We start from the raw sequence: 72,089 nt of genomic DNA on the forward strand, positions 1-72,089 counted from the left end.
GTTGCTGATCATCTTTGTCGCTAAAATCTTCTTCAGAACTGCTAAAATCGTGATCAGAATTATTGTCCAAAATCGCCTGCAAAACCTCACTTGAAGTCAGTTTACATTTCGTCATATTCACAACTTTCACTTCTGAATCACAAAGTAAACAATGGTTATCACGTGACCAGCAAAGAAAAATTTTCTGACCAATAAAACCACAGAGTTCTCGAAATACAATGTAGTAATAACACCCAAACCAATCCGTCAGTTATACTATGCGCCAGGCATTCACATAACCATAGGCAAATGTGCCAGATAATTCCGGCAGTATGGCGTCAACAATAACGCTACGATGCCGGATATATCTGGCACAGGGCGGTTAAGAGGTTAATATATTGAACAACCCAATTTCAGACAGAAAATATGGTCAAAACAAACAAAAAACTTGAAGTAAAACACACCTCAAAATAAATCAGGGTAGTGTGGGTAATTATAGGAATGTGTGCACAAGTTCATCCTGTGATGGTCTTACACTCAACATGCGTACAATTTAAGAAGCAAATGGGAAAGGATCCTATTCTAACAACAAATAACTTTAAGATCTTTATTTTGGACAATGCCGCACACGTAATATAGGTGCAGATATTTGCCTCACCAACCCAATTCATTTTCCGAATACACTAATTGCACTTTAGCGTCATGGGGAGCCATGTCATTTAGAGACGTCATTAAACCTGATTAGCACAACATTGAGATGCAAGAGAAAATCAACCCTAACAAAACATAAGCCTGCAACCCTGAATTGGATTAAAAGACTGGGAATGCTTAATATCAAAAATACTTGCTTAAATCATTTCATTCAGGTGTTTCTTTTTATAAACCTTGTAGGCTGGGCCTATGAGTGTAAGTGAGCTTTACGGAAATGTAACCTTTTCTTTTACTTAATATTTTTTAAAAAACCTTACAGGCTTGGTTTATGAGTAAAAATGAGCTTTACAGAAATGTAACTATTTTTTTTTACTTTTTTTTTTATTTCAGTTAAAATTTATGTATTTTGTCACAAGGTAGGGACTATTTAGACAGGGTTGCAAGCCCTTTTCATAAACATCTAAAAAGGTAGAAACCAAAGACCCTGAAAGGATTCCACAGAAACACAGGAGCTATCTCTACTCCAATGAGCACAGTCCTTCCTCCTATACTAATGGGTTGCCACAAACAAATCCCATAAGCTATAAAAACAAACCAAATGATATTTATCTTTTCTCCTCTAATCCCATTTATTGGCTCATATGCATATATCCTTCTCAGCCTCGAAATGTACAGATTCTCTGCATTTATTGTTTGCCTCTCTAAGTTAGATTGAACTTTTTAGAATAAGTTTGGAACCTGTCTAGTTAGTTATTTATTCACAATCAGAGTATATATTAATTTGCCGTATTGATGTACTGTAAAGTGAATTTTTTTGTAAATTAAAAATAATACCTAGTCTGTTTTTATGTTCGAATTGGTGCTCAAAGGGCACAAGTCCAAATGTGAAAATAAAAGCCTTAAACTTTGAAACGTTAAAAGTTTACATTGTCCATGTCTGGGAGCTATGTTTGTGACAATACAAAAAAACTAGAAGTAATCAATTTTACCAGAAATTCTTGGCACTATTTTTCTTAAGGTAAGTATACATTTCCTATTTGCTTGTCTGCTCACAGCCACCATTGTAGGTAAAGTTTTGACAATTTTCCACAGGCATACCCCCATATGCCAACTGTCTGCTGCCTCATCATAGCTTCTGGTTGCATATTTTTCTCCTTTTGTCTTTTCAGTTCTGTTTCTTTAATGGTAATAGGTTGCCGTGGCTTGTAACAAGCAATGCCCTGCACTATATCTGATATAGTGGCAGAGGCACTCGTACAATAAAATCATCTAATATAAGTACACATCTGCCATCAAACCATTCTGACTTTACATAATTCAAAATATGTACTGGTACCACAGGCACATCGATACTAAAATTATTCTTTATACGCAGTGCTGGTACAGATACCTCATCACATACACACAGTAATAGCAGAGACACACTAAAGCCATTTGATTATTTTATTCTAAATGGCACCATATTCATTCAGGTTCCATGTAGATCCTGATGATTCTATGTATGGTTTCACCCAACTGGAAACATGAACTATGGAACCAGCAGGGTGAAGTGATTGTGTCAGGGATTGCTTTTCTCCTTTTGCTTTCTGTGTTATTAAATGTTATGGAGTGAGATTCACAACAGTTGGTAGCATAGTTTACACTGATTAAGCGTGCAAATAAGAGTTATATTGTACTTTTTTTTTTTTTTTAAATCAAAGCTTTACCATTTTGAAATGGCCAAGGTCACCTGCATGTCAATACTGGTATGATATGGAGTCCCAAACATGGTCAAAAAGGACCATAAAGGCAGGGCCACAACCTAAACAGCCTGTTTAAGGAGACTTACCCCAAATCCAGCTAGCCTTAAAACTACTAACTGCCTCCAGTCTAGCAGATCTCAGAAATGGGAACCAAGAAAAAAAGATAACCATAAGCCCTCGACTTAAGGACAACACATTAACTAAAGAACCATTGTAAATAAAGGATTTTTATGGAAAAATAGAAAAATAAGAAAAATTGCAAAAACAGGCAAACATGAGTTATCAAACCTAAGCAAACAAGTATAAAACCAAATTCCAGATGCATAGCAAAATAATTCAAGAAAACCAGAAAACCTAAAGAAAACAACAATGTTAACTTCTCCTTCCATAATTTTCTCCTATTCCTGAGCCTCTTCTGCTCTGGTTAAATAGGCACAGGAAGGGCTCAGGAGTGGTAAAATCAAGGTGGCGCCACCCCCTGGGGCTCCACTCACAAAATACAAGGACATTTAAATGAACAGCACATAATTAGAAACAACACAGAAAAGACATAAAATATACATAAAAAAATAATTCAAAAATAGCAATAACACATACATACATACATATATTTATTTATTTATTTAAAACAGACAAAGTTTACAATGCCAACCAACACTCAGCATTACGCATTATCAGTATCAAAAATACTGTTGAAATTAAAATGGCAGATCATGTGGTAAAGCTAAGCCACAAAGAAACTTTTTAAGTGACACAAACCAATTATTACATTTTATGATGCAAACAAGGATGCTCCTGTTGCAGATCACCTATATGTGGGTCAGGACCCTCTGAGCAATCTGATTGGTTAGTTTGACATTGGTGATGCAAACAAACAGGAAGTGCGAGTGTAAGACACACGAGGAGGAGAAACAAGACGGGAGGCATGTGGAGAGTCACCTTCCAAGAGTGAAAGTATAAGTAATGACAGAGGCTGAGAAGAAGGCTTTACGGGAACACATTCAAGGAAGGGAATGTTGAAGAAACATTCACACACATGCAGATACCAAAAAAGTAGCTTAAAGTGAACATATGGCAAGAGATAGCAAATTTGTTTAATTATTCTGTTGTCTACAGCTAACATGGCTGGTATAGTAATACAAGAACGACTAAAGACAATGTTTTTGAGAGAGTAAACATAATCAGTAAGTTTCACTGCTTCATCTTGGTAGACTTTTTGTGCCGCTTATGGCCGAAATAACTGGAGCACAGACAGTTTTTAAGACTTGTTGATAATCTTCTTCATCACATATATCACTGTAAGTGATTGTAAGCATGGCATTTCATTTGGTGATTTTGTCTAGATGTCTACAGAATGGAGACAGCAGTTTGCCCCCAGACAGTGACATTGAAATAATGTCAGTTACAAAAGCAGCAGGAAAGGACTTTTCAAGGATAAAAAGACAAGTTAGAAGAGACCTTGCCATTGGTTCTGAAAGGTAGCCACAGAGGGAGATGAGCAGTCAGATGAAGTGTACAGCCAGCCTTCTTTTACAATGGCCAAATCTCACTAAAATGTTTTTTTTTTTCCCTTTCCTAAAAATGCCCTGGATTCACATTTTTACAATATGGAAAACATACTAATCAATACTGCGGTGGGCTGGTGTCCTGCCCAGGGTTTGTTTCCTGCCTTGTGCCCTGTGTTGGCTGGGATTGGCTCCAGCAGACCCCCACCACCCTGTAGTTAGGATATAATGGGTTGAATAATGGATGGATGGATGCTAATCAATACTCAATAACTCTCTTGGCTTGAAAAATGGATGTATTCAATAAGTTTGAAGGCTTTTACTTACAGGTTTTGGATTTGTGCCTAAAGAAAACCATTTTAAATTGCAAGAAGAGACATTATGCTTTTAAAAATGTATAAAAACCAGTTCACCTTAGAGCACAATTTCATGTAACAAATTTATATATTATGATAGCTGCAACTTGAAAAATTCCAAGCCTATCCCTTAAGAATAATCACAAAGTGTAAAGAAACACACTTGACTGTGAAAAAGGTCCAGACTTAATTTGTTTGGGATAAAATTGTTATGCACATTAAGTTACAGAGTCAAATAACTTTGGCTTTTTTTGTTTTTCTTTTTGGAAAAACAAGACTGAAAGGCAAACACTTTGGGAGAGAAAATAAAATGCTGCTACTTTCCTGTCCGCTCGTTACATGCAGTCGGTTCCTCACAGCCTGCTGCTACCATTGTAAACCTTTCACACTTCATTACTACATCAGCTTTCATTGCAGCCAGTCTGGAAGAAATTTTGCAAAACCGAAATGCCACATTACTGCAAGAATAAGAGAGTTTGAAAATTGGAACATTGTTGTTTTACGGCTCAGGACTGAAACTCTATGCTGCTTGTGCTGTACCCAAGAATCAAAGAGTTTGCCAAAATAGCTTCAGTGCTTCTGGGAGGCCATAAAGTGCCATGTTCTGTACTTTTCAGAAGTGCCCACACCTTTCAACGGTAAGTCAGACTTCAAAATCTAAGTGGATAAACAGAGCGTCAAGTGCAGTAAACTCTGCTCAGCCACCACAGGTAGCAACTGCACCAAACAGCTGGTTGGAACCTGCAGAACGCCTTGTTTGTCTAATGACTCACCGCTGGCAGTTGCTTCACTTTTCCGGCTGGGCAAGTGAGCAGGCTTTCATGAAGTACAATGATCAGGTGGCATTTAAGGACTTTTGAACTGTTTTAAAGGAGTTAAACAATACACTACTTGCGGCTGCCAAGAAGTAATAAAACAACGAAGGTAACTGGAAAAAGTGGCACCAAAACAGGAATCTTAGCATAGGCACGTTCTCAGAGAACTGCCTGGCAAGCGCCTCCATTATCAATAGGGTGTTAGCTTAAAAAGGGTGTCCAAAAGTGAGTGAATGCACTCTAGAGTTGTTTAACTGTGTCAAAGTAGTGGTTTCCAAATATGATTTAATATTTTTTGTATATCTTAATACAGTATGTCTGCCCTTGCAATATCAATTCGTATTCATTTAGTGAGAGCATCATGAAAGTAATGATCCTCCAAACCTGTGCCTGCACTTGAATGGTTAGAAAAGCAAGCATGTATGTGTTTGATTTACAGAAAAAAATGGGCTAAACTGAAGTTTTTTGGAGTACCACCCCAGGAAGAGTTTTAATGCATGGCGGAGAGAGAGAGAGAGAAAGGGAGATAGATACTTTATTAATCCCAAGGGGAAATTCACATATTGAAAGTCTACCTCTGCTTAGAAAATATGCAGCTAATAACACTTCTGAGACTGGACACAACCATTAATAGAGGGTAATTGTACCAAGAGACAAACACACAGACATATCAGAACTGGCAAACTGTCACAACTGGGGTAGGCTAGTGAATAGTATAACCCTTCCCATCCCACCAAAAACAAAGTGGTGTCCTTGCAGTGAGCTCTGGGGAAATATAATATGGAAATGGTGATTGCACACTGAGCTGATCAATCCCGATTCCTGTTCATTCATACTGATGATAGGAGCAAGTATTAACAAAAATTTTAACAGCCCATGGATCAATGCTGCTGTGCCTTGATAGGGTTACGTTAACATTTGGATAGTGAAGAATATCCATCCATCCATTTTCCAACCTGCTGAATCCGAACACAGGGTCACGGGGGTCTGCTGGGCACAGGGCACAAGGCAGGAACCAATCCCGGGCAGGGTGCCAACCCACCGCAGGACATACACAAACACACGCTAGGGCCAATTTAGAATCGCCAACCCACCTAACCTGCATGTCTTTGGACGGTGGGAGGAAACCGGAGCGCCCAGAGGAAACTAACACAGACATGGGGAGAACATGCAAACTCCACGCAAGGAGGACCCCGGAAGCAAACCTGGGTCTCCTAACTGCGAGGCAGCAGCGCTACCACTGCACCACCATGCTGTCCTGTGAAGAATATCAAAATACTAATTGACAGCAGTTTACCTATACAAGAACCACAGACCTTGCCACAGAGCTTAGAAAGGTTCACAGGGACACAGAACTGAAAGCAGCTAAATGCAATGGTGGGCAGCATCTGCAGTTTAAGGTAAAACAAGCTACAGATAAAAGCAGAGAGCAACTCCAGGATAAACTGAATCAAACATGGGCTAGCAGCCCCACAACATAACATTTATACCCCAAAGAAAAACAGTCTTTTCAGTAGATAATTTAAGGACCAGTTTGCTATGAGGTTAATGGATCTACCAAAAAGGTGCAAATATGTGCACCAATGATGCATTCAATAACTACTGGTCTGTTTATTATTCCCACCAAAAGCAAAAAGAAAGTGACTCATTTCAGTTGAAGAGATCCATGGAGTGCTGCGTTCACATGTTAATGGAGTTTTCAAAACTCGGTATGATGATTCACTTTCTCACTTCAGTGCATTCACACGAGTTAGATTTTTGGGAGAAATGTGAGGTCACTCTTGATTTGTTCCTTGTTCTGCAAAATGTTTTTCTTGAAAGTAAAAAGCAAACTAAACATGTAATATAAAGGTGTAACATGTTGCAACAACTGCAATTCAAATACAAAAATGCCATTCCTGGTTTTCCAGGTTATATTTTTAATTTCATACAACTGACTGAGGTAAAATATCAGTGTTACATCAACTCAAACAATTCAGGTAGCTTTGTTTTCTGCTAAAGGTCAGACTCCGAGCTCCATCTTTGAAGGGTGTTCGAAATTTCTAACTCTTTCCCTTTTGTCTGATAGCACATGAACGTAGCGTGAAAAGAGAAGTCCTATTCAGACTTTCTCTAACCAATGAAACTTAAAAGAAGATGGAAAGACAAAAAAAAAAAGCTATAGACATTGAATCAGAGGTACAGACCCGAGTCTGGTCAAAATCTGCTCACTTTGGTGGATTTTAGGTTAAAGTGGAAATTTCAAATATCCTGGTTTACCTTACAAGAATTTGACACCCCATTTCCTTGTGCATTCCAAGAGCTTCTAATGTAGAGAATGAATGGATCAGTATTGTGTCAGTCGAATTAGACATGGTTTAAGGCAGTGCTCTCAAACTCCTGTCCTGGAGGGCTACAGTGGCTGCAGGTTTTCATTGTAATTCAATTCTTAATTGGTGACCAGTTTTTGCTGCTTATTTACTCCTTTTTCTTTTATTTAATTGACTTGTTTTTTAAGATTTGTTCCCCTGATCGTTCCTCTGAATTGCTTCATTTCTTTCCTTAAATGGCACTTGAAAAGAAATGAAATGTGATGTGAGTGAGCCAACACAAGACCTACTAAGTCAGAGCCTTCAACTCCAAACAATTGTTTAATTAAGGGCCGAGTCTTGTCATTAATTAAACCCATTCTTTAATTCCATGGCTTGCTCTCATTGTCCAAAAGCATACATTTCCAAAATTGTTGATTTTTCTCTTTTCTAAGAGCACTGTTAAAATGTTTTGGGGGCCTGATTAGATCAACATTCCTGAGACTTTCATCTTTCTTTATTTTCAGATATTGTATGATGGATACAGTTTGCTGGTCATGTTTTGGCTCATTCTGTTTCTTCTTATTTTTAGGCTACTAATTAAGGAAAAAATAATAAATAAATGATCGGAGTCTTCAAGAGCAAGTCAATTAAAATTGATTCAAAAGACGTTCATTAGCAGTACAAACAGGTCACTAATTAAGAAAGGGGTTAGAATGAAAACCTGCAGCCACTGCGGCCATCCAGCACTGGAGTTTGAGACCACTGGTTTAAGGGATAAGCATTCATCATTAGTAGAATCCTAAATTTAAAAGGTATGAATCTTTTGTGAAAATTCCTACAAATGATTTCTAAAATGTCTGTGATTCATAAACTTGCCAAGAGCGAGAACGATACAAAGCTTAAGTCTGCACACGTGAGAACCTAAATATCCTTATATCTTGTCAGATACATGGCAAAAAAAATAACTCCTGATTAACTAGCAGCAAGCAAATGTCAAGTCCAGAGTACAGTACATAGAAACAACTATCTATCGCCCGCCCGCCAAATGTAAAAGAGGTTCCGATGACACAGAGAGAGGCTACAGCAGATATCTTATTTGGTGCAATGAGCACTTTTGTTATTGAAAAACCAAAATGTACTACATTTTAGGGTGTAAACATTGTGGTAAAAGCAAGTTACCAAAAGCTGCCATAATTCATCTGACAGGAGGCAGAGATTCTCCCATCTTGTCTGCAGCAGTCTGCATTCTCGCCCCTCAGAAAGGTGAATGTAGCAAGCAACCTAAAGCAAAGAGAATTTAGAAATCTACTGAAATAGCATAATTAGGTATAGTAGATCCAGATCAGAGTCTAGACAGATGGCTTGATGAGTCCAGTAAGTCAGCAACCACCCTTCATCGGGGCTGGAAAAGACCCACGCACTGTGTAACTCATGAAATCTTCTAGTAGAATAAATGCAGTCATGGCTCCTAACACCTCAGAAATTCCTGTACTTGAATCTACAGCACCTGCAGAAAGTATTCAGATCATTTTCCTTTATTTTACATATATTGCAGCCTTACACCGAAATGGTCAAAATTAATGTTTGTCCCTCATCAAGTAGCACTCACTATCCCAGAATGATAAAGCAAATACAAAAATTAAGAATTTTTTGCAGATTTATAAAAAAAAAAAGTAAAAATTGGAAATCCCACATTGACAGGTATTTAGATCCTTAACCCAATACTTCATTGACATCTGGTCATTCATTTGGTAGCAATTGTCTTGGGTTTGACGTGACAAGCTTCACAAACCTGAAAAGCTCTGTCAGGTTGAAGGAAGACAAGTGAGTGGACAACTTTTTTCACATCTCTCCAGAAGTGTTTGATTGGGTTTAAGTACGATCTCGCCTGACCACTTAATATTTTATAGCGTTGACCTTAAGTCACTCCTGTGTAGTCTTTGCTTTGTCCTTAGGGCCATTGTCCACTAGGAAGCTGAACAGTCTAAGCCTGAGTGCTGAAGAGCAGGTTTTTATTCTTCACTTTGCTCTTTTCAGCTTTCTCTCAAATCCTACTAGTCTCCAAGTCCATGCCACTGACAGACAACCCCACAGTATGACGCAGCCACCACCCTGCTTCAACATTGAAATGGCATTAAATAAGTGATACCTGCTTTGTTCTACATGTGACACTTAGAGTTGAGGTTCAACAGTTCAATCGTGGTTTCTTCACACCAAAGAATCTTGTTACTCACAGTCCAGAGTGTCTTAGGTGTATTTTTGCAAAAACTCCAAGTGGGTTTTCATTTGTTATCTGACACCCCTTTCATAAATCCCAGATTAGTGAAGCATTGCAGTGTGGGTAATCCTTCTGAAAGTTTCTATAATTTCCACAAAAGGTTCTCTGGAGCTCAGAGTGATCTTTTGGTCACCTTTCTCACCAAGACCCTTTTCCCCAGATTGCGCAGTTTGGCTGGGTAATCAGCTCTATTAAGAGCTGTGGTGCTTCAAACTTACCAAAATAAAGTATCTGGTGTTTTTGGAATATTTTAATAAGAACAAATGTCTAATATAAAATATTTGACAACTCTAATGCACACCAATAACATTTGGGCTAAAACGAGTGTACACTTCTGTGGTGGCTGCTGTCAATCATGTATTCTTGCCGTACTCCTGCATTTTCTTGATGGATATATTGAATCAACTTCCATTTCTAAATTTAGCTGGTGTGAGTTTGGTGTACAAGCTTCTCATCCATTGTGGTCAGCTGGATATTTCCGAGTCAACTTCAAAGTTAAGGTAAGGAGGGACTTAATACCTGGAAACAATGTTACACTGTATATAACAGATAAAAAACAAACCACACTAGTTTCCATAAGAATGTAAATGAGAGGTATTTTCATCCATATGTAAAAAATTTTGCATGCGTTTTCATGAATGAGAATGGAAAATTCTCGTTTTATAGAACTAGAAAAAAAGCCATTGCATTCTTTTCCATGTATTCACCTGCTTTCTGATGTTAAAGGCAGAGTTTAAAGCCGATTGGTTCAAGGTGAGCAAACATAAACCCAACAATATCAGATTCATCTCAGGGTGGGTCCTATTGTGGACCTAATCCTTCTGGGCCTAGCACAACCCTAAAATTGAATTCATGTAGCTCAGAGAACACATGGATGGATAGTGCAGTATTCGTAATTCTGCCACGATACTCATACTATTACCTCCAAACAGCAGGTTTTCCCTTGCAAACAGAAGCATCGTATAGCTGAACAAAATCACCATCCTTTGAGTAAACACATCTTTAACCACAGTGTGCTTCTCTCAGTCTTTCTCCGATTAATATTGCTCCAAATAACATAACCCTCTGCCCATTAGCTATTGCCAGAAATGTCTGTATGACCTTGAAGAACACACACTCCTTTAAAATGAGCACGTCATTGTCTTAATCCTGTTGGTTCTCTTTTTACCAAATTTACAAGATCCAAGCTTTCCCTCACAGGTTTCTTGCCTTGTACAGACAGCGGTTTTTTCATAGCCAGACTTCTTCAGCTCTTCCTGGCTAAGATCCCCAAAATGCTACTTGACTGATGTAGCTGGTCTCTCTCTCTCTACCTTCTCCACTGACACTATACATCTGCTAGGATTCTTTATACTAGATTTAAAGGCATTAGGATAACTAAATAGATCACCACTGGAGGTAGAGTAGTTAAAAGTAGAAAATATTCATTGCAGTTTCAACAACTTGGATTTTAGATGGAAATTGGTGACAAAGAAATATGCCCCCCAGTACCAGAACTTAAACTTACAAGAATTAAATTTTTAAATTCACTTAATCCAATTTGGGACTGCCAGGAAAGGTAGAGTCTACCCTGGCAGCATAGGGTACAGGCCCATTCACAAGGCCAACCGACACACACACACCCCATTAGGATCAAACTAAACTAAAACACAAGTCTTTGGGGGTGTCGTAGGAAAACCCATGTAGACATGGGGTGGACATGTGAACCCCATACACAAAGAGCAGACATAGGATTTTAAACATTCTGCTGCCACTGGCAATATTTAAACAGCTTTAACTACTGTGTGTTATTGCTCCATAACCCTAAATACCCAATTTACAAAAAAAGCAAAAAATCTGGTTATTAAAAAATAGTTGGCTTAACACACACATCTATAGAGTCTGCTACACAGACTGTCAGTACATGCTTAGATACAATTCCACATTATACAGGAGCGGAGAAAGAAACTAAAACACTTCAAATACACCATACAATTTTCAGTGGCTCGGATTTTAACAAACCTTAAAACGAACGTTAGAACTCCTAAGGAAAAACATGGGAATTTAACCTGACACACCATAAGCAAATCATTGAATTTCTTTTGTAAGAACAAATAGTTTATTACTATTCTTACAGAAAATGTTAAAAGCAAAACAAAAACCCTGCATATTAGTAAGATAAAGATTGGAACTCCATATTATCAATTTTGCAGGCACTAGAGCCAAATAATCCAACACAGCTACTATGCTAAAGCAAAACTGGCATCATGTGGACAGTTATTGTTAAGGGGTGTAATGTGCTGCCAAGATCAATTTTTAGGTTTTAGAATTTAAATGTTTCTGTTCAGCACACACGTCCCCAACCTTATTTCCAGCATTGCCAATACCAACTTAATTTGACTGCATTTTACTAAGCTACTATGGGACATCGGAAAGCCTTTGACCTTTGTCCTTTAACAGAGATATCAGGAGTGTCACACCCCCTTTTTAGTGAAAGTTCATTTCTTTTTTTTTTTATTTTTGCAAACCTCATTGGCTCAACAAAGTTCACAACATCGTAGACAAAATCAAGATCAGTGAATTTTTCTCCACTAAGAGATGCCCCAAAGCCGCTGGACCACACAACTTTTTCCAACACCTAGTCCATGCTAGCATTGTACATCCAGCAACTCTGAAGGGATCCCACAAAGTCTCAGGATGTTCCCACAAAGTAGCTTGATTAACTTAGTTGAACGCTTTATAAAAAACCGACAAAGACTACAAAGAATCTCTACTGAAATTCATGTTTGCGTTTCAGGAGACTCCTCAGTGCCAGGATGCGTTCAATTGTAGACTTATTAGAAACTTAGACTTCTTAAAACCAGACTGCACCGGTCACTGGTAGTTGAGCAAGCGATCATGGATCCTATTGAGGATGACTCTAGCAATTACCTTACCTGGCGCAGAGAGAAGGGTTATCTCCCTGTAATTGCTGCAATCTAAGCAATCACCCTTCCATTTCCAGAGAGAAAAGACAAATCCGATTTTCCAGTCAGTTGGGATGATGCCAGTCTTATCACCAGCCCAGAAAAGTTAAGCCTGGATACCACAGATCCCCGAAGCCTTCCCTACTCTCAGCTGGTTCACCCCCTGTGCAATCTCAGCGAGTTTGAGTGGTTTACAGCTAATATTTGAGGATAAGAGGTATGGATTTTTTTTTTTTTAAATCACCATAATTCTAAGACCACTAAAGACACAGCTACTGTTGAATTGAATGATTGTGACAAACTGGACATTGTCACAAGTGCTTTGCGTTCAACACTGAACACCAAAACTTTTCAATATTGACTTAACTTATAATGAAACCCCTTACACCTACAGTGGAGCTCGACTAGAATGAAGAAATAGTACCTGCAAGTATCTTCTGGATTTCTTTGTATTGTTTAGAATTCTTTTTACTCTTGATCCTCAACACGTCTTCCAGGGCCTGCTGGCGAGTAGCATCAGCAAAGAATGATGCTGCCATCACCAAGTTTCACATTGGGATGGTAAGTTTTTGATACTGTACAGTGCCAAACATAGGAATTCGTCTAACAGATGTAAAGTTCAGTAGTGGTTTCCTCCAACCCTAGGACCTTCTTCCTGCCCAATTCTCCCTTGTTAAGAGGTTACCAGAAGGTAATATAATCATACACATACACATACACACTCTAATAAAAGGCAAAGCCCTCACTCACTCATCACTAATTCTCCAACTTCCCGTGTAGGTAGAAGGCTGAAATTTGGCAGGCTCATTCCTTACAGCTTACTTACAAAAGTTGGGCAGGTTTCATTTCGAAATTCTACGCCTAATGGTCATAACTGGAAGGTATTTTTCTCCATTAACTGTAATGGAGTTGAGCTGGAATGACGTGGGGGGGCGGAGTTTCGTGTGACATCATCACGCCTCTCACGTAATCACGAGAACTGACTGTCAACGCAGTGCGTAGAAAACCAGGAAGACCTCCAAAAAGCGCTTAAGAAAACATGCATTATATAATTGAGAAGGCAGCGAAACAATAAGCGAGCGAGTGACATATACAACCATATTCATGACTGATGCTACCTCGGAAAAAAAGCAAGGTGTAAACCTAAACTTTAAATTAAGTTCATAGACAGGCTACCGCTGGCGTTTCACATGCCCACAGGTAATGCGGGATACAAGTTTAATGAGAGGACGCAGGATATAAACGAGAGTTTTGATCACTTTATAACTAAGTTAAAATTGTAGGTGAAGGGGTGTGCTTATGCAAATTCCGAGAGACTGTGTTTGTGGGGGATTGACAGTTAAGGCGGGTGGGGGAGTCGCGTCATCAACTCCCCTCCCATTCATCTCATTTGGCTCTGAGCTAAGCTCCGCAGCTAACGCCGTCTTCTGAAGCAACTTCATCAGACTGCCACCAAATACTGACAGAAAAATCCACAAGTTAATACACACGCTGTCTCTATAGAGTTTCTCCACACTGAATCCTCCAGGCACTACTTACAAAAGGTTACATTGACAATCGTGTTACGTTATTTTTAAAATCTTTCCTTTTCTTAGCGCAAGCACAGCTGAGAAGCTTCGATGCATGTGCTCCATAACGCATTAAAAATGCATTTAATCACACTTTGCATTACAAGCAAAGGGGAGCTTTTGTCAATGCATGATTTCCTGGTACACCGATTACTTTGATCAGCGCATCCCGATTCATTTTACCCTCGCACCACCTTAGTTTGAGAAGAAGTATGAAAAAATATGAGGTTAACACAGAAAAACAGATCACCAATTCAAGCTTTATGAATAATCGATTCGCCATCAATAATTGTTTTGGTAAAGCCATCCTCCTTCCATTTTATAATTTTTCCGCCACTAGCCATGATAAAATGAACGGTAAAAAAGTAAGAGCGAAGCGAGGGTGACTTATTTAGGCAGGCATATATATGACAGCAACACTCATGACAATGTCAATCATGTTACGTTATTATTAAAATGTTTCCTTTTCTTTTTCATTACTTCTTTAACACACTACTTCTCCGCTGAGGGGCGGGTATTTTGAGAGATCTATATATATATATATCTATATATATATCTATATCTATCATATAATATATGAATGACCTCCAAAGAGCGCTGAGACTTTTGATATCATGAACGTGTCTGCAAAACTGTGGTCTCCTGCCCTGCAAAGTCGAGCAGCCAGCGTGCATAGCTGTGCCGGCCTTTGAGACGCTGACTGCGCTTCTGCCTTAAGTCAAAGTGAGCACTTTTAATTTTTTTCATCCTCCCCCTGCGCTATAGCCCAGACAAGTGCAAACACGGGACCCCTTTTCTACACCACGGAAAAATAATATTAAGGCGATTCATCTCTCTATACTATATAAAAGAAAAAGGCAACTTTCCTTTCTTTACACCTTTTATCCCAAACCAAAGCCTTTCTCTCTCAACAGTGCAGAGGACACAAAACTAATTTTCTTTAAATGCCGGTAAGGCACATTACCAGAGGCACAAATTTGAACGTTCACATAGAAAATGTAATTTCTATACCACAGCCGTCGTGTAGCGCCTTTCAAAAGGGATCTACTACAGAGAGATGATCCATATATATTTTAGCTGCTGTTAGTTACTTACCTGTTGTGTTACACAGTCTTTAAAATGTAGTTGACCCGCAACCACTCCAGTAGTGCTCAATGTACCTGTACTTCTTAAATCGTTAATGTTTTACTGTTTAATAACTTAGACTATATTTTATTATTTTTCCCTTGCACTTAGTGACCAAAGCTATACACACAAGTATATATTCTCTCTCTCTCTCTCTCTGCGCAGCAATCCAAGCTGTGAGAAAACAGTAAAAAGGAGGTGTGTCAAACGTCGTGGTACATTTTCTGATGATCCGACACGAAAAAACATTTGTGACGCTGCCACCAAATACACAACACAATTACTTTGACAATCATGTTACATTATTTTTAAAATGTTTCCTTTTCTTTTTCATAACTTCTTTAACTCATGACATCACTGCGAATCACAGGTGTTTTGCTATATATCTATCTATCTATCTATCTCACAGTGACACTCATATCAATGACAAAACAATTACATTAACAAATATGTTACATTATTTTTAAAATGTTTCCTTTTCTTTTTCATAACTTCAACACACTACTTCTCCGCTGCGAAGCGCGGGTATTTTGCTAGTATACTAATAAAAGGCAAAGCCCTCACTCACTCACTCATCACTAATTCTCCAACTTCCCGTGTGGGTGGAAGGCTGAAATTTGGCAGGTTCATTCCTTACAGCTTCCTTACAAAAGTTGGGCAGGTTTTATATCGAAATTCTACGCGTAATGGTCATAACTGGAAGCAGTTTTTCTCCATTTACTGTAATGGAGATGAGCTTCAACGCCGTGGGGCGTTTTCGTGTGACATCATCACACCTCCCATGTAATCACGCAGTACATAGAAAACCAGGAAGACCTCAAAAAAGCGCTGAAGAAAACATGCATTATATAATTGAGATGGCAGCGAAACAAAAAGAAGCGAGCGAGTGACATATACAACCATATTCATGAGTTCTGCTACTTCGGAAACAAAGCACGATGTAAACCTACACTTTAAGTTCATAGACAGGCTGCCGCTGGCGTTTGTAATTTAGTGCCTGCCCATATAAGGCCGTCCGTCAGCGGCAATACAATAGCAAACTCTCACTAAATATTCACGGGTGAAGGACTGTGCTTATGCAGAGGAAGATGAGATGGTCAGGGTGGTGTTTGGCACAAACTCAGAGAAACTGCGAGAGAAAGTTTTAAGTGCCAGGACTTCGGTAACATTAAATACAGCCATGGACATAGCACGAGATGGCACCAGCACAGCTGGGAACCTTCGATGCATGTACACCGAGCGGCTCACGTGAACTAACGCAGTGCACAGACAAAAAGCAACAGTTCCAAACAGCGCTGAACAAAAACCGAATTATACAATTGAAAAGGCAGCAAAAAATATGAAGCGTCTGATACAAGCATATTCATAAATCCAGCTACTGCGGAAACAAAGCACACGGTGGAAAAAGTTAATGTCCCGCTAAAGGAAGACAATGTAAAAAAAAACCCGTGCATGCAGTGTGTCAGGTCTCAGATAAAAAAAGAAGACGAGCTGTTTATTGATGCAGTAGGAAACGAATCAATGAATGAAACCTGTCATCTTTACAACGATTGACAAACACGGAATGTAACTTGAACACAACACATCCTACAAATACGAACCTGATTGAAAGAAATAATGATAATCAAATCCTTGATAATAGCAACACTCAGTAACACTCACAAAACAAATACTGTATATTGACAGTCATGTTACGTTATTTTTAAAATGTTCCCTTTTTTTTTTCATAGCTTTTTGCTATAGAATTATATTATAAACTAATAATGGATACTTTATTCGCCATCAATGATTGTTTTGGTAAAGCCATACTCGGTGTATTCATTAGATGAACGGTAAAAAAGTAAGAGCGAGGGGAGGATGACTTATTGAGGCATGCAGGCTGTAGTGCTCGTCAACTCTATCTGAATTGCGCGATCACATTTGAAAAAATATATCTTTTTCAAGTTCTATTTAGTCCATATGTGTCAAACTCAAGGGCCGCGGGCCACATCCGGCCCGGCATGTAATTATATCCAGCCCGCGAGATCATTTTATATACTGTATTATTGTTATTAATGGCCCGGGTATATGAAGCGCTGGTAACACAATAAACTACAGATCCCATAATGCAGCTCTTCAGCTGCCTTGCCGAACACTTACCGCGTAATCAAGTCTAGCTTATGATGTTGCAAGTTATTGTGAAGCTAGTTCACACGATGCTGAAGAGAAAAGTTGATTCTGAACACAGAGCTTTTAAAAACCGATGGGAGGCTGAGTATATGTTTACTGAACCCGTGTGTCTCATTTGTGGAGCTAATGTGGCTGTAATTACAGAATTTAATCTAAGACGGCACTATCAGACAAAAAACATCAGGGTAACCTGAAAAACCTGAATGCAATGCAGAAGATACAGAAAGCAGAAGAATTAAATAAGAATCTGACACTTCAGCGGACGTTTTTACCCGTGCACAATCACAAATTGTAAACAGTTAAAATTACAAAGAAGTTAATTAGCAGCAAAAAAAAAATTCTAATTAAGAATTAAAATGAAAACCTGCAGCCACTGTGGCCTTCCAGGCCTGTAGTTTGAGATCCCTGCATTAGCTTGTAATTCCTTCAGAGTTATCATAGGCCTCTTAGTGGTCTCCCTCACTAGTCTTCAAACACATTGTTTTTGTGGACGACCTGGCTCTGGAGTCGATTTACTGCTGTGCCAGTCTCCATTTCTTAATTAATTTAAATGGACTCCACAGATTATATAATTATATAACAAATTACTGCACCCTTCCTCTGACTTGTGGTTTTCAATAACCTCCTGTTATTGAAATAACACCTGTAATTCAATGTTGTATAATAAAATGTAAAAACTTCCAAGGAGGTAAATAATCTATAGGCACTGTATAATACAATTTGATAGAGCACCATTAGTCACAGAGCCTTTAAACATCATGGCAAACCTTAAATTAATCTGGGTGGGAAAAAGAAAACATGGCAGTAGATCGCTTCCCAGTATTTTTATTTTGTTTCAACTTGCTCAAAGAGAAACATTACTTTCTCTAAGCATTTTTGTTAACATTCACTCACCTTGCACACCAAGGTTAAATAAAGTCTAACCTTTGTCTATTTTCTATATTTTACTATTCACTTTGAAGCTTAAAACTTCCATTATGCTCGATCCACAAATGTATCCAACATCCTTTAACATATTGCAAATCATTGGCAAGTCAGCCAGTCTAATGTTGCATGACTCAAAGCTGATGGCTGTTGCATTCATAGCTTACTAATGGCCCTACACACATTTAAAGCATTGGTAAGAGGACATCCAAGTCAATATACAGATATATGCAAATTTTAAAAAGTAGCAGAGATCCTATTAAAACTACTTTCCACCCCAAGGCAAATTCATCTATACATTAGCCAATGTCGGAGAAAACTAGATTTAGAGTGATAAGATGCAACACCACCACTCCAAATCGAACTATTATGGTATTAAAATATTCTTAAGTAATCTTATTCTTGTTCTGCTAATATTTACTTGCTCTTATGGGCTTTGTAGAAACTAATTATATTTTATTGTTCTTAGGGTGCAGTTGTTATAAAAATATAAAATCTCACCAAAACGATGACATTTTTCCCCCCACGCTGATAGACTGTTTAGTCAAAGAATATTGGTTGGTTGTTCATTAGTTGGTTAACAAAGGTGGGGGTCGGGGCTTAGTTCCCAAAAGGATCTGGCTGCAGACCGTGAACTCTCAGCCACTGACGTCAGATGCACGCTCAGCCTCAATAGTAAGTGCTACCGGGGAGTTGTTTCCCCGATTGCTAAGTTGGTACTTTGCTAGTTATAGTCTTACCATTTATGAACAATATGGAATATTCTTAATATACAGGCTGGCCTGTGTTGGTTTATTAACAGGTTTACCATTTTAACAGATCAAGTTAGCCAAGGTAAATGCTTGCCTTACTAGCATCATGACCGTGGTAGCGTAGCGAGAGCGCTGATGTTTACAGCGTGCTAGTTTAGTGTTCCCACTGTTATCCCAAGGACAACAACAATTATGCAACCATCATAACTTGCTAACATTTAAATTTAATGTATACAGTATTTACGTGTGAATAAAGAGTAAAATGAAAATAAAACAAATGGAACAATTGTGTCGTTTATCTTATATACAGTATTAGAACTGTAATACATACTATATTTTACTGTGAGGATGCGTCAATACCGCCAGAAGTACTACATTTTTTTTTATCAGTTTTTTATATATCAATAACTGCATAAAACACATTTACATAAATACACCAAATTTTTATTCCTGTCTAAGGTATCTGTCCTTGCACACGCAAAAACAGCCAGTCAGTGTTGCAGTGACAGCCAACACCAATTCATTGGTCTGGTCCAGTTGCCCCAGATACTGACTATGAAAGAGGAAGATGCTGGGAAGGCTCTGCAGGAGTACGAAGCAATGAATGCAGAGGAAGATTACTAGTTAGAGTTGGGGGGTATTTTCCGTACGTCGCTAGACTTCGCCTAGTTTGACTTCGAATAGAAGGTACTAATAAATCTTTGAGTTACAATATCCCCCCCCTTCTAAAGCGGTATCTGTATCTTTCGAAAAGAATTTCCTCCAGGAGCGATAAAGGATCTTGCCGATTGCACAAAACCCTCTCTATATGAAATTCTCTTATAATTTTGCACACACATATCCATTAGTAGCTCATTCATGAACGGCAAAGCCAGGACTGAATTAATTCCATGCATAGAAACTGATGAAGTGTGTGAGCTAATCCTTATATACAGTACATAAATGGATTTGGATCTGCTGCTATGACAACACATCCAGCAAGAGTTTCGAAAAACCGACAGATCCAGGATCAGGCCAAATAGTCAACAATTATACCCGGTTTAAACGAGTAATCCACGTACGAAAAATACCCCCATGATGTTCTGGCTCCATTTTGTTTTGGGTTTAGCCATGTGCAAGACATGCACAGATTTTTAGAAGAAATGGTGGATTGCAGGAAGTTAACCATGTACTGCTGCCTCCTTAACTAAATGAATGTTTATTGGTATGTGTTGGTTTTTTTTTTCTTATGTTATATTATATATATATATATATATATATATATATATATATATATATAAACATTACTGATGCGTCCAATGTCCTTTTCCCTCTACTATTTATTAATCACAGTTTGGTACCTCATGACATGTAAAGTATAGTACATATTACAGTTCCGATATAAGATTAACGACACAGAATTGTTCTGTTTTATTTTCATTTTACTCTTTATTCACACGTAAGTACTGTATACATTAAATTTAAATAATGTTAGCAAATGATGGTTGCATAATTTTTTTCCTTGGGATAACAGCAGGAACACTAAACTAGCACGCTCTAAACATCAGCGCTCTCGCTACGCTACCACGGCCATGATGCTAGTAATTACAATAACAGGCAAGCATTTACCTTGGCTAATTTGATCTGTTAAAATGGTAAACCTGTTAATAAACCAACACAGGCCAGCCTGTACATTAACATTCCATATTGTTCATAAACGGTAAGACTATAACTAGCACACGTACCAACTTAGCAATCTGGAAACATCTACCTTGTTGCACTTCCTGTTGTGGAAGAGCATGCATCTGACGTCAGTGGCTGAGCGTGCACGGTCTGCAGCCAGACCCTTCTCTTAGTTCCTAGCATTACAATGTTGAGACTAGATCTATTAATAAGGCATGTTGCTAAATTTAAAACTACCAGAGATCAGTTTTGGTTTAAGAGAGACTGGATTGGCCAAGTATTATATTCCACAAATAGGGCACAGGAGGTGTGGGATTTATTATCTGTAGGCCAATCCCTTTTAAAGTACAGAGACAATAGTGGATCATCAAAGACACTATCATAATGGTGGAGAAATTAGAATGGAGAAGTCAACATATGCCTAGAACTGGCAAAAACTCCTAAACACACATTAACATTTCATGGAATTATGAAAGCTAATTAGGAATTGCTGCAAGAACTTTAAACCATTTTATATCAGTGAACGACATTCGCTGCATTGTCCAAAATTACTGTAAATAACCTTGCGTCATGAAGAATCATAACCTGCAGTACCAATGAAAAAGAACTTAATTACATGTTTCTAAACAGACTATAAAAGTAAAATGTCTGGGTTATGGTTTTTCTAGATAAATCTTGCACAACTGCTTGTACTGTACTGCTTGTACATGAACTGGACAAACCACCAAGGCTTGATATTCAGGATAGTACAAATTTATTGCAAACAGGAAATGCTGAAGGTTCAGATTATCATACATTAGAATTTTACATAAGGATGTCTGGCAAACTAGCAGATTCAAACATGACATTAATGGTGCTAAAGAGGACCTCATAAGCCATAATTTACACCAGGTATAGATTTGTTTGGAAGGACACTAAACACCCTGTGCAGTCATACAGACCAACTTCACTAACTGAATTAAGTCAAGGTTTTGGCCAAAGTACTAACAAAGAATTAAAGCGCTCCCTATAAGAATATCAGAAGACCAATCTAGATTTGCTGAAGACAGCCAGTTAAACACTTTACTGTTAGATCTATGATACAACCACACTAATCAAGCTTCTAACGGTTGTCTTTATTAGATGTTAGATTATAGAGTTTTATATCAATGTGTAAATGTAGGTTTGGTGCAAATACTGCCACCCAGCTCAAGCTACTTTAATTATGCCCAGAAGCCTACGTGCAGACAAATAAACAGATTTATTAGAATATAGAATTCAACAAGAGCCGATAATGTATCCAAGGACTGAAACCCGAAAGTTACAGAAAAAAGCACTCTAAAATTGCATAGATTTTGAATTTCACTTACAAAAAAAAAAAAAAACCAACACAGTAAAAGCAGGATTAATAGTACAAGCATTTCATACGAGATCAGGGGACTCGTTGACATTTCCTCCAGTGAAACCTGAACAAGGATGGATTAGCAATTACCTTCCAGGAAATTTGGGGAAAGAAAAGCCTACTCTGTATGGTTACCTGGTAACAGACTGGAAAGTTTCCATGTTAGGGTTTGCTTATTAGGCAACACTGAGAGAATGAATTTAGCACCTCCGTGGTAGATGGACATTCTGAAGAATGAAAAAGTGTTGAAAAATCTAGCTAATGTTACTTTCTCAATTTATGATACTTGAAAGCAACAGCTTTAGTTAAAAATAGCAATACAGATGTATTAAAAAGAAAGGAACAGAGCACATTTGTAGTTAAAATGCATTTATTAGAATTATATACACTTTGAGGGCAATCAGTTTGGACATTAGATCAAGAAATATGATGGGTGCTTGAAGGTGGCAAAAAGCCTTACAGAACAGACCACACATTACTGATTACTGCTGCACATAGTCAGCTACTTTATTATTTTCTTCTCAGTCAGTATGGGTTCCATCTGAACAAAATTTTCAGAAAATCTAAATAATGGAAGAAATTGAACATGTACAATGTGTTATACACTTGTAACTATTGTACAGTTTACATATGACCAACACTGCAACATAAATACTGAAATTTGAAACTTGCCTCTAGAATGAGTGGGAAAAAAAAAAAAAAAAATCCCTCAAGAGCAAAATTTCATTAGGACCACAAAGAGTAGACAAGATTGTCCAGTTGTATCTAGGCATGCACTCTGTGATACTGGGGGTAAAGCAGTAATACAATAACAGGAAGATACAAAATAGTAAAAATTAAATGGGAAATATGTATACCTCTTACACGGTAGATTCTTTAGTGGATAGACTTGACACCAAGTGTATTTAATATTTGATGAAATTATTCACAAAAACAGCCATCATCAAAAGAACTACTTACCAGAAATAAAATGGGTGGAACTCCCTTTCCCATCCATGCTATAAAGGAAACTTATTATAAAACTAACCAGTCTACATACAGTCCAGCTAGGTGGAAGTTCATTGATGAATTAAGTGTAAAACCCTGCTTTCACATTTAATGTCAGTGTACATTAATGCAACTAATCTTAATCTACTGAAGCCACTTTAAGTCTGAACCACTGCTAGTACAAAGGAAAAACAGTGTACAGTAAAAAAAAATAGTTTAAAGGCATTTTAGAATCCCTTAAATATTTTTGCATAGATAGATCAGTAAAATTTAAATTACACAGTAGACTGTTTGAAATAAAATAAATTAAAGGAAAATTAACTGTATATGCACTAACAATCAGCAAAAAGGAAGTCAGAGGGAAATTCAAAATGTGCTGGTTAAAATGAAAACATTTGTTGAATGTTTCAGTCTTTTAACATATATAGTGAATACAATATTTACAGTATTAACCAGATATACTGATTAAAAACAATATTCTATAAACCTCTAACCCCCCCACCCCATAAAAAAAAAAAAATTTTGAAAGTGCTCCTTTCAGCAAAGTATCTTTTTTTTTTTTCAAGCGTGAATTGCTTAACCAATTAAAAGTTTGCTATTATATATGATCTTCCAAATGCTCCAGATGGATAGATTTTAGATGACATGCTTGCAAGATCTGCTTTACATAATCAAAAGGCACTAAATGTACAAACTAGAGCCCCACTTACTGGGCCTTTTTGGCTTACAGGTTAGCTTAGGTCTTTTTTGAAAAGACAAGTCTTGCATCTGTTAAAGACAGCAAACTGCTTTGAGTTAAGCTTTAAATGATAAAAAAAAAAACACACCACAAGAAATCACAAACAAAATGGATTTTCCCCCACAAATACCTAAGGCAGTGCACAGAATATTCTTATATACACAAACTACATTACAATGCTAATTTACATGTTCTTAAGTAAATCAAAGAACATGAGTGTTCCACACAGATGTTTAACAAACTAAAAGCTGTACCTACAATTTAAACAAATTCCATTTTAATACTTGGATGTTTGAAAAGGGACTTAGGAAAAATGAGATTAAACTATAAACTGAATTACAGATCAAGCTACAACACACACACACACTCCCCATACCACACACCTTGAAAGAGTACGTTTTAAGCATTCAAAAAGCATGCCTCAAACCTTGCTGGTGTTGAAGTGGTAAGGAAATTGTCACTAGAAATCCACACGTAGTAAAAAGACTTGGATTTCAATATTGTAACATTTTGTTCCACTACAAGTTTCTCAGTTGCTTCCACAAGTCCCGAAATGTCCATGTTCTTTCACAAATGCTTTACTTCTATTTTCACAGGTAACAATTCAGTAATGGGAAAATTATTCTTCACCACCGACCCCCCCACACCTTCATCTTACTGAACGTCTAACCAAAAAATGTCAGTTTAAATACAAATCATAGGAATGCAGCATGAACGAACATGTGCAGCCCAAAATGATCAAAAACTGCACTTCAGAGGCTTGATGTGGATTATGGAGATGAATTATCCAAACAGAAATAGTTCCACAAATTATATATTCATAAACCCAAGTTATTTCAGGGTAAATCAAACTTAAAAATGGGGAAAAAACCCACACAACCCCAATATGGTGGGGGGACTGGCTCAGAAGTAAAGAAAGAACAACTGAGGGGAGAAGAGCAAAAAGTATTAAAAAAAAAAAATAATAAATAAATAAACCCCATACAAACCCCTCATGAAGTTTTACTATTGATACATTCGGGTTTGAAAGTACAAAACACATAACAAAAGGCTAGTGTGAATGAAACATTACTTTGTATTTTAGTTTTTTGAAAATCCAAAAGTCATGGAAACCCAGGTCCTTATATGTACATAAAAAGGCACTAGTTCAAGTTGATGGGAATTTTAAACAGATGGGGGGAAAAACCTCAAAAATATATATATATATATCTGCACATGTTCAGGCCAAAAACTCCTCTTGCTTGTGTGGTTTTTGATAACCTCCATTAGAATGTTTGGGATCATCCAACGCATAACTGCCTTCATCTTTCTTCTTCATTCTGTAAACCATTAGAACAACCAGAACAACTGCAAAAAGCAAGCCAATAATTCCTCCCACAATGACACCTGTAAAAAGGCAAAAAAATGAATATGATAATAGCTCAAGGATAAAAGGTGAATATTCTACAATAGCCCAGTCAGTACTCTGATCTCAGACAATTTGAAAAACTGTACTTCACATTAAAAACTAACCTAAACAAGCAAAATTTACCTGGAGCAAATGAACAAAACCGCCACAGCGAACAAGGCAAAACTGCATGCAAAGCTAGTACACACTCACTCCAAATGATTGAAGCAGTTATTGATGCAAAAGCTGGCATGACAAATTAAAGATGGAACTGAATACCCCCATCCCAGTAATCAAATATCCCTCTCATTATTAGAAACTAAGGAGTCTACAATCAGTCTTTTTTTAGGGGGGGGTAGGGGGAGTGGGCTGATCCAGTAACAATCAGCGATCTGCATCAGCCGTCCAATAGAAATTGTTTTTTTTTTTTTGGCATTTCTTTAAAAACCTCACAAGCAGCTCCTGAAAACAAATTATATATAAAAAAGGCTTTCGCCATTAGTCTATTAAAAATATATTCTCAGACACCGATTCAAAAATATTGGAAGTTACACACTGGATTTAAAGAAAAAATATTAAATATTCAAAATAAAGTGTGAAAGTTCATTTAAAAACACCCACAACACCCCTACAGGCCATTGAACTGGGATTTACCAATTCAAGTAGGAAAGCATCCTTAGTTGGTAAAGTGGTTAACTTTCAAAGTCGGAACACAAACTTTGAAAGATCATGCTTCTGTATTTAACAAACAAAAAAAAAAACACTAACAACTATACTTGTATTAAAAGTAGCTGACAAAATGATCAACTTTAAAATAAAGCCATTTACACAGACATGCTCTGGTACAACAAACTGTCATTTTAAGTTTATGCGCTGAATAGTCTTTATACATCACTTCCAGGAACACTTTCCACATGTTTTTTCTGGGGCGGATAGCTGTTCTACAGTATAAATCAAGCCAGCCAAAAGGCAGCCTTTGATTGCACTTTTTTTTTTTAGTTCAGTTCTCGTGGGGAAGCTTTTAATGGACAAACCAAGTACCACAGAATATACAAAGTTTACTTTGCTTTAGTAAAGAACATACAATCTTGCTGCTCCATACCAACTACAAATTACATGCTGATCCATGTTTGTTGCACATTTTGACACAATATCTAAAGAACATCGTTTCAAATTCAGATTTTTTTAATAAAGAATTTCCTCCACACAAAAATCAATCAATACTTATCGGTTAAATATAACCATTTTTCATGGTAAAAGTTTTTTTAAAGCTAATACAAGAAAATCACAATTTTATGAATTTCCATTACCTCCAAGAACTTCTTTCCTCTCCAGAAAACCAGGAGTATTTTCTTCAGATTTAGAAAGAGGAGGGTCAGTCTCTGTAGCGGAGGCAAAGCTACCATCTGGTAATTGTGCAACTTTCTTTAAATACAAAAAAAAAAAACAACAATATTTAAGCAATAATATGTTATGTCCCTTAAGGATACTGGCAATCATAATCATGCAGTAATAAAGCCTAGTTATCCATTTTATTAAACCATATTTAAAAAAAAAAATTGTATATTGTGGTCACCCGTCTGTGTTCGGGTTCAAGTTCACAATATAATATAATATAATATAAATACACACACATACATATATACACACATACACATTTGCTGCATAGTGGTCAACAATGTCTGATAGTTCACACTGCTGATACAGAAACTTGTGTAAAAACTTGACTGGAGGGGTTTTGGGCAGTTTGCAAGCTTGAGGAGGTGGAAAGTTTGTTTTTTTTTTGAATACCAAACAGCACTAATTCTATGGACAGTCAGCCAAGCAGTGTGAATACCACCACTTTAATAGTCCTAAAAAAATTAGTCACTATGACATCAAATATTCACAGCAGATTACTATGCATCTACAGTATGTAAATTGCCTCTGAAATCTGGCTCCCTTAATCTATATTTATTACATTTCAACAAGTCTTCAGAGAATAAAAATGTTGTGCTCAAGAATTGAAACCTATTACATGGCTTAGTAAATTTACACAACCAAGTAAAGCTTACAATAGACCTGATGCAGTTTTCCCAGCCCAGATGAATAAGATGTCTACCCACTGGACAGAATAAAATAATGGTAGGGGTAAAGCATATATAGCACAGCACAAAATTCTCAATGCTACATTTAAAAAAATGTAAAATAAAAAAAATTAAAAAAGCATTTAAGTTTTTTGATTGAATATTTATATGCAGTTATTATTTCAATTAAACAATTTATACTCTAAGAATCTGAAGGAATTTAGAACAAAACTGTTTTGTGGCTATTGCTTCTGTGATGTAGCCAAGCAGCATACAGTTTTATACAGAGTGAAAAGTCACAGAAAACAGACTGCTGAAGCAGCTGTAAGATAGATACTGTATGTACAAAACTTGACTAAGAGTGGCTGGGCATGCAAAACTCCAGAGATGCTACTGAACTAAGCTTCCATATTAAATCACCTAAGGCTCTTATTTGTAGATTAATACAGGGATCATTAAGCAACACAAAACTGGATACAGACCACACAAAAAAAAAAAACAAAACAAACATGAATGAGAGCTAATGCTGAACGGTTTATGTGAACAAAAAGTATCTAATTTTGAAATATAAAATAATGCATGTTTAAACTTCAGTGGTAATATTTTTTGTTAAATAACTAATGTGTATGTCACTTGTTTATGATGTGGAAGATTCTCACACACACACACATACAGTTACATGTCGAGAGTTTACTAATGCTCCTTAAATGAAGATCAAAATCATATTTTCTGGATTCCCACATGAATTGTTCTAAAATATTTCCAATTATTAAATGTATCAATGTGTAACAAATCTATTTTCATACCGGTATGATTTTGTTTTGGACAAAAAGGTCCTCAGCAGTATTGTTAAGCTCAGGTGCAACTGAGGTGTGTTCCAAGTCAGTTTCTACATTGACAAAATTAGCATTTTCTGTTGCTTCAGTAGTTGAAGTAATGCTTTCAGTGCGCTTTTCAATGTCCTCTTCTGAAGGATGTTCCGGTAAGTTACCAGGAGTCAAAGATGAGGATTCCAGATTAGAGCTATCCAAATGTTCTGTGGTTGGAGACGGTGAAGCAACACTCTTAATGGTGCCCTCTTTTTCTTTCAGTTGAAACACAGATTGTGAAGTGGTTTCCCTTATTGCCAGGTTAGTCGTTTCAGAATTCTGTACATAATCTGCTATAGTGGAATTAAGCTCGTTCTGCCAAGGATTAAATGGAAACACTGTGGATACTTCCTTTTCTTCGGTTTGTGCAATGGTTGTTGTAGATACATTTGGAGAAGTAAAAGGCGGAGTCAAAGATGAAACAGTATAGTCTACATTGAGACCTAAGTTGTAGAGGGGGGAAAAAAATTTTTTTTTTAGTAAAATAGCCATACCTAATGAACAAGCAGTACAAAACAGATAAACATGCTAAAATGTAAGTCAAGATTACTCAGTTACATTGATTTAATATACCAACAGATTTGTTCAATTCAGAAACATGATTTGGGAATGAGCAACTATTTTGGTCATAGTTGAAAGGTTACAGAACAATGTAGGAGACACATTAATGGTTGTATAGACAAAGGAAAAAAGATGGGCAAGTGCAAAACAAGTTCATGTTTTAAACATCTGCGTTTGGAGCAGATACAAAAAACCCACCACACACACACCCCCAACACCAACATAAATATTGGGCATTTTCCCCCATCTATAAAAAAACTGAAGAAAAACACCTCTAAAATGTGCAGGGGTGGCAGTGTCAAATATACCATATGCAGACGACATAGAAGGCAGAACCCATACTTTTTGCAAACGTCTCCACACCAAAAATTAGAAAATCATTTACAATGTGCTAACAAGTTAAACAAAACAAAAGTGGCCAGCACTTTACATTTTCCATATTTGCAACAATTGCAGTATATGGCATGTATATACCAAAATACAGTCATATGAAAAAGTTTGGGAACCCCTTTTAATTCTTTGGATTTTTGTATATTATTGGTTGAGCTTTCAAGGTAGCAACTTCCCTTCAATATATGACATGCCTTATGGAAACAGTATTTCAGCAGTGACATATTTAACAGAAAGATTAACAGAAAATATGCAATATGCATTATAACAAAATTAGACCAGTGCATAAATTTGGGAACCCCAACAGAGATAAATACCTAGTTGAGCCTTCTTTTGCAAATATGACAGCCTCTAGATGCCTCATACCGAGTAAATTATGCAGGCCGAGAGGGGTTCCCAAAGTTTTTCATATGACTGTATATGCAGTAAATAAGATACAACTTCAATGAATCTTAATTTTTTTCCATCATGTAGCAAACTACAAAATGTGAGATTTTTTGGTCTAAATATGAACAAGTAAAATCAATACATACACCAATAACTACATTCACAAGGAATTTATGGTTGCATTAATCATGTTAAACATCAGAGAAGGAGTAATAAAACTCACCGTTGCCTTTCTGTAGCTGGGACAGTTTTGGGAGGACAAAAAAAAAAAAAAAACCCACACCACAACAACCCCAAACACTACTCCCAAATCAGGTGTCAGGTTCTAAAGTCTAAAATTTAACACAAACACTCCCACCCCTCCCAAACTAAACTACCAACAACATACCTAGTAATGATTTAATAAAGACATTACATCTGATTGAGGTTTCTTTGGAGTTGGGACTTCACTTTTTAGATTAAACTCAAAACTCACAAAATACTAAAATTTAGTCAACTTCCAAGTTATTGGGTTGCTGTTACTGGCTTCATAATTGTTGAACCTTAAAGCTGCAGAGTTCAGCTCTTAAGACTAATGGGACGATATTATCAAACAAACAGTATATTTGTTCAAGTCTGTGGGATCTCAAAATGTACCCCAGCCTCGAATCTATTAAGAAATACACTAAACATATTCAAAGTTTAATGTAAAGTCACATTTTGATAAAGTATCTGTATAAAACTAATATTACATTGTGTACTGGTCGATCCTTCATAACAGAGTATGCAAAAGACACTGCCATAGCAGTTACAAAGTTTACAATCACCATTTGGGGGCGGATGAAGGGAAGCACTTGTCAATAATTTTTAATGTCCAATTACAACAAAAATTCTCCAATCTTATAAAATGTTAGATGCATGCAGACACTGTCTACTGCAAGACTGATATCAGTTAATTGTTGTGAACCCTGTTCAACTCAAACAAAAAAAAATACATATGCAAAGGATGCAAGTTGTGTATAATTTTTTTTATATAATATATATATTATATATAAATATATATATATATTTTAAACATTTGAAAAAATATACATACACAGACATCACATTAAACTTCAGTAATTTAACAGTTTATGAAATCTGCGATGTGTCATGCAGAAACTTGGTAAACAGACTCCCTTGTACCACCTCTCGAAAAATGACCCCATGGAGTCCTAAAGGGCTTAGGAACAAATTCCCTGCTTTACCACTACCTTCAAGTTATCCCTATATATAATTTGATACTATCCGTACATATGGTGTTCGCAGCAAAACCTCAAGCAACCACAAGAGCAGCGGCCGCGGGAAGGATGTGTAGGAAACGAAGTCACATGACTGATGCAGAATGTAGACTTGCTAATGCGAGCACACGTACACAACAAGCACAACAAATAGATGATTGCACGGCTACAAATGCTACCAACGCTGAAAGAAATCGTGCAAATCGGACACAAACGACAGATGAAGAACATGTGCTACAGAATGCTACCAACGCTGACAGAAATCGTGCCATCCATGCACAAGCGACTGAAGAAGCTTGAGCAGCCGCAAATGCAGCCCGTGCCTTGTGGCGGGCGAAAAGTTCTATTTTAACCACAAATCGGTGCCATGATAAAATCATTTCAAGGACTTAATTTGTTTTTTTTTTTTTTCCTCTCTCCTCCTCTGCAGAGAAAATATGGTTTTCACAAGCGTAGAATTGTAGCCCGATTCGATCGGGCAACAAATCGCTAGTATCTAATATTTATGAAGTGTTTTGAAAGGGTCTATAGTAAAAAAAAATTAAGACTCAAAGCTTTAAGCAAACCAGTATCAACACCCCAAATAGAATAAAACCAAAATAATTTTGGGTTAGCACCAAAACACACCAGTAATAAAACTAAACTCTGATAGAGATATATACATATATACACATACACACAGAGTGTCTTTACAGCTTACAAAAAATTGTTTAAAACCTTCCAAGAAAACCAATTCCATACAGTTTCTCACGTGTACTTGTCAGACAGACATTTACAAGTTTAAACATAACCACTTTTCTTTAAAAGAAACTTTACAATACACAGAGACTCCATTTAAATCAGAAATTATTAAATACCTTCTTCTCCAGACCCAGAAAACTCCAAATCATCTCCCGAGGTATCCAGGTCTTCAGGGGGAATTAAATCCTAATAAAAAAAAAATAAAATAAAAAAAAAGCCAATTAAACCTTTACTATTTTGCACTGTTCTGCTACTGTAATTTAAAAATCAGCCACAAAAAAAAAAAATCCACTCTTATTACAGCTCTGTATAAACATATCTGCTTTTTAAGGATGTTTAACATGACGATTTGATGCATAACGATTGACAGTAACATTAATTCCATAGGACATTTTTCATACAAGGAAAGCAGCTGAAAGTGCTCTACTCAATATAAAAGAGTTTACAAGAGAAAAAAAACAGCAAGTTAAGAGAGTTACATCTCTCTATTATAATAAAAAAAAAAAAAAAGATCCTGGAGATCACAAAAGAAACTTAAGACCTGCGAGGCTAAAGAGATTAAGGTCCCCGCGAGACACTCCGTGGCCAAACATGAGACTTTGTACCAAGAGATTGACCCAGGACCGTCTTGCGATGATGTAGAACGCAAGATTCTTGCAAGACACGCCCTACTTACAACCAAATAAAAGCATGGGCAGCAACACACTGTCGTATTTTTTCTTTGAGCACTCACAAATCCTGAGCTCTCAGCGCATATAAAGGACAATACCTTATAAATGAAATGCAGATGACTAAGCGAAGAAGAAAGCAGCGTGGAGAAGAGACAAAAGTGTTGGAGAGACAAAAAAAAAAAATCTAGCTGCAAATTCAGAAATAAGGAAAGTAATCACCAGCCCGGAACTAGTGGAATTGGGGGATGGAGAAGCATGTCCAATTCGGACGTTGGCACTATACATGCAGAGCAGGTTAGAGATTATGAAAGCACTGAAATTCGAAAGGCTAAAAAAAAAATTCCCCCAGTACCGCAAACAAACGGAAATTACTCACCACAGACCAGGGGCCTCATGTATAAACGGTGCGTACGCACAGAAATGTTGCGTAAGAACTTTTCCATGTTCAAATCGTGATGTATAAAACCTACACTTGCCGTAAAGCCACGCACTTTTCCACGGTACCTCATGCCTTGTCGTACGCAAGTTCTCCGCTCAGTTTTGCAGACTGGCGGCACCCAGCATCAAAGCAATGCTACGGTTCCTGCGTGATTACTCATATTCATGACGCGGCTTTATAAATACACCGAAAATAACCACATATTGTTTATTAGTGTAATGCATTGGATTGTAATCAACTTGTAACAATATAATGGTCCAGGGAATAGCCATAGTATTCCAAATACCATAACTGCTATAGCGTTGTTACTCTCACTGAACCTTATTTTTCTTCTTCTTTCAGCTCTTCCCGTTAGGAGTTGCCACAGCGGATCATCTTTTTTCATATTACTCTGACTACACGACTCTTGAGTATTTATATCACTGTATCCGAGTGCGAATCACAGCAGCAGCTGATCGGAAAGAATTATCGGTATACAGCTTCAAGCACACGTTACCTCAGCCACGGCAAAACGTTTTAAAGCCTTTCCTGTACAGATCTCGCGGTTCAGAAACAGTTTCATCCCAAGGACTTTAAATGCACTCAATCAATTGCACCTTGTAGAACTATCTGTACTTATAAGTACAATGACCCTACTGTAAACTTGCACTACAGTTATAATATCGCACAACCTGCGTCACTTTATAAAGCACGTATTTACATATGATGACAATATTATTTTTAAGGTGAAATGCAGCAAAATAGGATTATTAAATTATACACATAAAACTAACTTCATTTAAATAATTTATATTCTTCACTGGGAGTGTCGTGAAGGATAGTATAATTAAACATGTACTGCGAAGATATTTCAATGTTCCTTAAACGTTTTGAAGAATCGGCGCTAAGCTTACAGATGGCTTAACTTCTATTACAGAGCTGATTGTGTGGCGATCTGTTACTTGGGGAAAGAAAAGCACCGATTGCAGTGACTGCTACACTAATATATATTGAATATAAAACAGAAAGAGAAAACAAACAGCTAAAAACGCAGAGACTAAATTTCGGCAAAAGTTAAATGCTTGTGTCATGTGCACGAGGCGTCCGTTGCAGACACTGCATAACCGTGGCCATCCACCGTATATAAGCTGCCTTACTGACATTGGCGGGCGAAGGAGCCACCGATTCTTCCTCTGCCCAGTGCCACCACAAGCCTAGAGCCGCCCCGAGTACTGCTGCAATAAAATTTCATCGAAGTGAAACACATGTTTAATAACGTGCTTTAACTCCTATCATGAAAATGACATCACGTATACATCTCAGTATTTTAGTTATTCAGAGAGCTGTAATATCACAAATGTAATGGATTCTGTGTCCAGTTGGAGGAAGAGAGCCGGTTTAAGCAGCAAGTAGTGATTCACACACACAGAGCACATAGAAGATCAAATACAAAACAAAGCATTTAACGTGCTACTTTAATTACGATGTGATTTGAGAAACTGGTTAAACGATTTTAAGATGAAGTTTATGATGTTCTACTTTAATGACAAAACAAACTATGTGATTAAAGTGGAAATGTCGAGATTGAAGTTGACATTTTGTGCTTTCCAATACTGTGTGCCTTTTTTTCTCTGTACCCCAATAAGCTTTCATATGACACTCAGACAGTGGGCTACAACTCGGCTTTTCATGGCGATTTTGATATGCGACTTTTTATTTCCGGCACTGTGCGATTTTGTACAGGTGAGCGTTCAAGTTTCTCCAACACGCTATGTCACTCGATCAACTTCCTTTTGTTGATTATACCACGGTTTATTTGAACAAATAGTATGTTTTTCCTTTGCCTCCACTTGGTATTCGCTGAAATTCTTATATTTTTCCCCCGTGCTTTTCCCATTGTCTTTTCACAGAAGGCTGAGCTTAAGGGCGATTTATATTCATTTGCATATTCAAAGAGGCATATTCCTGGGAGGATTTGGGTCGTTACATAAAGCGCGTGCACGAGCGTTAGTTTTCACGCTGATCGGGATTTATGTAGCAGAAGAACGTGGAAGTCGGAGTACACACAGATTCCTGCATCTGGATTTTTCTGTGCGTAAGCACATTTCAGCTTTTGTGCTTACGCCATGTTATAGTGCGAGTTCTACGCACGGCGTTATACATGAGGCCCCAGGTGTCATTGAAACAAAAGCAGGATAAAGTGAGGTCAGAAATAAGAGTAGAAAACAAAGTAAAACGTCAAAGAGGTTTTAAAAAAAAAAAAACCAAGGGGCCAAACACATGCAGGACAAGTTAGAGATAATGAAAACCGGAATTCAAAAGAAAGTCTTAGAAACACATGCAGGATAAGATACAGAATATGAAAGCAGAAAAGAAAAAATGACAGTATCCAAAAAAAAAAAAAACCACCACCATTGCATTAGCGCAAAGAGAAAATTACTCCGAGAAATAACAAAGTTGAATAGAGATCGAATACAGGTATATGGACATATGTCAGATGTAAATATTGTAAGGCTTTGAAGTTTAAGTCAAGAGAATTTCAAAAACGGAGTTTACCTCACATGCATTTATTGGTTACTTTGCAAAAAAAAAAAAAATAAATAAATTTTTAACTGCTGGTGGTGTAGATCATTTTGTCTGTGCTGAAATTCCAAACAGAGAAACCTATCCTAAATTATGGTACAGTCATTAAACACATGTCTCACTGACCTCATTACAAAGATGCAGCACATTGGGACTCAAAAGATTCCAAATATTGTTTTTACATAAGTTCTGAAATAAAACTAATGAAATGGCAACAGTTCAAAGAAAAAAAAAAAAAAAAAGTGTGCATCCAGAAAAACAAACTGGGGTCGGCGAGCGAAGCAAGCAGAGGGCAAAGCCCCCTAGTATAACCAAATAAAAAAATAAGGAATCAATGTGCACTTACATAAACAACTGTAAAAGTCATACAATCCTAATTTGAAGATAACGTATTTAAACCAAAAGAAGTTTGATCCCACAGTCAGATAGCCAGGAAGGACGGAAAAACCACCTGCAGGGATTCCAGGCCAAAAGACCGCCCAGCCCCCACTGGGCATGCTACCCGACAAGGCTCTAAAAGTTAGTCTTATTTTTTAAAAACTCATATTAGTCAAATCAATGTAGTTGGTCTTGTGGACAGTTTACTTTCATTCCATCATCATGAGAAGCTGCATAGTACTGTGATCAGGTGGTGTTGGCATGACAGAGAAACCGGAAGAGAAAACTGAGAAAAGGATTAATAAATGATAGCACATTCATGAGGTATAGGATAATGCAATGCATATGTAATCTATTAGAACACAAGTGAATTAAGCCCAAATTGAAAAACTGGGTATTTAAAAACAATTTAATTTGATCAATGGTATTACCCTGGCATCTCTCGATTGGTCAAGTATTCCAAATGTTAGGTGCATGACAGCAAAAGGTTGCCTCACAGCTTGAATGCTTGACTCTCTCTAAACAAACCAGTGTAAACCAACCCAAAAAGTTATGACTGGGAATAAGGGGACGGGCACTCCAATACATGATGGAGCAAGATTATTCAGAGCTTTATACCTTTGGCAGGATTTTAAGATCTTTTCTAAAGGACACGGTTAACCAATGTAATGCTAAAACCAGCAAGATGTGCAGAGATTCTCTTTTTCCTGGTTAAGATTCTAGCTACTGCAGTTTACACAAACTGCAACCGGTTGATGTCTTTCTTGGGTATCCCTATTAGGAGAGCATTACAGTAAAAGTTAACATTTGCAAGGTGCTGGATAATGTACGAGGTCCAACTTTTTAAAATATTTAAGAAAAAAAAAAAGTCCTATTAAAATAGTTAATGTGCGATTTAAAGTTTAGAGTCCATGATCACACCCAAGTTTAAATTCCAACCTGGACTTGGAGTGCCAATGGTTCAAGCTTCTTTCCAAGATTTTCACTACTCCCAACAAAATTAACATTTGGTCCCCCCTTATTTAGCTTAGGAAAAATTACATCAATTCAGTAATACAATAAATACAGTACACACATTGGATCAAAAGGGCTCAGTGAAGGTCATTGCGTGCTACAGGTAAGTAAATCTGTGCGTCTGCATAACTGACCTCGTGTTTTGAGATAACCTAGCCAAATGGGAGCATGCAAGCTGAAAATGGTGGCCCAGAATAGATCCTTATGGTACACCATATAAAATATCATGGATCCTTGCACCACAGAATAAATAAAATTTCCTGTATTCAATAAGAGTGAAACCAATTTGGGGCATTACCAGAGAGACCCACCTATTGGTTAAGAAGAATGCTGGGGTCTATAATGTTGAATGCTGTGCTAAAGTCTAATAGAATGAAAAACAGATACAGCCTGCATCAGCACTGACAGACAGGCCATTATCTACTTTAACCAATGCAGTTTCTGTGACATGATTTGGTCTAAAACTTAACTGAAACTTATCAAAAATGGCACGTTTATCAAATTATTTATTTAACTGGTTAAAAACTGCTTTTTCCAGAATTGTACAAAAACAGCAAGTTAGAAAATAGGTCTAACTTAAGACGGATGACTAACATTTTTCTTTAGCAGGGGTTTAAATACGGTTGTCTTTAGAGAATCTGGGAAGATCCCAGTAAACTATATCAAGGATACCGTCTATCAATGAGTAATCAAACATACACACACACACACATATATATATAAAAAAAAAAAAAACACCCCACACCACACAGGTGGAGGTCCACATGGTCCTGACCTAACCCCTGCAGAAGAGTTGGCTCTCCAGCAACATGCCCATTGCCCTGTTTGAGGACATTTTCTTTAATTGGGTCAGCTGCAGGGAATGTCATATCCCTAAAACTTGTGTCTGACCAACGAGATATTGACGAAGGTCAAATATTTGAGGAAGACACTGTGATTATCAGGAGGAGAGGTACATTTTCCAAATGTTTGATCAAACTCCACTCTGATCAGTCCCATGTGCCCCAATCACATTTGGAAATTCTGGGCAATGAAATGTTAGGCTGATCGTGAGATTCTTTATGGAACTGTGGGTGTTTTTGCCTGTGTACCTGCAATGGCATGAAACGCTTCTTTTATTGTCTGCAAACGCAGGTGTCCAGGAAAAAGTATGTAAACCCGAAGGAAATATTTCAGAGCCAAACAGCCTTTACGAATTGCCTAGCAAACTACACTTTGATAGATTTTCCCAAGGCAATGCATATTGTCTGTGTGGTTGTGACAGCCCGACTTCACCTAGTTTGACTTCGAATATAAGGTGCGAATTAATCTGAGGTACAATATTCCCCCTCGGCTAAAGCAGTATCTTTTGAAAATAAAATTTCCTCCAGGAGCAATAAAGGATCTTGCCGACTGCACAAAACCCTCTCTATATGAAATTCTCTTTTTATAATTTGCGCACCGATATAAATTGGTTGATCATTCATGAACGGTGAAGCCATGACTGAATGAATTCCAAGCACGGACACTGATTAAGTGTGTGAGCTAATCCTGGTTTACATAAAACAAACCTGCTCCGAGCAGGTTTGAGGATTTGGATGTGCTGCTATGACAACACATCCAGCAAGAGTTTTGAAAAACCCGACAGATCCAGGATCAGGCCAAATTGTCAACAATTACATACGGCTAAACAAGTAATCCACGTACGAAAAATACCCCCCTGATCTGACAGACTGGGGATTCAAAACAAAAACACTGACAGAATCTCACATCACTTACTTCAGGTACACTGGCAGATAATCAAATCTCCACTATTCAAACTCTCACAGCTTAAGTGCTCCATTAATGAATTGCTGTGACACACGGCACACAAACATTTGGCTGTTTCTTACTGGAAGGGGAAAAAAAAAAAAAAAAAAAAAACACCCACACGACAGTCTGTTTCAAAGGTCAACCTTAGACTGAAAACCCATGTGCATGCCTGGAGAAGGCTGCTCAGTGGAAATTTGGCCACGGTGAAAACAATGGCTAAAACACAGGAAAAAAAAACACAGTATTGCATTTTTCCCCCAAAAAAAAAAAAGTCAACATTGAATTCTGTAACGTGTATTAACATAGCTCAATTAGTTACCATCATTGTGCATTACAGTTAATGGAAATATTTTTTTTCAAACCCTGGCCTTTGACACTAGAAGAACTTTTTGCATCCTAATATTGGTGCAGCTTCAACTGATGCTGCCCTAAAGTAAACTATGTGGGGCGGGTGGGGGAGAAAACGATTTACTTTTCCTGTTTATGCAACTAACTATATTTCACTTTTTCCTGGATACAGCATCTCTCAGCGTGGTGTCCATGGTACACAATTTTAAATATATAAATTCATTAACAACCAACATCTGGCATTTGCACAGCAGGGATGGTAGCTCCTTTAGTGAATTAAGCACAATTAGATGAGCAAGAACAGGGAGGGTCCCCATGATAAAAATGAGCATTGTTGAAAAACAGCAGAAAAATAATCACAGCATTGTCATTTGCTTCAGCAGACCTGGGGCCTCATGTATAAACTGCGTGTACGTCCAGAAATGTTGCGTACAAACGTTTCCACATTCAAATTGCCATGTATAAATCCTAAACTTGGCGTAAAGCCATGCACATTTCCACGGTAGCTCATACCCTGTCGTACGCAAGTTCTCCACTTGGTTTTGCAGACTGGCGGCACCCAGAGTCAAAGCCATGCTACTGTTCCTGTGTGGTTTATCTTTTTCAGATCCACATCCGACGTGGCTTTATAAAATTTACTGAAATTAACTGCATATTGTTTATTAGTTTACTATACCCGATTGCAATTAACCTTTAACAATATAATGGTCCACAGAATGGTCAAACTATTCTAAATATCATAGTTGCTTTAGTGTTGTTACTCACTGCACCTTCTTTCAGCTGCTCCAATTAGGGATTGCCACAGCGGAGCATCTTTTTCCACATTATTCTCACTGCACCACTCGGAGCAGCTGATCGGAAAGAGAATTATCGGTATACAGCATCAAGCACAAACTGCCTCAACCATGCATTCTATTTGAAATGCTTCTCACACAGCAAACGCTTCAAAACCTTTCCTGTACAGACCTCGTGGTTCAGAAACCATTTCATTCCAAGAGCTCTATACGTGCTCTCAGTCCATCAACTGCTCCTTGTAGAACTGTTTGTACTTATACAGTAAGTACAATTACCTCACTGTAAACTTGCGACAGTTATAATATTGCACAACCTGAGCCACTTTAAGGTGCAAATTTACATATGACGACAATATCATTAATGATGAAATGCAGCAAAATATGTTTATTATACAGATAAAACTAACTTCATTTAAATAATCTATATTGTTAAAGGACACGGTGTTGCTACGCTAGCAAGGATCTGGTGCTCCCTTCAAGGATTGTTCCTGCCTCGCACTGTATGCTTCACTGGGACTGGCGTGGATAGAACAAACATGTACTACGAAGATATTTCAATGTTCCTTAAGTCTTGAAGAATTGGCGTTATAAGCTTACAGATGGCTTAACGTCTATTGCAGAGCCAATTGTGTGGCGATTGGAGAAAGAAAAAACACACCCGACAGGAATTGGAGGCAAGCACGTTTGCCTCCTTATTACCCTAATAAGTTTTCATATGACACTCGGATGGTGGGCTATGACTCGCCTTTTCACGGCGACTTTGATATATGACTTTATTTTGGGCACTGTGCAACTTTGTGAACTTGAGCTTTCCAGTTTCTCCGACACACTGTCACTCAATCAGCTTCCTTTTCTTGTTTATACGACTACGTTTTTCCTTGCCTCCACTTGGTATTCGCCGAAATTGTTTTATATTATTTTTCCTCATGGTTTTGCCATTGTCTTTTCACAGAACGCCGAGCATAAGGGCTATTTGTATTGATTTACATATTCAAAGAGGCAAAAATCTGGGAGGAGTTGGGACAGGACAGCAGGCGTGTGCATTACTTTTAATGCCGATTGGGATTTATGTAGTGGAAGAACATGGACGTTTGCATACGCACAGATTCCTGCATCTGGATTTTTCTGTGCATACGCACATTCCCGCTTTTGTGCTTACGCCATGTTATAGTGCGAGTTCTACATGAGGCCCCAAGGGGGGGGTAGGGGAGGAAAAAAAAAAAAGGTGCAGACACAAAGCAGTACATAGCTTTGCATTCTTGAAAAAGCCAACACTGTTGTTCACCTGTACATCAACATTAAGTTCACAATAAGAATCAATGATCGGTTTTATGCACTTTGAAGTTTAAAACTAAGGGGGGGAATAAACACCCACACTACAAACTGAGGGAGCCAAGCCACATTTGAAAAGAACAAAGCAGGACTTGTTTAGCTGATGGAGATGCATATTTTTTCAAAATGTGCAAAGAAAACCGGACAGTGCTAATGAGGAAGTAATTTTTTTTGATAGACATTCGTTCAGGCATCTCTTGGTTACATAAACACACACCCCAATGAAACTATAACCGAGGCGGGCAACACAGCTTCTATAATATAAAATACATTACTACAACTCTATACTTTATGCTTCTCTTTCAAAGTAACATCAGCTCCATTCTAGGACCCATTTTCATTATGAAGGCATGTGCAGACCACTATTCATTCAGACATCTAAAATCCATAAGCCTTCATGGTTTCCAAAGAGCCATTAGAGGTCATTCTAGTATCTGGCTAGTATATAGCACAAGTTAGTGTGAGGGGTTTGGTTGTTAGATGGGTGGAGATGTGTAGCTATGTTCTGTACAATTATGATGACCTCTGTCTTTCAATAACACAGACTTATCCAATAAATAAAAATTGGATTTTTGGCTGTCAAATAGAATTAAGGCTATAATACATTGGAAATACCCAACAGGCAACGTTCATTGCCAATAACTCCAATATCAGCCTCTTAACTGCAGCGGTTACCCTGGACATTCATTACATGACTAAGAACTGCAGAGAACTTATCACAATTCCCTCAAAAATTTCACCACAGTTTCAAGTTTCCAAAGTATCATTAGCTAGCCACATTCTGACAGCCAATTAACATTCTGCCTAACAGCGTCAGTAGCTGAATGAATACTTCCCAGGTATGGCAAATGAAGCCACATTCTCATCCCAATCCCTCAACCCTTTTTCCAATTCTTTCATTGTATGCTGGACCAAAAACAGAGAAAACCATTTTGCATGCATCGCCCAAAACAGTTCTTGACCACCAGCGCTACCCCAAAGTACAACACTGCTGCAGAGAGAACAGACAACCAACATCTGCCTGTCAAAAACGGGGAGGAGGGGAGGAGGGAGGGGGAAAATACAGCTGGGGATCTTGCATTACACACCTGGTAGTCACAGCAGTGGGCTTGCCACCGTTTAAAGAATGACAGAATTATGGCCAGTTAAATCAACATAGCAGAACACTGCCAAAAATGAAACATTAAATGGGCTACTTAATGTGCATTATGTACTCTACTAACAAGAGACGAATGCATTTTTGAATGCAACTCATTGCTATTAACATTTAATAAAACTCCAGTTTATAAACAGCTAATCAAGTCTCTGAATGATACCAAAATGTTACACCATGCATACATTTTCTAACTTTCTTTATAGGGATTAGGAATAATATCTGAATTGTGGCCAATCTCAGAAGTAATTGAGGGCTACATCCGACTGACCAGATCAATGCCACCTAAAAACTATGTTCCAATGGTTTTGTATGGCGACAGACATCCATTCGTACATATACCATAAACTGAAGTCTGTTTAGTGGTCCATATCTGGTGTAGTTATTTGAAGTCCCTATGGGAAACAAGCAAAAGCAGAGAGTGAATAAATGCTGCTAATTGGGGGTGGGAGAGTAATAAAAAAAAATCTGCATAGTAAACTGTACAGAATTCATAGAATTCTCCCTCTGTGCGATACAAGGATTTTAAAATTTAATACAGTTTTTAATTTTACTTCCGTAACAACTTCCTAACATGTCAAACCACTGAAGTGGAAAACATGAATTCTTTATTATGGTCCTTTTTCCACTTCCATGTGGGATTGATGCGATTTAAAACCTGCTCCATAGAATCCAGTTCCGTGCCTCCGTCCAGTCACAATAGTTTCTTTCAATTCTCATTAGCTTATGCATCCACTTCTGCTTTGGCCTCCCTCGCTTTCTCTTTCCTTGTGTGTCAGTCAATTTCCCTCTATTTGCCCACAAATTCACTCTCTCCTCATCAAAGGTCCATACCACTTCAACCTACATTCCTGGAGTTTGATCCCGCTCCCACTTTTGCTGTACATCCAATTATTTCCTATTCTGTGCTTGTTATTACACACATCAACATTCTCATTTATGTCACATCCAGTTTTGGCTACTACACTACTTTAATACTTCATACATCATTTCCAGTCTTACCACCACCTTAAAAATCTTACCTTTAAATATTTGCCTGATTTGATCACATGATACTTCCGATGCATTTTTAAGATTGTTCCATCCACACTGGGTCATCTCTGCCTGTAGTTTTTACATCTTGGGCTACCACTGTTGCTAGATATTTAAATTCAGCCCCTCTTTTCAACAGGGTTCCCTGCAGGCAAACTTCTGATCATCAGTAAACCTATCTACTTGAAGTGGAATCTTATCCATTACCCAAACACTACTTTTAACCAAAATCCTCACTCCCTCACGCATATCCTGGACAATCCTCGCATATTTCTCTTGTACTCCTATCTCTCTCATGCACCTCCAGACCTTTCGACGTGGCACTCTTTTCGCCAGAGGAAGTTTAATGAGAAGACGCAGGGTATAAACGAGACTTTTGATCACTTTGTAACGGAGTTAAAATTGATGGTGAAGGACTGTGCTTATGCAAACGAAGATGAGATAGTCAGGGATAGAATAGAGTTTGGCACAAACTTTTCAGTGCTGGGTCTGAACTAACATTAAATAATGCCGTAGACATAGCAAGATCGCACAACTACAGCTGAGAACTTTCGATGCATGTACTCCGAGCGGCTCACATGAATTGACTGTGAACGCAGTACGCACACAAAAAGCAAGACCTCCAAAGAGCGCATTACACAATTGAGAAGGCAGCAAAAGAATATGAAGCGAGTTTATTGATGCAGTAAGAAAGGAACAACCCTCTGAATCTGAACAAGCCCTTATAGATATATTAATAGGAAAGCAAGGTGTAAAGCTTAAGTTTAAATTTCATAAAGTTCATAGACACTCTGCCGCTAAATATTCGCAGGCAAATCCACAGCTTATTACCGGGAATGCCTGTTAAACATCTTAGATTCACGAGTACCAATTTGGGTAGTGAACACTTCGATGAATGAAACCAGTTATCTTTACAATGGTTGACAAACACGGAATATAACTTGAACGCACCACATCCTCCAAATACAAACCTGACTGAAAGAAATGATAATCAAATCCTTGATGACAGCAACACTCATAACAGTCACAAAACAATTACATTGACAATCATGTTACGTTATTTTTAAAATGTCTCCTTTTCTTTTTCATAACTTCTTTAAACACACAACTTCTCCACTGCGAAGCACAGGTATTTTGCTAGTTTAAAATAATCTTGGAATCTGTCTCTGACAGAACAAATAATCCACGAAATGAACAGACCCTGATGAAGGGAACTCCAACTAATAGACTACAACACTTAAAACACACATCACAGAATTTGAATACATCACCAATGTCAAGATACACCCACTGTATTATGTTAAGCTTTTTGTCCTCCAGTTATGATTATGATGCAAAGGAAGATTTGTAGAATTTGGGAGCACTCCACAAACTAAAGACATTATCTTACTCATACTCTTTCATGTGCTTTTGCAAGCACAGAACCAGGACATAAATCCTAGAGAAAAAACTGTAATCCAGTGGGTGTACAGTATATGTGATCTAAGTGAAGTGTTGAAACAGACACCAGATCTTACAGCTCCCTTTTAAAAGTTGTGCTTCATCTCATTTAACCCAGCAGCCCCCTCCAAAGTTGAGGAAAAGCACAGTACTCCCAAGAGCAGCTGGGATTTACAGTTTATTGAAGTAGCTGTGCTATAATGTCATCTGTGGTTTTCCGCAATAGGTTGCAAAACTCCCAAAATAAAAAAAAAAAAATCCATTTATCAATGATACATCTACAAATAAGCAGATCAACAAATTGCAATATTTTGGTCTACAAGGGACAACCCTAATTTTATTTAGTGCTACTTATGCTAGCTGGGATTCCCAAGTTTATTTTTTAAAGGCTTGAAGAAAAGATGATCATAAAGTCTGCTATTACAAGTCAGAGCCATCCCAAAGTACCTCAAAAGGGGGGTGGGGTGCTTTGCAAATAGTAAATGCATATGGTAGCCTGATGGGCCACCACAAATGTTACATATCTTTTATTAAAGAGACAAGACTGTTTTTGGATTAAATATCAGGCAGCATTTTCACAGCATCCAGTACATTTGTTAGAAGCCCAGAGTATAGATCAAGTAATGTTGAGCATCTTATGTGTGTGTAATGTCTCTTTTCATTTAAAAAAAAAAAAAATTATATAGATATAGATATATATAGTTTTCCTATGCATGGAAACTTATGGCCCAACATATTAAAAAACCCACACAGACACACTGGATGTTTTACATGTACACACACCTTCAGGCATTAATGGCATCCATGAATCTTCATTTAGGTATCTACCGATACAGAAACTGACATCTTCCCCCCGGTTCCAATACACATTAACAAAAGGTAACTATTTAATAAATCTAAAACAGTCTGCTGTCTAATTAACTCGGACCACAGTGTTAATGTACAAGATAATATGCAATGTAATTGGAATATTTTGGAATCCATGTAGTAATAAAAAGGACACCCACACCCCTTATGCATCTCTGCCTTGGTCACAAATTTTGATTTTTCCTCTTCTCGGACCACCTTAGAATCTGCACTAAACTCTCACCATGGACACTATTGCATGAGACTGACAGGGACTTAGTTGTAGGGCTGCAACGATTAATCAACGTTACGTCGACTACAAAAAAAAAAAGTCAACGCGTCATGAACAGAACCTTCAATAGAGTCTCTAGTCACAAAGAAACACATTGGTTTTTGTAACTGCAATGCACTACATGAACGTCTGGGGGCAGTATCGTTTGTCAAGAATGCACACACTCCTACCAACAAAGAAGAATGTAAAGGAAAATAAACGTGTTTGCAATGAGTCGGACAGAGGAGTGGGAAGGAGATGGAAAAAATTTAAACAAACTTTCTAAAGTCCACGAGTCCTTTGCAGACTGGGCAAGATTGGGTGGTGGGGGGTGGACGACAAAAACGCGGCCATTGATTATAAAACGCAAGATATGTCAATGAATATGAATAATATTGCATCCATGCCACAATGTTATCCAAAATGTACTATAAAAGGTCATAAAATGAATAATTCCAAATATCATGTATACCTAGGTCTACGTTTTGTCAGTGCGGCTTTGACATCACGGGCCTTAAGGCACATACTAATTCAGCGTAAGCAGGAACACTCAAATTGAATAAAACAAAAATCAAGTGACAATGAGATACGAAAAAGGCAGATTCACCAGCATGGGTGTCAGCTTTTATCCATCCAGATCAGAGAATTTCCAGTTTGATCGTCTCAAAACACCACGCACATCTACAGTTATGCCAAGCTGCAGATAAGTAGTAACCACATCAGATTCCTGGGCGGTAGTATGTATCATGACTGACAGAATAAAAGTGGAACAAAAAAAAAAAAAACACCCCTTTTACAAGTACTATACATTTAATACAGTGGCTGTTAGACACAAAATTAAATGTGTTTATTGTATAATATTAACAATAAGAGCGACTCACTAATCAAAATGGTAAATATACGAAGCAGTCAGGATCAAACCGGGGGACTCTTGATTATAAGTCAGCAATTCCTACCGCTGCACCACGGAAGCTATCGTTTCATCCTTGAACCTTTTGTGAAAGTGTTTGATCTTTGCACTTCAGGCTTTACACATTATAGTTTGTCTACATTTTGTCATTTATTACTAAAATATGAAAATTTCCATTTTAACGATTTTTTGATTAAGTTAAATGCACTTTTTGTTTAAAGACTATGTGCACTTTAGTTTGTATTTTAATGTATTTCTTTATTGTTATTGTCACACTAATAAAAACATTTGATTTTCAAATTCATGTTTCACTGGTTATTTTAATTTGATCATTATTAATTGTGAGCAGATGAGGTAAGACATGCACTGGAGCTCAAAACAGGATGTGCAACCACAGGCATCAAAATAGTCAGGCATGAAATAACTGACTAATCGAAAAATTGAACAATTGGTCGACTACCAAAATAATCATTAGTTGCAGCCCTACTAAGTGGCCACTTTTGCAATTATCACTTTCATTTTCCTTGGGATTGGTGCCTCAGACAAAAATCCCTGCACCTGACAAATAACTAAATACACATATACAGCATTTTATTCAATGCCAGTGTTAAGATGTTAATAGGCCTGACACTTTGGTTTTTACTGAAGTAAAGTAGCCTAATCATGATTATGGTTCATTTTACAGCTACATACCAATCCATGTTTGTATGGCTTTGATAAAGGAGTTTGCAAATGCTAGTAAATGACAATATCTTTCTACTGGTCACAATTACATTGCACCAACTACTCATTCACTACTCAGGAAAGTTATGCAGTGAACTTTCCACGTTTTCTTTCTTTATGTGCAGATTATCCCTGGCGGCAACCTGCAAAGCTCAGTGGTCCGATCTTCCCACAACAGCTTCAGGCAATGCTTTGCTGTCATATCTCTTCAACTTGAGTGCACTAGTGGTTAACATAGCGACATCTTTCCCCTTGGGATTAATAAAGTATCCAGCTATTTATCTATCTGACACACATCTTGGCGCAGTGTTGGCTCAAGCCCTAATAGGGCTTCCTAACCCTTGGGGGTATGGGCGATTCTCAAAGAGACACTGAATGCCAGTGTAATTTTGCCCTGCCACCAGTTTTCCCTCACAACTCTGCTTATCCCACTGCTTCACCAGATCAAGAGAAGTGAACAGAGGCACATTGGCCATTTGGTTACAAGGATTCCTAGTTTACATACAAGGCATGGCCTATCGAGATCAAGTACAGACCGAGGATATGGTGAAGGAATCTCTCAATTCTTCTAGGAGTGTCTGGCTATTCTCCAAAAAGGACTGGAGGAAGTTTGAGAACAGGGAGGCCTATTCAGCCTCCAAGACTCTCCTCAGAAAATGCCAAATGAAAATGGACGTGTGGGTGGGGCACAGAAATCCTGATTCAGCCACCCCAATGTTAATGGCTGGGGGTTAGACTTTACTCAATTAAATGACTACATGTTTTGTCATACGTTTGAATATAAAATTAAACATCTGTCTATGAGGAATAAAGTTTAAAATTTGTGTTACAGGAGTGTAACGGAATCAATTTCTCTATGATAATGTCAATTTCATTAAAAGCCAACCCATCCTAAACATTGTTAAAACTATAAAACAAACAAAAAAAAAAAAAAAAAAAAAAGACTTTCGAATTCATTTTCAAATGTGACATGCTTAGGTTAAAAATTGTGTACACGATACAAATCTCTTGAATAAGCTTGGTTTACAAAGAGATGGTTAGTCTTTCCATTTTTGCCAACTATGCATGAGATTAATATGTGGCAGGTGTATAGATTTTTGCCCACCTGCATATTCAGATATCAGGCAATTTAAGAAAAAACAAAAATTGCCAAAGTCCGTACAAGTCAACAGACCTATTCAACCTTTTCATACAAAGTGTTAACAGACTCTGGAAAAATCCTTCAACAAGCAGCATAATCTCTCTCAGCTACTTCAATAAAAAAAAATATATTTTTTCACTACTTTGGCCGCTGCATTTGTGAGAGACTGTCAGTCCAGAGAAATGAACATGGCTATACCAGGTTCATTGTTATCTAGTAAATAAACCGCTCAATAGTTAATATGTAACATCTTCTGAAATAAGCAAATAAAAATGGACAAGCCCAGGACTAAGACTTACAGCTTCTTACAAAAGTCAAACTTTTTAAAACGATCTAAAGCTACATTAAAACAGGAGGAAGAAACCAGTTTAAACATCGAAATGAAAACAGCAATTTGCATGTTAAAACTACAGATTTTTATTTATAAATAAAAACACTTGTGCCAAGTACAAATGAAAAGGTGTCTCATAGGATAAGCTCATGAAAATATTTTGACATGAGATTTTACAAGTGCTTTGCTGCTTACAGCTTAATGAAAGTAAAAAAAAAAAAAAAAAAAAGGCTCAGGTGCATTTTCCCCTGATCATCCTTGAGATGTTTCGGCAGCTTAATTGGAGTCCACCTGTGGTAAATTCAGTTGACTGGACATGCTTTGAAAAGGTACATACCTGTCTATATAAAAGGTCCCACAGTTGACAGTTCATGTCAGAGCACAAACCAAGCATGAAGTCAAAAGGAATTGTCTGTAGACCTCAGAGACAGGATTGTCTCGAGGCACAAATCTGGGGAAGGTTACAGAACAATTTCTGCTGCTTTGAAGGTCCCAATGAGCACAGTTGCCTTCATTATCCGTAAGTGGAAGTAGTTCGAAACCACCAGGACTCTTCCTAGAGCTGGCCAGCCATCTAAACTGAGCGATCGGGGGAGAAGGTCCTTAGTCAGGGAGGTGACCAAGAACCCGATGGTCACTCTGTCAGAGCTAAAGAGGTCCTCTGTGGAGAGAGGAGAACCTTCCAGGAGGACAACCTCTCTGCAGCAATCCACCAATCAGGCCTGTATGGTAGAGAGTGGCCAGATGGAAGCCACTCCTTAGTAAAAGGCACATGGCAGCCTGCCTGGAGTTTGCCAAAAGGCACCTGAAGGACTCTCAGACCATGAGAAACAAAATTCTCTGGTCTGATGAGACAAAGATTGAACTCTTTGGTGTGAATGCCAGGCGTCACATTTGGAGGAAACCAGGCACCGCTCATGGTGAAGCATGGTGGTGGCAGCATCATGCTGTGGGGATGTTTTTCAGCGGCAGGAACTGGGAGACTAGTCAGGATAAAGGGAACAATGACTGCAGCAACGTATAGACACATCCTGGATGAAAACCTTCTCCAGAGCGTTCTTGACCTCAGACTGGTGCGACAGTTCATCGTTCAGCAGGACAACAACTCTAAGCACACAGCCGAGATATCAAAGGAGTGGCTTCAGGACAACTCTGTGAATGTCCTAGAGTGGCCTAGACAGAGTCTGGACTTGAATCCGATTGAAAATCTCTGGAAAGATCTTAAAATGGCTGTGTACAGACGCTTCCCATCCAACATGGCGGAGCTTGAGAGGTGCTGCAAAGAGGAATGGGCGAAACTGGCCAAGGATAGGTGTGCCAAGCTTGTGGCATCATATTCAAAGAGACTTGAGGCTGCAATTGCTGCCAAAGGTGCATTGACTGCATTGTGTATTGAGCAAAGGCTGTGAATACTTATGTACATGTAATTTCTCAGTTTTTTTTATTTTTAATAAATTTGCAAAAACTTCAAACTTTTTTCATGTTATTATGGGGTGTTGTGTGTAGAATTCTGAGGAAAAAAACAATTGAATCCATTTTGGAATAAGGCTGTAACATAAAATGTGGAAAAAGTGATGCGCTGTGAATACTTTCCGGATGCACTGTATGTCATTACTCCACTGCAGACATATATTCACTGTGTGTCAGAATCTGTAAATCTGCTAAAAATCTTAATGTATTATAGATTATACAAGAACAGGCTACTTTAAGATATCCAAAACATTGAATATGGCAGAAATGGTATCGAAATAGATTTTCAAAACATTCTTGCAGCTCATTTAAAATAGATATGTCATTTAAGTACAACTTTTGACATATGCATCAAGACAGATCTACAATTAAAATATAAAACTAAGACAACCCTCCAACCCCAGAACCCAATCTGGGAAAACCAGAAACCTATTCTTGGGTTAACTACCATCATGGCAATTTAATCAAGACAGCAGTGAGTTTAGCATTTAATTTTACTTCCACACATTCAGAATTTAAGCTGCTGCAAGTCTGTCAGGCATGTCATGGATGCAATTTCCATCAATGAAATGACAGCAACTACACTCATACCTTCATATATTTTCTTTTCACCCATTTTTGAAAAACAGCAATTAAAGAAAATCACCACAAATATTTATATATTTCGAGATTGTATTTGTATAAACTCTGGAGATATATAGATATAGATATAGATATAGATATATATGTGAGGTCTTCGAGATTGTATTTGTATAAACTCTGGAGCTGCACCACAGTCTATAAGAGTATGCAAAGATTTGCCGTAAATTAAATAGTGACAAAACTGAGGTTCTCCTCAATGGTACAAAAATCAACATTAACCAAAACCGATAATTTTTCATTTGTTATTGATAATTCCTCTGTCTCCCCTTCCCTACAGGTTAAGAGTCTGGGTGTCATCCTTGATAGTACTTTATCCTTTCAGTCCCACATCTACATATTTCCACTTGTGTAACATTAATCTTATTTGCCCCTCCCTTACTCCCCACTACTGCTATCCTTGTTCATAGCCTTGCCCCTTCTCGTCTGGATTATTGCAATTCCCTTTTCTTTGGTCTTTCTCACAAATCTCTCTATAAAAGCTTCACTGGTCCCGAATTCAACTGCCCACATCCTTACTAGAACCCCCTCTATTCACCATATCACTCCCATTTTGCAGCAGCTTCACGGGCTTTCAGTTAGATTCCGCATTCAATTAAAAATTCTTCTGTTAACTTTTAAGGCTATCCACAACCTTGCCCCTCCATATCTGTCCGACCTCCTGTACCCTTAGATCCAATTCCTCCATCCACTCGACCTTCCTCTTCGTCCGTCTTACCACTATGGGGAGTAGAGCATTCCGTTGCTCTGCTCCCCAGATCTGGAGCTCACTACCATGGGAGCTAAGAAATACTGAATCATTTCCACTTTTCAAATCTAAAACTTAATGCATTTACTTAACTGTTTTTTTTTATCTTCAATTACAATTGCTCCGATTTTAATTTTTGTATTTTAGTTGTTTATAATGCATTTTATCTATTGTTCGGTGTCCTTGAGTGTTTAGAAAGGCACCTACAAATAAATAACACGTATAATACTACTACATATACACACGCACACACAATACATTGACAAAATTACACATCCATTTCATTTAAAAATGAAGCCTCCAATCAAAAAACTAAGTGTTCCAAGCCATAAGAATCTCTCAGTAAAACGTCTAAAGAGATTGTAACAGACATTTTTAGCTGCAGTTAGACCGATTACTACAAATCTGGTTTCTAAGCATATCTAAAATTGACTCCTCAAAAGGTTATTCAATAGTGATGAGACGGAAAAACAAATGGAGCAAGGGTCAGTAGATAAGTTTTGAACAGGTAGGGTTAGCTATGCTGTTTACAGGTTTTATCCAGATGACAGAGCATACAGTACAGCATTGAAAGACAAAATAGTATTGCCTAGGTGGCCCCTTAACATGCCCACTGCCTCCTTTACAGAATGGCTCTTAAAAGAGCAAAGCTTCATACAATAAATTTATCTCCAAAAAAAAAAAAAAAGTTTAAATGTAGAAATGCTACAACATAGCCAAACAAAGCAAGTGAATTTGTTCAGAATTTATCAAAATTGTCACATACCCTAAAACAATCTTTCCTTGAACACGGACATGCAATAACAAGTTATTTTGTAACTTTTACTTCAATACCTCTTTTGATATTCATCATAAAATGCCTCCAAGTTGCCTTAAAAAGTAGTTTAAGCTGAAAGGAAGCTATTTGTATGTTTTGGCAATACAGTACTTGCAATTTCATCACCACCCCTCCCACCAAAGCTTAGTGGTCTGCTTCTACACTAGGCAACAAGTAGAAAGTGGAAGGACAGAACAACTTTTTGCAACTTACTGTATTGAGCTTCTTATTTACAATAAATGTGAAGTTCAGTGTAAAAGACATTCAAGTACAGTTTGTCTTGGTGATCTTTCAACCTTTTCAGGTTATTTAGAGGGAAGTCAAATATTCAACAGTTTTACTTGAGCACTCGGTGGTATTTTCAAATTGGAGGAAGTCTGCTTCCATCACAAGGACAGTGCAGTTTGAGGCACAAATATTCATATTCATTTTGAAAGAAGAAAACTATACACCAGGTTTTGTACTCTATATAGAAAGTGTATACATACATACATACATACATACACGATGCTTTGATTACATTAGGAAACACCAAATATTGCACTGAGAGTCAAAATATTCACAACATCAATTTTAGATTTTTGGGGGTGGTTTGTATACGTATTACATATGTACAGTGTTTTGGTCAAACAAATCATCAAATTAAGAAGCTCAGTTATGCCACATGTTATTACCACATACATCAGCTCTGATTTCACCAAGAGAACTAATCACCATCACAACAGACCCACTTACTCCTCCAAGCACAGATTATATGAACTTTTGGTAAATCTGTTTAGTCGCAACATTCACATCAGATATATTAAAAGAAACCATTCCTAATCAGTATTAAAGTAGGAAGGATGATCAATTATGGTAGTTGAGCTAGTAATTGAGACATGTAGCTTGTGCAACAGACCAAGAACAGGCAGACTTTACAATACAGGAATATTGGCCTTTAAAGAAAGTGTGAAAAATGAATCAGTTATCCTGTACAATTAAACAAATGGGAAGAAAACCTATTTTAGTGAAATCATACAAACCGTATCAGAATTTTAAGGAACAAAGTCTGACCGGGTAACACCTGCAGTCTATAGGGCATTTTTAAATAAAAAAAAAAAAAAAAGGAACCTAAGCTTTCCATGGATGTGGTTATACAGGAGCATTTAAGACAGCCCTCTACAAGTATGGCATACATCTGTTTGGCCTGGAAACCTGTGTTTTAAGTGAAGGATTGAAATAAAGGTCACCCCATCTAACCTTAGAAGGCTATATAGGTGGTCTATGGACCCCTAGGAAGAAATGGGGAACCTAGTAATGTCTAATCTGAACTGCATACATATTGGTAATATTTAGGCTTCAAAAGATGTAAAAACTTGGGAATGTGCATATCCATATTGTTCCAAGAAACAATCATAAATTTGAGAAATTCACACAAGGTTCTGATGTGAACAAACGTACATCACCACAAAAGTTTGTTCAGTTTAACAATTTTACATTTCACAGATCTGCAAACAATTATTTTTAGTAACATGACTGCAAACCAATGTAACCTTCCAGCAAGCTGTACAGAAAAAGGCACAAACTAAACCTAAAAGTAAATCTTGCTAAAAAAAAAAATCCTTCCGAGGGCTTTCCACAAGTCCTTGACTCAGCATTATGAAAGCAAATAAATACAACAAAAGCTTTATCAGCATAGTCATTAACCAAACAAAGCTATAGTCACTGGAAGCATTAGTTAGCTAGTATGAAACATTTTTTGGTTTTACAGCAGGCACTGCTATGCTTTCCCTTGTGTGCTACAGCCAAAGCAATCATCCAAACACATTCATCCAAGTTAAGGGAATCTGGATTCTACAAAGTGAAAAGACTATGTAGTAAGATCAACAAAACCATACAGTCCAGAGTAAAAGCAAATGGAACCTTTCTGAACCACCAACACATTTTTAGAGCCAAGCTGTGTAATTCCAGAGTCTTGTACATGGTTTGTCTTAATGAACTTTACTTTGGTGCTGCCCAAAGATAAACCATTTGGCACAAAATTCCAGAAATGAAACAAAAAAAAAACACACACACCCCACACAAGTTACTCAGCTTTAAAATGAACCAGAGAAAACAAAACGGCAACCATGGGCCACTACAATCTAGTATGCTTATTACCAGTAACAGACGTGACTCCCAGATATGCAATTCACTCAACTCATTGAGAGTTATTGTAATATGAAATTGGCAAATCAAGGTTGAATAATTGATTCAATACCTAAGATACTAGAAACGGGCACGTACATTTTCCTAGGAACACTGGGTAGACTTGCCATTTAAGAGACAAAATACAGGATGCATAATAGTGACTAACGCTCATATCACCAAACACATACTATATTAATAGGTGTACAATTAGGCACACAGTTTAAAATCTGCAGCAAGCATACTTCCTCAGAATTAACCAGCGGAGGAAAAAGTCACAAAAAAAAACACCCCAGGACGGTACTAGCTTAAGCATGTTTATCCACATCCTGAATATGCTTCAATCGAAAGAAAACAAGTATATGGATCTTAAACTCTCAAAACACAAACTCGTCATAATTTACTGATTATAGCACATCCTACATCAATCCCAAAGACAAGTCTTTCACAACCTCTAAAAAGACAAAAAGAAACTCGACACTACTTGGATACTACGTTAAGGCGCGAAGACTTGGGAACCCGAACTTTAGGATAAACCATTAAAGCACAAAAATCCAGAAGAGAGACGATTTTCCCCCCCATTTTGTCCTTCCGTTATCAAGTGAATGAGGGGGACTACTCCTGCCCCCTACTGGCAAAGAAAAAAAAAAAAAGCACAACCCAGATCAGGGTATCTTAATAAGCGCCTCACAAATTGGTTTCTGTCAAAATATTTACCTGCCAACAGCGTCATGTCCGCAAGGCGCGACCCTGCCCAGGTTTGCGTTAGCCTCATTATCGAGCGGACTTGACAGAGACTTAGGCAGTAAGTGGGCAAAGAGCTAATTCACGTGAAAAAGTGATAACTGGAAGGACAAGGGAACCACACTTTCCTCGTTCAGTATGCATTATACCCACCGGCTGCGTTTACTCGCCCGATTATCCCACTATACTCTCCTTTTTATGTTACTGAATAACGACACGACGTGCTAACACAACACGCTTTTAAATGGGAAAAGAAACGTTTCTTTTCCCCAGGTTAAGAAGCCTTCTATCGAAACCACGTAGCGCGAGCTGGCCCAACTCATACAATTTTAGTATTAGCAACCTATTAACAAAAGAAATCAGAGTACGTTAACTTTTAAACACAGGGAGTATACTGAAGAAGCACTCACCGAAAAGGCAAAAGGGATCCATATCGTTGCCAAACAGACGAAAACTACTATTCCATTAAACATTCTCATTTTGTTTAATTAATCTTGGTCCCCAGATGCTGTACGGTGAAAAAATCCTATACACCTCCAATATTTAAGCCAAAAAAAAAAAAAACACAAACACTCAGAATTCGATTGCGTATCTCCTTCCCTCCTGTAGACCACTCTCAGCTCCTCAATTGATTTACCTATGAACAAGAAAGTGAGCGACACCTAATTTAGAAGTCGCTCAGCCCCGCCTACTGAGGTGGAACGTTGTGGGAGTCTCCATACCGCCATATATGGCCATATCCGCCTCACGGGCTTAATGCGTGCGGTGTCAGGCGGAATTAGTGTTGTTGAAATACGTATAAAAAGAAAAATGATTAACGTGCATGTAGTAATATATACAATGTCTCTATAGTTGAATTATTGAACTTGCTTCTAAAAAACCTATATAATTTTAAGATGGACTCGTCCCGACCTATTAAGGGTGAGAAATAAGATGATTGAATATCCTGATGTTTGTTCCGAAGCGACCTTTCACTAAACTACTGAATGCAGTGTTAAATAAATGATTACGATTGTTTAATTCACCAGAATCAGATTTACCAGAACTTTACCAAAATTGATTGTAGCTGCAGAAAACAGTTAAATTAAAGCGTTATATTACAGAGTCAAACAAAAGTGTTGAACAAATGGGCGATTGGCATGTTAACGATTCAGCCTTCCATTATTAAACTTGCTTAATACAGGTTAGGATGGCGGAGGCCGGAGACTATCCCGATAACATATTGTGCAAGTCAGGAAGCAACTTGCCCACAGTGCTCATTATAATGCAGCATGGTCACTGAAATAATTAAGTGACAGTAAAGGCAATGATACGTTTTCCGATTTTATTTTAAAATTTGATTCGCTAGATTAATATAATGATTGGTCAAAAAGTAATTATTACGTGTGTTTTATCAGGATTGATGTGTTAAACTAATTGAGCTGCATGATTACGAAGACAGAGAGAGAGGGAGAGATAATACCAATCTTCTTTTAAGAGAGTTTGCCTATGAATGTTAACTAGGCTATTTATAGAGTTATTCCATTGCTGCATTTTGTTGTACTTTTATGAACCTCCATAGTTTCACTTTTCTTTGTCTGCAGAATCATGTCTTTTTCTGTATCGCAATTAAAATGGGCATCTAGTATTAAAAGTGAGCACTCCTAGCTGCTATCATGCAGAATCTTTGTGTTGCCTTCTTTACTGGAGGAGTGTAAAACTTAGAACTTGGAGGCCAGCAGTGGCCGTCGGTTTTCATTTCAGCCACTTTCTTAACAATTACTGCTGCTAATGGAATATACTCCTTCCCTTAATTTACTTCTTTTTTAAGATTCAGAAACCTTGATGACAACCAGGTAACTTAATTTCATTTGCACTAGTTTGTTCATCATATAGTATCTATTTCAATAAAATATTTGAGATTAGAAAAGTGACGGCCTGTGAAATATTTAAAACATTTTGATGATGCTCTCAGAAGAAAAGAAAACCAAATGGAAACATTAAGGTTCTTATTATGCCACACAATGCAAGCCATAGAATTCAGTAACATGTTTCATTAATATCCAGGATATGGATACGAATTAATAAATAGGTTGGGGCAAAAATGGCGGGGTACTAGAAACACCGTATGAAACAGCTGATTTAGCTGCTCATTTGTTGGCTGTATCTCATACTGTTTGGTTGATGATTAAAGGGAAAATCATTAAGCATTCCCAGTCATACAAAGCAGGTCAATTAAAGTTAAGGCGAAATAGTAAGTTTGAATAGCGATAATAATTGGTTACTAAGGAAGAAATTGGCTGTAATGAAAACCTGCTGCCTGAGTGACCCTCCAGGATCTGAATTTGACAACTTTGCTTTATGATGAAGCAAAAGTGGTCAATCCAATCCTAATCTTAAAGGGAATCTGCATGCTTTTCTTAAAACCAATTTTGAAATTATGAATCAATGTTTTGTTTTTTTTTTTTTTTGCAGTATGTTGTCTAATTAGATATTTTTCTTCTTGTACCTGCTTCCTTCCAGACTGTACCATACTTTTTTTGGGAAAATTTATTCAACCCAGGAGAATTTAAGTCCTTTAATCCTTCCATTTTGCTTACTTTTTCCTTCAGAATATTTTATTGAAATCTGCTATTGATTGATGAACACACATACATGTGAAAATGAAAGCAGTTTTGCTATTTAGCTGTTTTCTGTCTTTTTGCAACTATTAGTTAATTACTTTCTGGATAATAAAAATTAAATAATACACTTATTTTTGACAAGTGGAGTACATTTAAGCAAAAAGTACTATTAAAACTAAAGGAAATATTTAAGGAACATTTATTATTTCAGAGTTTCAAATATATAAAATATAACACTCCTATTACACTTAAGACAGCAATGTAAGCGGCCCTAATGAACAACAAGATTGATTTTAAATGAAGGAGCTGGTTTAAAGAAAAGCACTGTGGCCCTCCCAGACTAGAGCTTGCCCTCCCCTGTCATATGGGGATCATGCCAAAGAACTGACTCTGTGGTAAGCTGTAAAATAAGGCAGTCAGCTCTTCCGATGCATGCACTGTAATCTTTTTCACTTTTTATGATCTGGTGGTTAATCTCAGATTGCATTACTGATATGCAGTTTAGCAGGAGAGTTTAACTTTCTTTCTTCCAAATGTAAGAAAGTGATAGTTTTTTTTTTTTTGTATTTACTTTCTTACTGGTATCAGACTTTCACCAAAGAATTGAGTCACTTAGTTTTAATTGAGAACCTTCTGCCATTCATATGAACAACTCATTTACTACACAGGGTCCAGTTTTGCTCAGTCTCTGGCTCTACCTGTCTTGGTCAGGTGCTTCAAGAATATTCCATCAAAGGAAATGAAATGTTACAGGCTGCAAAGTGAGGGCATTCCAGCACATTCTTTCGTTTTACTGGGAGCATTCAGTTAGTTGTGCATGGCAAACAGACTTTTCTCAGATATCCCTTAGTCAAGCTTGAAAAATATTGCTAGTATCATGATCACGCCATAGTTTTTTGTTTATCCATTTAATAGTGGAGTAGTATAGATACATTTTTAAATTTCTGAATGAAAAAACTTATTTCCGAAAATGAAAAAATGTTTACCAGTGCTCTCGGCTAAAATAAGATTTCAATCACATTTTGTTCATGCATATGAAATTTACAATACTGTGGTCAGTCTGTATACAGAATCTTCATGTGCCTGAGTGAATATGTTTCTTGTTTGTCTGGCACAGTCAAAATATTTTGTAAAAAAAATTATTCAAACTTGTCCCGATGTCAAGGTGGCAATGAGTGGACTGGCATTTCATCAATAAGATATAAGCTCCAGCATCCCCACAATCTGCAAATACTGATTTTTCAATTTTGTTTTGTATGCATTTGCAAGCAGTACAGTGGTGCACAGTTTAGTGCTGCTGTCTGTAATCTCCAGAATGCTAGGTTTAAATCCTGGCGTAGTTTACATTATGAACTTTATTTATTCTCCCTTGGTGCTTTTGGTTCTCTATACAGCCCAGAGACATGCAATTTATGCAACATTAAATGAGTTCAGTACTTGTGTATCTCCTGGGATAGACTACAGTTAAGAATGTACTTAGTAATGCCTGGCATGGACTAAAAGATATTTTTGAAATTGTACCAATGTTGAAAAATTAGAGACCTCGTATGTAATGACAGACTTCACCAATCTGTCACATATACTAGAAGATTGTGTCCACAAAGAACATTGCACATTAACAGTTTTATACTCCTGATTCAGAGACTCCTGAACTGAACAAAAATGTGATTTCAAAATAAATGTGGTGGGTGACAGTCTAGCTTAACTTGCTGTGATGGTATATTCATTATTTTATAGTCAAAAATGAAAAAAGTCAATCGCATTTGGGAGAAAGAGGCTTTTCTTCTTCACCACAATGTTTTTATAAGATATAATGCTCATCTCTCAGTGACTATTGATCTTTTAGATGTGACATCAGAAAGCATTGCATATAAAAAAAACTCTGTTTATTCCCCCAAAATACAGGACTGAAAGTCATAATTTTGGACATGTTTAATATTTACATTTGGTTTGTAATTACTAAGTACTTTTCCATTACAGAAGAATCTAAGATGAAAATTAACTAACGCCTGCCTGAAATTGGGATATTTTCTGATTGTCTAAAGGGCTGCATCTGACTCAGAAATAAGCCAATTAGCCTTTACTTTGTACCTAACATTTGACACATTAACAAAAAAGATGTATATTAGCTTATTTGTATTAATAATAAGAATACATTTAAAGAATTGAATATTTTGAAAATATCTTTTTTTTTGTCTGGTTAATCATGCTCTTTTAACTGTTTATTTTATTTTCAAACTGAAAATACTATAGATTTTAGTGGTAAGAAGCTCAGACACGGTAATATATATGTGTATAACAGTCTTTTATTGTTATATATATATATATATATATATATATATTAATAAAAGCCCTCACTGACTGACTAACTGACTGACTGACTGACTGACTCACTCACTCACTCACTCACTCACTCACTAACTGACTCATTACTAATTCTTCAAGTTCCCGTGTAGGTAGAAGGCTGAAATTTGGCAGGCCCATTACTTACACCTTCCTTACAAAAGTTGGGCAGGTTTCATTTCGAAATTCTACGTGTAATGGTCATAACTGGAAGCTGTTTTTCTCCATATACTGTAATGGAGTTGAGCTCGAAAGCCGTGGGGGCGGAGTTTCGTGTGACATCATCACGCCTATCACGTAATCACGTGAACTGACTATCAACACAGTACGTAGAAAACCAGGAAGAGCTATAAAAAGCGCTGAAGAAAACATGCATTATATAATTGAGAAGGCAGGGAAACAATAAGAAGCGAGCGAGTGACATATATAACCATATTCATGAGTGCTGCTACTTCGGAAACAAAGCACGGTGTAAACCTAAACTTTAAATTAAGTTCATAGACAGGCTGCCGCTGGCGTTTCACATGCCCACAGGTAATGCGGGATACAAGTTTAATGAGAGGACGCAGGATATAAACGAGAGTTTTGATTACTTTGTAAGCTTATGCAAATTCCGAGAGACTGTGTTTGTCGGGGATTGACAGTTAAGGCAGGTGGGGGAGTCACGTCATCATCTCCCCTCCCATTCACCTCATTTCGCTCTGAGCTGAGCTCCGCAGCTAGCGCAGTGTTACGGAAGCGACTTTGTGACGCTGCCACCAAATACTCACAGAAAAATCCATAAGTTAATACGCACGCTGTCTCTACAGTTTCTCCACACTGAATCCTCCAGGCACTACTTACAAATGGTTACATTGACAATCGTGTTACATTATTTTTAAAATGTTTCCTTTTCTTAGCACAAGCACAGCTGAGAAGCTTCGATGCATGTGCTCCATAACGCATAAAAAATCACGCATTTAATCACACTTTGCATTACAAGCAAAGAGGAACTTCTGTCAATGCATGATTTCCTGGTACACCGATTACATTGATCAGCGCTTCCCGATTCATTTTACCCTCGCACCCCCTTGGTTTGAGATGAAGTATGAAAAAATATGAGGCTAACACAGAAAAACAGATCACCAATTGAAGCTTTATGAATAATCGATTCAGCATCAATAATTGTTTTGGTAAAGCCATACTCAGTGTAATCCTTCTTCCATTTTATAATTTTTCCGCCACTAGCCATGATTAAATGAGCGGTAAAAAGTAAGAGCGAGAGGTGACTTATTCAGGCAAGCAGGCAACAGCTCAATAGCTCGAATTTGGATATAAGTAGCTTCTATTTCGTCACCAGAAATATCTTTGTTAGGAATGGAAGTTGAATTTAGTCTTTAAATTTCTATGGTAAAGAAAAAGTTATGCATTGATGACTAAATTTAACTATATAAAGTCAAAACTTGTATATATAAAATCCTTACCGAATATATAAAGTCAAAACTTGATTATATAAAGTCACTGTTGGAATAAATAAAGTCAAAACTTGAATATATAAAGTCAGTGTCGGAATATATAAATTAAGCGCTGCAATATATAAAGTCAAAACTTCAATATATAAAGTCAGCGTCGGAATATACAAAGTCCATCCATTTCCCAACCCGTTGAATCCGACCAGAGGGTCACGGGGGTCTACTGGAGACAATCCCAGCCAACACTGGGCGCAAGGCAGGAACCAATCCTGGGCAGGGCACATGCATCATTTTCAAAACATTAACCGAACAGAGTTTTTTTTAATTTATTTTTCTGAATATGTTTTTGTTAACTTAGTTCAGTTCAGAGTCGTTTCAATCAATAGATTTTGACTTTCACTTTATATATTCTGGAGTGAGTTTATATACTCCGATGTTGACTTTATATAATCAGGAATGACTTTATAAATTCCGACACTGACTTTATTTATTCAGATTTTGACTTTATATATTCCAGCGCTGACTTTATACAGTATATTCAAGTTTTGACTTTATTTATTCAGAAAATAGTTTTGACTTTATATATTCCGACAGTGACTTTATATATTCAAGTTTTGACTTTATATATTCGGGAATGACTTTATATATTCAAGTTTTGACTTTATATTTTCTGACGCCGACTTTATATATTCACAAAATCAATGTATTTGCCTGTTTGGCACCCCATAGTATATGTGTGTGTGTATATATGTACACATGTATGTATGTATATATATATATATATATATATATATATATATATATATATATATATGCCAGCAACACTCATGACAATGACAAAACAATTACATTGTCAATCATGTTACGTTATTATTAAAATGTTTCCTTTTCTTTTTACTTCTCCACTGCCAAGCGCGGGTATTCTGCTAGTACAGTATATATATATATATAACACAATAATAAAATAAAAGGATAAGCATCTGTCTGTGTATCATTATGTCTATCATGTTGCTTTGTCTCTGTCCTTCCAGCAGATGGCAGATCACAAACATTTCTAGTACTGTAATACATTTCTTCAAATGTATGTGATGCGCCATCTGTAGAAATGACAAATGCAATGCATTCTATTACTAAATGCATGACAAAGTAAATTCCAATAAATGATGCATTGCAAACATTAACACTGAGGTCTGCATTGATTACTTAATTTTAAACTGCTTTAGATGGGTAGCACAGCTAGTGTGTGTTTGTGTGTGTGTGCTTCGCAGCGGAGAAGTAGTGCGTTAAAGAAGTTATGAAAAAGAAATGGAAACATTTTAAAAATAACGTAACATGATTGTCAATGTAACTGTTTTGTGACTGTTATGAGTGTTGCTGTCATCAAGGATTTGATTATCATTATTTCTTTCAATCAGGTTCGTATTTGGAGGATGTGTTGTGTTCAAGTTATATTCCGTGTTTGTCAACCGTTGTAAAGATAACAGGTTACATTCATTGAAGTGTTCACTACCCAAATCGGTACTCGTGAATGTTTAACAGGCATTCCCGGTATCAAGTTGTGGATATGCCTGCAAATATTTAGCGGCAGCGTGTCTATGAACTTAATTTAAACTTAAGCTTTACACCTTGCTTTCCTATTGATATGTCTATAAAGGGCTTGTTCAGATTCAGAGGGTTGTTCCTTTCTTACTGCATCAATAAACAACTCGTCTTCCTCTTTATCTGAGACATCACACACTGCATGCATGGGTTTACCTTTCCCAGTCCTGCTAACTTTAGCGAAGTGGTTCAGTTTATCACATTTTTTACACCGTCTTCGTTTAGCTGAGCATTGACTTTTTCCACCGTGTGCTTTGTTTCCTAAGTACCTGCACTTATGAATATGCTTGTATGCGTCACACGCTTCATATTCTATTGCTGCCTTCTCAATTGTGTAATGCGTTTTTTGCTCAGTGCTCTTTGGAGGTCTTGCTTTTTGTGTGCGTACTGCATTCACAGTCAACAACAACAACATTTATTTATATAGCACATTTTCATACAAACAGTAGCTCAAAGTGCTTTACATATTAAAGAATAGAAAAATGAAAGACATAATTATAAAAAATAAATCAACATTAACATCGAATAAGAGTAAGGTTCAATGGCCAGGGGGGACAGAAAAAACAAAAAAACTCCAGTCAATTCACGTGAGCCGCTCTGAGTACATGCATCGAAGGTTCTCAGCTGTGGTTGTGCTATCTTGCGTGATCTTGCGATGTCCACGGCTTTATTTAATGTTAGTTCAGACCCGGCACTTAAAAGTTTCTCTTGCACTTTTGCTGTGTTTGTGCCAAACACTATTCTATCCCTGACCATCTCATCTTCGTTTGCATAAGCACAGTCCTTCACCAGCAATTTTAACTCCGTTACAAAGTGATCAAAAGTCTCGTTTATACCTTGCGTTTTCTCACTAAACTTGTATCTCGCGAAAATCGTATTCGTCTTAGGCATGACAAACGCCTCGTGTCTATTGGATTGCTGGTGACGGACGACCTTATATGGGCAGCCACTCAATTATGTAGGAGGCGTGGGTAAGGGGGATGCAATATAGGCAGGCAGCCAACTACGTGGGAGGCGTGGTGATGGGTGACGCAACTCCACCTCACACGGCGACCAAGCTGCAGGCTATGGCCATATATATGTAGGTAAGTAGGCTTCAGTTATGACCATTACGCGTAGAATTTTGAGGCACTGGGGTTTTGTGAGCACGGTAATATTGTAAATAGTAGTGTAAATAAACAGTGTGTGGTGATGAACAACATGTCTGTCTGTCTGTGGCCGGGCCGGCGTTCACAACATATATACACACATATACACATTTATATATATATATATATATACATATATATATACACACTCACATATATATACATATACTGTATATACATATACATATGTACAAATATACTATATATACACATATATATACAAATCTACATATATATATTAGGGGTGGGACTCGATTAAAAAAATTAATCCAATTAATTAGAGGCTGTGTAATAATTAATCTTAATTAATCATATGTAATCACACATAAAAATCTGCCCCAAATCGCAAATGTTTTTTTTTTAATTTAAAAGGGTTTTAGTGGGCGACAGAATCATATAATAGACATGGATATGAATATTGTAAACTCAAGCTCTTTTAATTTCTGGAAAAAAAAATGCTTTTAAACTGCATTTGAATTCAAAACAGAAACAAAAATATCATCCCTGGTTAAAATTGGGCAGACTTAAAATAAAGTGGTAGTTTAAGTACTTTAAGTACATTTTCAGAATGGTATTGTCTTTAAATAATAATAACCAAAATTTCAACATAAAGTGCAGTTTTTCTTCTTAAAAAAAAAAGTCAGAAACATAAAAGGTAATTTGTCCAGCTTACTCTTTAAACTCTGAGTAACATTAGCCAAAATTATTTTGTACATTAGGCTAAAACAGTGTGATCATTGAACATTTTGTAATTAGATGTAATTAGAATTACTAACAGTCACGGAAGTCCAATGATCCCCAGTAAGAGCCACAAAGTCCACTTTCTGTAATGCATCTAATTTTGCTTGCTTTTCAGTGTGCACAAAACCATGCTTTTATCTCGGCTTCAGTCGTAGGAATGTGCTTTATTCCGACTCTAACATTTTTGTAGCTGTGTTGTGTGCATCAGTGTAATTGATGTACCAGGAAATCATGCATTGACAAAAGTTCCCCTTTGCTTGGAATTGAAAGTGTGATTAAATGCGTTATTTTTCTTTAACGCGTTATGGAGTACTTGCATCAAAGCTTCTCAGCTGTGCTTGTGCTAAGAAAAGGAAACATTTTAAAAATAACATAACATGATTCTGCGTTAACCGCATATTTTTTCATACGTCCCAAACCAAGGGGATGCAAGGGTAAAATGAATCAGGAAGCACGCGTACATACTCAGTGCATCCATTCTCGGGAATCGAACCTCCGATGTCGGCGCTATAGATGAAGCCTCTACAATTGCACCACAGCGTGTGGCTTGTCCATTTGAGAGTATGTAGATCGGGGTATATATATATATACCCTCATTTTGCAGCGAAGATGTAGTGTGTTAAAGAAGTTATGAAAAAGAAAAGGGAACATTTTAAAAATAACGTAACATGATTGTCAATATACATTAATTGTTTTGTGAGTGTTATTGAGTGTTGCTGTCATCAAGGATTTGATTATCATTATTTCTTTCAATCAGGGTCGTATTTGTACGATGTGTTGTGTTTAAGTTACATTCCGTGTTTGTCAATCGTTGTAAAGATAAGAGGTTTCATTCATCGATTTGTTTCTTACTGCATCAATAAACAGCTCGTCCTCCTCTTTATCTGAGATGTGACACACTGCATGCACAAGTTTTTTTACACTGTCTTCCTTTAGCGGGACATTGACTTTTTCCACCGTGTGCTTTGTTTCCGCAGTAGCTGCACTTATGAATATGCTTGTATGTATCAGACGCTTCATATTTTTTGCTGCCTTCTCAATTGTGTAATTCGGTTTTTGTACAGCACTCTTTGGAGCTGTTGCTTTTTGTCTGTGCTCTGCGTCAGTTCACGTGAGCCGCTTGGTGTTCATGCATCGAAGATTCCCAGCTGTGCTGGTGCCATCTCGTGTGATGTCCACGGCTGTATGTAATGTTAGCTAAGACCTGGCACTTAAAAGTTTCTCTCGCAGTTTCGTTGAGTTTGTGCCAAACACCACCCTGACCATCTCATCTTCCTCTGCATAAGTACAGTCCTTCACCTGTGAATATTTAGCGGCAGTGTTTCTATTGGATTGCCGCTGACGGACGGCCTTATATGGGCAGGCACTAAATTACAAACGCCAGCAGCAACCTGTCTATGAACTTAATTTAAACTGTAGGTTTACACCGTGCTTTGTTTCCGAAGTAGCAGCACCCATGAATATGGTTGTATATGTCAGTCGCTGGCTTCTTATTGTTTTGCTGCCTTCTCAATTATATATTGCATATTTTCTTCAGCGCTTTTTTGTGCTCTTCCTGGTTTTCTACGTACTGCATTGATAGTCAGTTCACGTGATTACGTGGGAGGCGTGATGATGTCACACGAAACTCCGCCCCCCACGGCCATCCAGCTCAACTCCATTACAGTATATGTAGAAAAATAGCTTCCAGTTATAACCATTACGCGTAGAATTTCGAAATGAAACCTGCCCAACTTTTGTAAGTAAGCTGTTAGGAATGAGTCTACCAAATTTCAGCCTTCTACCTACACGGGAAGTTGGAGAATTAGTGATGAGTGAGTGAGTGAGTGAGTGAGTGAGTGAGTGAGTCAGTGAGGGCTTTGCCTTTTATATATATATATATATATATATATATATATATATATATACAGTGGAAACTAAGGAAGTGTAAAAGGGTTAGAATCTCATCAGGGCACCTATTTAATACCAGCAGTGCTAGCATATGTGGAGAAAAGAGATCAAACAGACATGAATTTCATTTCAATATATAGGCTTTAGGTAAGGAGTTTCTGTGGGCTATTGTGGCTCAGGCAGATGCAAGTCCAGAAATGAAACCAGAAGAGGCAGGACTTCCGAAGCACACCAGCAGGGAGGTGACACGTCTGTGGAGATGTCTTCTGCCCAACCCTCCAGTACAGAACCTCCAGCACAATCCCTTAATGCACATGCAGGACAATATACAAGTATATTGAAATTCTCTCTTTTAACCAAGGAAAAGTTGAATGGCCATAGTTCTACATTTGCCCGTATGTTTTCCACAGTTGCATAATGCAGACAATCAACAACACAGATGTACAATCAGTTATTTATAATTATATGATTTGTTACATTTTCCACACAGAGACACACAGAAATACAGAATTCTGGTACTTTAGTGCAGTTTTTTTGCAAAAATAAATAAAAAAACAAAACAATGAATATCTGGCATGAAGGAATGTAACCAATATATTCTCTCTGTCTCTGACATAAATGTAGGACTGCATTCATTATGGTTGCCATAATAATTGGCAAAGTAGGTGTCATACTACCTGAATAACCACAACACACGGTTCAACATAATAACTGCAATTGACAGGACATGATTCAAGCATTTTGCTTCCCACTCCTGACCATTTTTAAATGTAAAAGTAAACCTCATATTAATGTGAAATTTGTATACGAAAATGCATGACCCTAAGAGTATCGCAGGCAATGCTTAAAAAATACATGGTAAATGCCCCTGTGTTAACATGTGCTTCTACAAACAAATATTTGTGAACTGGGCCAAAATAAAAGTCAAAAATGCAATCAAATTGATGTACAACATTACCAACAGTTTGAGAATGTCAAATGTTACAACAATATCCGTCCATCCATTATCCAAATATGAATTGCACAAAACTCAAAATTTGTCATTCAACAATCTTGGTATTAAAGAATATCAGTCAGACAGCTAGGGTGCCTGCATGGTTTGTTACCCATACTAATTTTTGGGAAATTAAAACCATTTTGAAACTGTTGAAATGAGAAGTGCTGTCTGCTGCATTGTTGTAGTTGCAGCAGTGTGTGGCTGGGGTAATTGGAATTTTGTGATATAACACAGGATATCCAAATGACTTCTAGATATCTTTAACTACATAATGCAAAGTTGACTGACTGACTAACTTACTCAATCACGCATTAACAAAAACACCAGTTGAAAAGCTAAAGTTTAGCAGGTTTGTACATGTAGGGCAGTGGGCACCCAAGAAATGGCATTTCAATATATTCATATTTTGGTGTAACCCCACTTCTCAATAGAAAAATTAAATACCCCAAAATCTCAAAAATGGTTTGACTGATTTGATTGAAATTTGGTGGTATTATTGGGAAAAGAATATTAGCTGGCCTAGATTTTTTATTTGTCAATGTTTGCAGATAATACTGTTGCAATGAGTGGGCTATTCTAAGGCACCAAGTCTTTTTTATTCTCAGAGCTGTAAGTACATAAAAAATGTGACTTCCTGGTGTATGCAAATGAAGGCAAATGAAGTAATGATTGTGGAGTACATGGAGAGTGGGAAAAGAAGGGAAAGAGAAATACAGCAGGAAGTGATTTCCTAATGTCAGTTTAAATGCTACCACAGGTCATGCAGTGTTGCCAAATCCTTAGAGAGCAATCTTCCTTTCCTATTACACAAAAAAAAAACTTTAAACATTCCCAAACCCAAATACAGTACCTGTTTTTAGTAAGTTTTGCTATTGAAGAATCACATGCCAAACTTGAACTTTTTTCAAAGTAAACTCAGCTGTTTTGCTTATCATAACATATTGTGATGTTATATTAGACACATCTATTAAGTGAGATTTAGAAGTTGGATGGTGGTTACAGGGCGCATTTAGTTTGGTTCAGTTCACTTTCTACTGTTGTGTGATACATATGCAGTGATCATTCTAAGTATTTATGGTTTGTTTTACTTTTTATTTAATTTTCCATCATTTTTCATTTTGGGGTTTATTTCAATTCTGACTAGTTCCAGTTTGTAGTTGCCCACATTTTCTCAGATAAACTGTAGTTTCCATATACTAGGCTGGTTTCAACTTGTGTGTTGCTTTAACTAGGGCTGTGGAGTCGGTAGATAAATCCTTCGACTCCGACTCCTTAATTTCCGGTACTTCTGACACTGATTCCCCGATTCCGACTCCTCTGTATTTAATATGCTAATGTATTTTCCATGTTGATCAAAGGAAGGCAACATACATGTCATTTAACCACAGAACTACTGGCTAGGAAGCTGACTCTCTACCGTATTGGCCAGTTTAAACAAAAGACAAGAACCCCTGAACACATATCAGGCCATAGCACACACCTACACCTACATCATTACACTTGTTTACACTCAAATGAACTTGTTAAACACATTATATCTGAAATAAAATGAAAACACTTTTTGTAATGTACTATAATCCAGATTTCAATATGTGAATGTCAGGTTATTAATAACTCAGCTTAAGTTCACACTAGTAGTAACACAACTATGCACTGGGCTTTATTCTTACATCAGAGAAGTACTTAATTATGACTGTTGTTTGTGAAATGGAACATTTGAATTTGCTGTATTTTTTTTTCGTTACAATTTAAATTTATTAGGAGTTAGAGTCTGTACATTTTTGCCGACTCCAGGTACCCAAAATTGTCTCCGACTTCTTGACTCCGACTCCACAGCCCTGGCTTTAACCACCTAAAATTTTGAAACGGTACAACATCACAGATCAAAGTGTTACATTTAAATTTGATTGAAGCTATCATTTTTACAGGATATACTACAGGATGAAATTATATTTATTCTCATAATTCCCATTATTCAACTAATTACCTGTTTGAATTAAGGAGAATAGCTTTTCCAATGACCATCAACAAAAGCCAAGCTAACTCACTAGAAAAAGTAAATGATATATGGGAAGAATGTTTTACTCATGAACAATAGAGTAGCATGTTCACAAGTAATAAGCTCTATTGTAACTAATTAATATTAGCTTCTGGTACCTAAAACTACAAATAATGTCTACATTGAATGTCTGGCACGCCCTATTAGCTGATGGCACTTCAACTGATGGCCATTTTCTTACAAAATTTTCTGGGCAAAGCCATTTAGCTCATCTTGCCTTAATATAAATACATACTGTATATAGATAGAGTTTTGACAAAATGTAGAAAACATCTCAGCAAGTGAAGGCTATAAATCAAAATAAAAGCAAATTCACCTGCATAGTTGAGGTCATTAGCATCCTATATTAAAAAGACTGTTGCGATAAGAAGTCCATGGCGTAGTGCAGGTTTTAAATAAATGATTGCATCCCGTAGGCATGCAGGCTGAGAAAAGAAATGCAGGAGTGTGCATGATGGCACTGCTCCAGGGTTGATTGCGGTGCTTAGTTGATCGCACACTCACACTCAAATGCAGGCGGTTTAATCAAGTGCCTCATTCATACCTCAGGGTGGACGGAGGATCACATCTGCACCCGATCAGGCCATATAAGGGATCCTACACGGCAGAAATAGAAAGACACAAGGGAAGGACAGACAGACAGACAGGTCGAAAAGGAGAGAATGGAGGTTGAAGTGGAAGAAAGAAACAGTGAGAGGTAGGATTGGGATTTGAAGAAGGAACGCTCCTATTGATCGATGCTGGGGAGTAGGAGTGGCCTGTTATGCAGTGTCACCCACAGATGCCAAAGGACTGACAACGGGAGATGTATGCGGCTCGTGTGGAGGAAGGACTGGCAATGTGGACCCTAGCAAGTTATTTATGGGTTGACTGAACTTGTTGGCAGGTGGCTCCTCTTGCTGCAAAGTCTGAATAGGATAAGCAGAGGTGATGCCAGGTTGTACAAGGAAGAATTGGGGCTCATATTTTTAAAAGAACTGTCTCTGAATTTTAATCTTGTTTTATTGGATTTATTTATTCAATGACTTTTTTAACCTCCAAATATTTATAACTGGTTTTATAGATTATTTATTTATGTATATGACAGAACCGAAGCACTGCATTTTTTTGAAAACTGTTTTGTTTTTGGATTGGTTTTAATAAAAGCCCTTGACACTTTTTTGCACCAACCCCTTGCTTCATGTATGTGTCCTCATTTGCCTGGCTCATCTTGGGGTCATGACTGTTGGTGGTTTTGGGTTGAAGAGGCTACCGGACATGACAGGGAAAGTGAAGCTTTTTTTTAAAAAGAAGTATCGGGTGTGCTAATTGATAGTATTCTTGACATAGTAAACGTCATTAGATACGGGGGTCTTCCCAGACTGTCTTAAGACTGCTGTAGTTAAACCCCTACTCAAGAAAAATAATCTTGACCCCTCTGCTTTTGAAAATTTTTGTCCTATTTCTAACCTGTCTTTCTTAAGTAAAATTCTAGAGAAAGCAGTCATTATGCAGCTAAATGACCACCTTAATAAACATGCTATTCTTGATAAATTTCAGTCAGGTTTTAGAACAAATCATAGTACAGAAACTGCACTCGTTAGAGTAGTAAATGACTTGCGGGTAAATGCAGACAAAGGCCATTTATCTCTTCTCATCCTCTTAGATTTTAGTGCCACATTTGACACCATTGATCACAACATTCTTAGAAATCGCCTTAGTCAATGGGTGGGCCTCTCTGGCAGTGCCTTAAATTGGTTTGAATCCTACCTGGCAGGTAGAAAAGTCTTTGTTAGTTGTGGTAATTACAACTCAAAGACACATGATATCCTATATGGTGTTCCACATGGCTCTATCCTGGGTCCGCTGCTCTTTTCAATCTACATGCTTCCGTTAGGTCAGATTATCTTGGGGCATAACGTGAGTTACCACAGCTATGCTGATGACGCACAGCTGTATTTATCAATAGCACCTGATGACCCCGACTCTG

The 72,089-nt window shown here is 37.4% G+C and overlaps 1 protein-coding gene across 1 annotated transcript; it reads right to left on the bottom strand.

Moving 5' to 3' along the window:
- Window positions 1-24,921: 24,921 nt before the first annotated feature.
- Window positions 24,922-56,240, bottom strand: LOC120525679 (syndecan-1-like). The gene is made up of 5 exons (XM_039748181.1): window positions 55,700-56,240; window positions 31,646-31,715; window positions 28,129-28,634; window positions 26,567-26,681; window positions 24,922-25,255 (listed from the first exon to the last, which is right to left on the bottom strand). Exons 1-5 carry the CDS (start codon window positions 55,766-55,768, stop codon window positions 25,089-25,091), a joined length of 927 nt encoding a protein of 308 aa, XP_039604115.1. The 5' UTR covers window positions 55,769-56,240; the 3' UTR covers window positions 24,922-25,088.
- Between the last annotated feature and the right edge of the window lie 15,849 nt (window positions 56,241-72,089).

Source organism: Polypterus senegalus, chromosome 3 (genome assembly GCF_016835505.1).
Source record: "Polypterus senegalus isolate Bchr_013 chromosome 3, ASM1683550v1, whole genome shotgun sequence".
NCBI classification, from domain to species: domain Eukaryota; kingdom Metazoa; phylum Chordata; class Cladistia; order Polypteriformes; family Polypteridae; genus Polypterus; species Polypterus senegalus.

What these genes read in the sequence shown, in the direction of transcription:
- LOC120525679 (XM_039748181.1), bottom strand. Translation starts at nt 55,768, where the DNA reads ATGAGAATGTTTAATGGAATAGTAGTTTTCGTCTGTTTGGCAACGATA. An exon ending in GGATCCCTTTTGCCTTTTCG is followed by an intron (nt 31,716 to 55,699) that starts GTGAGTGCTTCT and finishes TTTTTTTATTAG; the next exon opens with GATTTAATTCCCCCTGAAGA. An exon ending in GAGGAAAGAAGTTCTTGGAG is followed by an intron (nt 25,256 to 26,566) that starts GTAATGGAAATT and finishes GCCTTTTTACAG; the next exon opens with GTGTCATTGTGGGAGGAATT.